Raw genomic sequence first — 72,089 nt, 5'->3', positions numbered from 1 at the left:
TTTAAGGGCCCGTAGCGGTGCTGGTTGGACTTTTCCCCGTGTGGGAACACATCCACTGTGCTTATCTGCCGGTGGATGGACTGGACCAGGAGCAGAGCGGTCAAAAAATGGGCTTTGGAGCAGAGAAAGGTGCGATGCAGGAAAAACAAGATGGCGGCGGGCGGGGAACCGGCAGCTTGCCAGCAGTGGGGGCAGGAGCAGCAGGAGCTGCTTCAGCACTGCTTCAGAGAGCTGAAGGCTGAGATCCTGGAACCGTTTAAGGCCTTGCTGGACAAGCTCATGGCGACTCAGATGGCTCACGGTGCAGAGATCCGAGAGCTACGGCAAAAGGCGTTGGAGAGCGAGGACGAACCTCTGGGCCTGGCAGTGAAGGTGAAGTCACACGAGGCGCTCCACAAGAAGTGGCTGGCTAGGATGGAGGAGATGGAGAACCGCTCCCGTTGGAAGAACAGATTCTGGGCCTCCCGGACGGGCTGGAATGTTCGGATTTGGGGGCCTACATGGCTGTGATGCTGAACTCGTTAATGGGTGCGGGGTAGTTCCAGGGACCGTTGGAGCTGGTGGGTGCCCATCGAGTACTGTTGAGGAAGCCCAGGCCAAGCGAGCTGCCTAGGGTAGTGCTGGTCCTTTTTCACCGCTTTTTTGACCGTGAGTGTGTGCTGAGATGGGCGAAGGATAAAAGGAGCAGCAAGTGGGAGAATGCAGAGATCAGGATCGATCAGGACTGGAGCGCGGAGGTGGTGAAGAGAAGGGCTGGTTTCAATCGGGGATACCTTGGTATCCTTTCGAACTTACTGGTTGTGTTTGATGATGCCTTTTTGCTTTTCTGCTTTATCGCTTTTTGGGGCTGTTATTTATTTATTTGGGTGCTTTATCGTTTTTTCACTGGTGGAGGGTTGGGGAGCTGTTCGCGGTTCCTCTGCGTCAGGGGCCCGTCTTTTTCCCACATGTCAGGTCGGGGAGAGGGGGGGAGGGGTTTGGGATGGAAGCTCGGGTTTTCTTCCCGCGCTGGTGGAGCAGTGGGTGGGGCCGGCACTGGGAGGGCGGAATGATGGTTGTGTTGCATCGGGAGGGAGGGATTGGGGGGTCGTTGGGATGGTGGGAGCAGCCGGGGTCAGCAGGAGTCGGTTGACTTATGGAAGTACGATGAAAGGGGTTACGCAGCTAGGGGGGACCTAGCTTGGGGAGTGGTAAGGAGGGCTTGGGGGGAAATAGGGGGGTACCGGGTTGCTGCTGCAGGGGCCGAAGGGGAACTGCTGGTGATGGGGGGGGGTTGGGAGGGGGGTCTGCCACCGTGGGGAACGGGCCTGGGGGGGTTCTGTGGGTACGTGGTGAGCTGAGGGCGAGCTATGGCTGACTGGCGCAGAGGGAAGGGGAAGACCCCCCAGATTCGGCTGGTTACATGGAACGTGAGGGGGCTGAATGGACTGGTGAAGCAGTCCCTGGGCTTGGCGCATTTGAAGGCTCTGGGAGCGGACATAGCGATCCTCCAGGAGATGCACCTTAAGGTGGCGGATCAGGTGAGGCTGAGAAGAGGCTGGGTTGGGCAGGTATTTCATTCGGGGCCAGATGCAAAGAATCGAGGGGAGGAAATTTTTGTTGGCAAGTGCTTGTCGTTTGTGCCGTCGAGTGTGCTGGCGGACAGTGGAGGTAGATACGTAATGGTGAGTGGTAGGCTTCAAGGGGAGCGGGTGGTTCTGGTTACTGTGTACGCCCCGAACTGGGACGATGTGGGCTTTATGCGGCGAATGTTGAGCCGGATCCCGGAGCTGGAGATGGGGGGGGGGGGGGGGGGGGCTTGATCTTGGGAGGTGATTTTAGTACTGTGCTGGATCCAGCTCTGGATCGTTCGAAGTCAAGTATGGGCAAGAGGCCGGCGGCGGCCACAGTGCTTCGGGGCTTCATGGATCAGATGGGAGGGGTAGCCCCTTGGAGGTTTTTGAGGCTGGGAGGTAGGGAGTTTTCCTTTTTCTCCCATGTCCACAAGCTTATTCCCGGATTGACTTTTTTTTCTCAGCAGGGCGCTAATCCCACGAGTGGTGGGGGTGGAGTATTCGGTGATATTCATATCTGACCATGCTCTGCATTTGGTAGACCTGGAGCTGGGGGAGGGGAAGGATCAGCACCCGCTGTGGAGGTTAGATGTGGGGCTTCTGGCAGAGGAGGAAGTATGTAGCCAGGTCCTTAGGGTTATAGAGGGGTATTTGGAATCTAATGATAATGGGGAGGTGCAAGTTAGGGTGGTCCGGGAAGCGGTGAAGGCGGTGGTTAGAGGGGAGCTGATATCTATTCGGGCACACAGGGAGAGGGGGGGAGAGGATTGAGAGGGAGAGGTTGGTGGAAGAAATGGTAAGGGTGGACAGGAGGTATGCGGATGTCCTGGAAGAGGGCCGTTTGAGGAAGCGTCGCAGTCTTGAAGCAGAGTTCGATATACTGACTACCCGGAAGGCGGAGGCGCAGTGGAGCAGGGCGCAGGGGCAGTGTATGAGTACGGGGAGAAGGCAAGTCGGATGCTGGCCCACCAGCTCCGGAAGTGGGAGGCAGCGAGAGAGATAGGGGGAGTCACAGAAGCAGGAATGAACCTGGTGCGGGGGGGGGGGGGGGCAGGGACATGACATTAATGGGGTGTTCAGATCCTTTTACGAGGGGCTGTACCAGGCGGTGCCCCCTAGGGTGGTGGGCGGGATGGACCGCTGGATATGCTGGAGTTCCCAAGAGTGGAGGATAAGTGGGTGGAGGGTCTGGGAGCCCTAATCGAGTTGGAGGAGCTCATGGAGGCGCTGGGGAGCATGCAGACAGGGAAAGCACGGGGTTCTGACGGGTTCCCGGTGGAATTTTATAAGAAGTTCTCAGATTTTCTGGGCCTGCTTCTTGTGAGGACCCTGAATGAGGCGAGGGAGGGGGAGCTTACTGATCCTGAAGCAGGATAAGGACCCTCTCCAGTGTGGGTCTTACAGGCCGATTTCGCTCCTCAACGTGGACGCAAAGTTGTTGGCTAAGATACTGTCCAGGAGGGTGGAAAATATGGTCACGATGGTTATCCATGAGGGCCAAACGGGGTTTGTGAAGGGGAGGCAGCTGAATGTCAATGTGTGGCGGCTTCTTAATGTCATGATGATGGCGTCGGCGAATGGGGAGGTGGAAATAGTAGCATCAATGGATGCGGAGGAAGCTTTTGACAGGATGGAGTGGAGCTACCTGTGGGAAATGCTGAGGAGGTTTGTGTTTGGTGAGGGATTCATTAGCTGGGTGAGGCTGCTATATAGTTCCCCGGTAGCGAGTGTGGTGATGAATGGGAGGAGGTCGGAGGACTTTCGGCTGTCCCGGGGGACGAGGCAGGAGTGCCCCTTGTCTCCCCTGCTCTTTGCGTTAGCGATTGAGCCCTTGGCAATGGCGCTGACGGATTCGTCGGACTGGAGGATGATTGTGCGGGAGGAGCACCGGTTGGCACTGCACGCAGATGATTTACTGTTATACATTGCCGAGAGCTCCAGTTGAAGAGGGAGGTGAGGAGCTTTAGATATCTTGGGGTCCAGATAGCTAGGAGCTGGGTGGCCCTGCCTAGGCTAAACTTTTCGAGGCTGGTGGAACAGATGGAAGAGGAGTTTAGGAGGTGGGATGCGCTGCCACTCTCTTTGGCGGATAGGGTCCAGTTAGATAAGATGACAGTGCTCCCGACTTCTTGTTTCTCGTCCAGTGCCTCCCCATATTGATTCCAAAGGCTCTTTTTAGGAGGGTCAATAAGAGTATTCTGGGGTTCGTGTGGGCGCGCAAGACCCCGAGAGTGAGGAGGGTATTCCTGGAGCGAGGCAGGGAGGTAGGCGGTTTGGCGTTGCCCAACTCGTGTGGATATTACTGGGCTGCGAACGTGGCAATGATTCGTAGGTGGGTGATGGAGGTGGAGGGTGCCATCTGGAAGAGGTTGTTTGGAGGCATTGGTGATGGCCCCGCTCCAACTCCCACCGGCAAGGTATTCTACGAGTCCAATAGTGGTGGCTTACCTCAAAATCTGGGGGCAGTGGAGGCGGCATTGGGGGGGGGGGGAAGTGAAGGCCTCAGTGTGGGCCCCGATACGGGGCAATCACCGGTTTTCACCAGGGAGAATTGATGGTGGGTTTTTGTGTTGGCATAGGGCAGGCATAATGCGGATGGGCGACCTTTTCCTTGATGGGAAGTTTGCGACTTTAGAGGTGTTGGAGAGGAAGTGGGGCCTCCCCCCTGGGAATGCTTTCAGGAATATGCCGATTAGGGCGTTTGTTAAGCGGCAGGTGGTGGAGTTCCTGCCACTGCCACCTAGGGGGATGCAGGATAGCGTGCTGTCGGGCCGTGGGTCGGTGAGAGTAGGATCTCGGCAATTTATCACGTGATGCAGGAGGAGGAGGAGGCCTTGGTGGAAGAGCTGAATGCGAAGTGGGAGGAGGGGCTAGGGGAGGAGATCGATGAGTGGACGTGGACGGACGCCCTGGGGAGGGTGAACTCGTCCTCTTCTTGCGCATGGCTCAGCTTAATGCAGCTGAAGGTGCTGTATAGGGCACACATGACTGGGGCCAGGATGAGCCGGTTCTTTGGGGGACAGGACAGGTGTGGAAGGTGTTCAGGAGGCCCGGCGACCCACACCCACATGTTCTGGGCGTGTCTGGCATTGGAGGGGTTTTGGAAGGGGGTGGCGGGGACCTTTTCCAGGGTGGTCTGTTCGAGGGTGGAACCAGGCTGGGGGCTCGCGATCTTTGGGGTAGCATCGGAAACGGGAGTGCAGGAGACGAGAGAGGCCAGTACCGTGTCCTTTGTGTCTCTAGTAGCCTGGCATAGGATTCTTTTACAGTGGAGGGACGCGAAGCCCCCGAGCCTGGATGTCTGGATTAACGACATGGCCGGGTTCATCAGGCTGGAGAAGGTCAAGTTTGCGCTGAGGGGGTCGGTACAAGGGTTCTTCTGGCGGTGGCAGCCCTTTCTCGATTTTCTGGCGGTGGGTTAGGGGGTGGTCAGTCTCAGCAGCAACCCGGGGGGGGGAGGGTAAGGGGGGGGGGTTAGGGGTCTTTTAAGGGGGTTTGTTTTTGCGACTATATGTTTGCTACTTTCTTCTTTTTTGTATTGTTATTAATGTATTGCTTTGTATTTGGGGGGGGGGGGGGGTCCTTCTTTCTGTTTATTTCTTGTTTATTTTATTGTTGGGAGAAAATGTATTGTTGAAAAGTTCGAATAAAAATTGTTTTAAAAATGATCTTCCCCCTAATCACTGTCTCTAAGGTCCACCCCACTCAGGCAGTGTCCTTCCTATTCTTATTCCATTCACCGTAGTTCCTTGTGGCTCCAGAAACCTTCGTGCAGAACCCTGGATCCGACAACAGACCCGCATTTAGCCTTCAACTTGCGCGCTGCACTCGGCTACCCTCCAAATGTAAGTCGCCCAATTCGAAACGTAGTCCGAAATGATATCGCTGCGCAATCCACACTCGTCACCCCAGATAGCAAGGCCCTACCTATAATGATACCGTTTAGACGCGAATGCGCCTTATGTACCGGTGAAAGAAACAAAAACATTTAGCCCTCAGGTACATATAGTACCACGGATTCACCCCTCTTGTTTCTTCCATAAATACTACTAACACCTTAGGCACTATGTAACTTCAGGCGACTTGTACCTAGAGCAGTCTAACTTCGGATCAAAAACGCAATTGAAATCCTGAATCAGTTGACGTGTGTCCCGTTTAGGAATGGCCACCAACAACCATCTCATAAACTTCACATCCTTCCAGTTCGGAGCACGCCCGTTCACCGTCACCACAGTTCTGCCGTGAAACGTACCTATCAAATACCAAGCCCTCGGATCAGCAAACAACGCAACCGCCTGAAAACACACACTGATGTTAATCAGAAGCGGCAGCTCCCGTGCCATGCTGTGAAATTCTGAGTTAAAAACTTGACTTACCCAGGCTTTGTACAATCTGATCCGGTCCTCCATCCATAGCTCAGTTTCACTCATTCCTCTACCAGACAAACTATAGCTTGCATATGCGCCCTTCCAACCTGATCAAACAGGCCTCAGCCTTTCCCCCATTCCACTCCCGTTTGCAAGTCTCCCCTCGCCACATCGTTCGCTAAGTGGCTCCCAAACATCGTCCCCTTAACATATCCGATCAAACAAATTCCCGTCTCCCCCAACCGCAGCTCAACCCCAACAAGATCAATAAACCCCCCTCCTCGAAGAGAAACAAAAAAATGAACACATAACAATCACCTTTTACAAACACCACTTTCGCCCAACAGAGCAAAAGTGAAACACTGGTAACAACAGCAACACATCTTAATCATTCAAACACCTCGCTTGATACACGGAATCCAAAATAGTCCTCTTCACAGCGGTCCCAACTTCGTCTCTCAGAGGAGAGCCTCCATTTGTTCCGGCGTAATCTTTCGAATTCACTGTACCCTGTAAATGCGCTGATGCAACACTCCAAACATCATGCCCTTTTAATAAAAGACCGCTTTCGCCCGTTCGAATGTCTCTTCGCCAATTCAGTCCCAATATCTTGATATATTCGGACTCTATTTCAGTTTCAATCAATATTTCTTTTCCTTTTCGCCCACTCCAAGACCCTTTCTTCCATGGATAATTGTGAAGCAGATTATTATCGCCAGCGGCGACTCATTCTGTCTCTGCTTTTCCCTGATCACTCGATATGCTCGATCCAATTCCGGATGTCCCCTCACACATGCTGAAGAAATATCTTGGAAAAATACTGGGCCAGCTTCACGCTCCCTCTTTCAGCCCCACCAATCTGACGTTTAACCGTTGCAAACTATTCTTGAGGTCTGCCACATTAAGAGGGCAGCATAGTGGCACAGCAACACTGCTACCTCCTAACGCCAAGGACCGGTGTTCGATTTAGACGTGTAGTTTTCACATTCTCCCTGTGTCTGCATGGAATTCCTCTGGGTGGTCTGGTTTCTTCCCAAAGTTCAAAGATGCGCAGGTTAGTTGGGTTGGCTAGATTTCCCCGCAGGTGGAGTTACAGGAATAGGGTAGGGATGTTAACTAGGATGAGTAGTCTTCCGAAGGGTCGGTGCAGACTCGATTGGCCGAATGGCCTCCTTCTGCACTATAGAGATTCTAGATTTCATGACTCATCTGATCAAGGAGCTGCGCACCGAAAGCTAGTAATTCCAAGTATCCCTGTTGGACTTTAATCTGGTTTTGTAAGACTTCTTCCAACGCCGGCATCTCCACATCTACATCTGAAGCCTATATTGCTTTCCACCACCATAAGTAAGTCTGCCTTGGCCGATGAACGCCGATCCTCGTGCTTCGAAAAGACCCGCACCCCCTTTAGTGTCTCACTTTGTTCCTTAACCACGTTGGACGTTCGCACCAACTGTTCACGGGTTGGGCCCAAAGCTTCTTCAATAGTGACTTCAAAAGATTCGTTAATCTCCTGGCACTGTCGCTCATACTGCCTGTTCATTTGTTTGCCCAAATTTCAATATCCTGCGCCATTATCCAGCAAACGTGTCCAATGTAACGGGCCCGACGGACACCCTGCTTCCTTCACTTCCGCTCGACGGGCACCCCTCTTGAGCCTTCTTAATATTTTGCTTCTTTGTCGACGATTCTGACCGACCTCCGTCCAGAGCGAGGTCACCTACTCAGCTCATTAGGATTGAGCGCTTTTACCACAGCAAACGTGTCTAATGTAATGGGCACGACGGACATCCTGCTTCCTTCACCTTCGTTTGGCGGGCTTCCCTCTTGAGCCTTCTTAATATTTTGCTTCTTTGCTTAAGATTTTGACTGACCTCCGTCCGGCGAGAGGTCACCTACTTAGCTCATTTGGATTGAGCGCAAAAAACACCGGGATAAAAACGGATAAATGGGGTCAAATAAAAATACCTTAGCGCTAGCACCTTTTTGCGCCTTGTCCTTAGATGACGTCAACGGAAATCTCGGTGGTTTCCAGATTTCAATTGCTCGTCTTTATTTTCAGAATCAGAAGAAAACACATTGTTGATTCTCTGAACTTTCTGCGCTTTGTAAATAAAAGTGGTTTCAGAATCAGTGTATTGTTCCCTTTCCGCCTTTCTTTTCAAATGGAATTGATCACAAATTATTTGATCAACTCAAATAACTATTTCCTTCCTTTGCCTTACGAGGCATTGTTGGACTTCAACATTATGTGGGCTGATTAGCAGGTTGTGTGGCATCGTTTCAGTCATTACTGTCCTCTTTCTGAATAGCTGTGCCATACTGCTATGTATATTTTCCATCAAGATAGGCATAATCTGCGAAATATGTCCACGTGATGTTAATGTCAATGGATTTACTGTAAGAGGCTGCTACAAGTTATTTCTAGGAAATCCAATTCATTTTCTTCTTCCGATTTGCTGGATGCGTTCCTAACTTTGGAAGAATTACTTGTCATCTGTTATAGATCAGTTAGTGACAGGTCAATTTGGTAGAAGTTGTTTAACATTTCTTCACAATCAGATCCCAAATCGAATTCAGAACTCTGGGCCGAAGCTTCATCACTGCTATGACTGTTAGATTCGGACCCTCTTCCTCGGATCATTTCCCGTCTCATGGTTCTGCGAGACTGGTCCTCTTCTAGATTTCATGTATGAAAAATTTCTGTGAGGATCATTCACTCAGAGAAAATGTCATCAGTATCAGAAGAATAAGATTTGTAACATTGTAATTTCGTATATGATTTATGCCTTTCAACATTTCTTTCTTTGAGTCATTTAATGACTCAATGAGGGCAGCACTGTAGCCTTGTGGATAGCACAATCGCTTCACAGCTCCAGGGTCCCAGGTTCGATTCCGGCTTGGGTCACTGTCTGTGCGGAGTCTGCACATCCTCCCCGTGTGTGCGTGAGTTTCCTCCGGGTGCTCCGGTTTCCTCCCACAGTCCAAAGATGTGCGGATTAGGTGGATTGGCCATGATAAATTGCCCTTAGTATCCAAAATTGCCCTTAGTGTTGGGTGGGATTACTGGGTAATGGGGATAGGGTGGAGGTGTTGACCTTGGATAGGGGGTAGGGTGCTCTTTCCAAGAGCCGGTGCAGACTCGATGGGCCGAATGGCCTCCTTCTGCACTGTAAATTCTATGTAATGCCCAATTGCTTTTTCCCCAATTCCCACATGTCCTGCCATCTGTATCGCATGTGTTATTCACTGTTCTTCCCTCGGACTCTCAGCAGCCCCGAAACAGTGAACAGTCCTGGTCCTTCCCACGCTTTTAATTATTTTAAGTTAAATATTCGGTTAATTGCTTCCGTTCCGGTGCCCTCTCCAGATGTATTATGGCGGGGTCAGCGAATTATTTCGGTCATTACACTTTAATACATGTACAACTCACCCTTACATGGCCATGTTAATAGCTTTTCGATGTGCGTATTTGCAATTCAGCTCATCCGCCATGTTGAAGCTTAATTCCAGGTTGGCTGATGAGGTGACGGGTGGGCGCTCAAGCAGTGTTCCATGCTGCCCCGCCCTCCCCCCTCCTTTATCTCCACGTCACATTCCGCCCCCTCAGGAAAGTTGCCCGCCGGCAGCACGTAGAAATCAGGCATTGGAGCGCATCTGTCATAAGACCGATGAGCTCGAAGCAGAGATCGGCCAGTGGAATTCCACTTTAACATAAGAACATAAGAACTAGAAGCAGGAGTAGACCATCTGGCCCTTCGAGCCTGCTCCGTCCTTCAATATGATGATGGCTGATCTTCTGTGGCCTCAGCTCCACTTTCGGGCCCGAACACTTTCTGGCAATGACTGAAGCCTTGCTCAATATATCAGGTGAGCGTTGTTCACTATTCCTGGCTACAAGGACTTCAAGAAATACTGGAAAGAAAAAACATGAACGTGTGTCACTCTGCGTTGAAAAAGTGACCTCGAGGCAAATAATATGTTACCTACTTAAGTTAGGATTCCGAAATTAGCACAAAACAACGAATATACATCGTAGTGTATTTTATAGTTCCGGTAGAGCACGAGTTGTAAAACTAAATTAACAGGATTTACAAAGATTGTTCAGGTGTTATAATTGGAGTCTGAAATACATCTAAACATTTCAGCGTAGTGGCTGCGTGATGGGCTTAAATGGAAACGAAAACAGAAGGTTTTTGAACATTTATCTGACCATCATTTCTCCTCCACTCGGAGCTAGGGAAGGATAAGAATATCGCAAATATTCCAAACCGGCAAAATCTGAGAGGATGAACTGGATTGTCAGATGGAGTACAATCATAATTCAGTCCAGAAACAATTAGAAACGCCATTCAGCTATAAAACTAAAGATCACTTTGTTTGGCACGCACATATCATGGAGTTCCAGCTCGGAATTACAAAGGTCCATCCGTCTTCGACAGTCTTGCTTGCCGTTTGTCATCTGAGCTCACATAAAGAGTGGTTCAGGACAGTTGAACTGATGTTATATGTTTGAGTTTCACAAGATATTTCAGATGGTAATGCATATTTTTTTTTCAGAACTGAAACTCATTAGATAAAATAAACAACCAACATGATTCTGAAATGGTAGTGGATGCAAAAACGACAAAAAGACGAATAGAAAGTAGATATTAAATCAAACAATTCTGCAAATGCTCAAGAGGCTACAGAGTACCAATAAGGACTGCAACAGCGTCTATTCGGCAGGTTGAAGACATTTATTCAAAAACGGAAAAAATATGTCGAAATAACAGATGTCATCAATGTAAAGTAATTACCGAGGCAGAGAAAGGTAAAAGAGCAGTGGTGTTCGCTGGGTTAATAAATGGTCGGCGGAGAAGAGCAACGTGCAAAATGGTTAATGGTACAAGTTTTGTTTAATTTGTTCATGATTTGTAATAATGCATTACACTTAGAGCTACGGGTCACTATTTCAAAATGTTAAGTTATCTCTAGAGCAGCGAATGTGTAACAACAGCGAAGGTCATGGTAATATGTTTCAACTCGATATAAACTATTTGGTACAATTGGCGACCCCAGGATAAAGAAATTTAACTATGAAGAGAGCGAGGAGGGAGAGGAGGATGAATGTGGCAAATAATATATTCCAAACGGCAAATAATTAGAAACGACATTCCCTAACAGATTTTAGAGAGTTTACGTAAGAGTTTAAACAGGGATTAGAACGATATGGGGTTGACATTAGGTGGCTAAATAGTTTAAATTAGTTTGTTTCCACAAGCAGGGAAGCTCAGAAGTTTTGACAGATAAGCCTCTGTATGGCTGTTTTGATCAATTTATTCTACTCATTCACACGAAAACGGTTTCGCTGGATCGGATATTCATTGCAGCCCATCCTTAACTGTTCTTATGAAGGTGCTGCTGTACCGCCTTCCTGATCTTCTGGAGTCCATGTGGTGTAATTGTACCCACAGTTCTATTCGGGACATAGACTTGGGATTTCTGCAAACATCAGTAAAGGAACGGCTGATACAATTCCAAGCCAGTATTGTGTGTGACTGGGGGGGGATAGCTTTCAGATCATCGTGTTCTCGTGTTTGTGCAGACCCTGAAGTAGAAGCCTGGATTTGGAAAAGTGCCATCGAAGTATATTTCTTTAGATGCTTCAGTGCATCATATATATGGCACACGATGAGGTACTGTTAGTTGGTGCGAGGTTGAGTTAATTCGTATGTGATGGGAAAAGTAGGCAGGGTGTGTTGCTCGAGCTGTCCTCTTACAGGCAACTGAAGAGTATCCCTTTTCATTCCTTACTTGTACCCATTATATGGTGGGCATCCTTTAGCTTGTCTAGAGCTTAGATAGTCGGCGCAGATTGTTCAACCGCTGACTTGCTCTTTAGTACCATTATTTATAGGGCGTTCGGTTCAGTTGCTGGTCAATGGTACATTCCATGATTATGATTGTTGTCGATTCAGCAATCGTTTCCCCATTTACTTTCATGAGACGGCCATCAAACTATAGCTGTCCACTGGTATGGTAATTTCTTGCAACTGTGTAGTGTTAATTTTGCTTGCCAATCCTGAATATTGCACATTTCCTTCAGAATATAGACGCGAATGGTTTCAGTATGTGAGGAGACGCGAATAGCACAATGCATTGTGCAAATATATGAGAACATGTACACTTCCAACTCTATAACCGATCGACGGTCATTGATGAAACAGCTGAAATGGTTGGAGGAAACTGAACCGAAGAACTCCTGCCGCAGATCGTACTGATGGGCAACAGCTAGAACATCTTAACTTGTGCTAGGTAAGACACAAAGTCGCGGAACATATCCACATCCCAACTCCAATCCCTTTAGCTTCAATTTTACTCATGATCCCAGATGCTGCAATCGCCCAAATGCTCCCGTGATGACACGTGCGGTTCCATGCCATTTCTTCAAATTCAGAGTGAGGAAACAGGTCACTACTTTGTAAGTGATACTTGATGGCACGGTGGGCGACAATGTCTATCACTTTGTTAATGCTCTAGATGTAGACTGTTGGATGGGTCTTTGGACAGGTTGGATTTGATCTGCTTTGCGACAGGAAACACGTGCATAATTCTGGCAGGCGGATTCTAGTTGTGGCTGTAGTGGAAAAGCAGAACTAGCGCGTGAGCCATGTCTTGATTATAATTCCCGGAATGTTGTCAGGATCCGTGCACTCTGCTGTATCCACAGCCTCCAAATATTTATTGACATCATGCATCTACTATCTTGTAGACTTGCAACAGAAATACTAGTGATATGAGGATAATGGGGAGTTGGACCACCTTTTCAGGTCATCTAGATTAAGATGGCTGAAATCATTCAGACTGTCTTTTTAAACTGACGTGCTGCTACTCTCCATCCTCCCGCTGATAAGGATATTTGAAAACATCTGCTCTGGTTAGTTTCTTAATTCCCACCACCATTCAAAACTGGAAAAAACAGAACTGGAGAGCTTAAGCTTTGACCTGCCAGTAAAGTGTTATATTTGTATCTCTGACGCAGTGAGGTGCATGTGCCTGCCCTTGGTACAGAGAGGTCATCGTAGTGACAAGTTTATTTCACGTCTGCAAGACGTTTGTCTGACGTTAAACTGGGAGTTTAACTCTACGCGCGCAAGAATGTTACCTGTTAGTGTATAACAATGACGGCACCCTCGGTGCAGGAAGACCAGTAAATTTAAATGTTCAATGTCTGATACAGACATGTTGCCGCAGAGTAAATAGAGATGTTAATTTCCTCCGGTGGAGGGCAGGAACTTGTCAGTCGCTTCTAACATTGTTCTCAATAACACAGTACGCGTAATTACAAAGGAATCTGAATAATGTAGTTTCTAATGGAGAAGGCTTCCCGTCTCTCTAGTACACACAACCACCTATCAATAAAGTTGTTTGCTTGTGCCTCTGGCACAATAACCTACCTGTCAAGTAGCAAGTTACTTAAACGAGGAATTAGGAGCGCTAAAAGGGCCACGAAATGACTTTAGCAAACATGATGAAGGAGAATCCCAACGCTCTTTATGCAAATGTTAGGAGCAAGAAGGAAGGAAGAGAAAGAATAGATCCATTCAAGGACAATAGAGGAAAGTTATGCATGGAACCACAGATGTGGGTGAAACCCTTAATGAGTTCTTTATATCGTTTTTGACGAAGGAGAAGGACATCACCGATGTTGAGGTCAGGAATAGGTGCGTGAATGTCCTTGGGAACGTAAATATATTAAAAGAGGAAGTGTTCAGCATCCGGAATTGCATTAATTAGTCAAGTCCCCGGGGCTGGATGGGATCTATCCCTGGTTACTGCAGAGGCAAGGAGAGAAATAGCTGGGGCCTTATTAGATTTCTTCACATCCTCTTTGACCACAGGCGAGGTTCCAGAGGACAGGAGAATAGCCAATATTATTCCCTTGTTTAAAAAAAGGAAGCAGGGATAATCCAGCAAATTGTAGGCCGGTGAGCCTGACATCAGTGGTGGGGAAGCTTTTGGAATAGATAATAAGGGGAAGGATATATGCACATTTAGATGAAAATGGACGACATGGTGGCAGGCAGCATGAGTTTACACGGGGATGGTCATGTCTCACCACCTTGGTTGAGTTTTTTGAAGAGATAACAAAAAAATGGAAGAGAGAAGGGCTGTGGATATTAAAGGGACTGTAATAAGGCGTTTGACAAGGTCCCACGTGGCAGATTGGTACACAAACTAAAATCAAATGTGATTCGTGGTGGAGAGGCTAGATGGAAACAGAACTGTCTTGGTTATAGAGGACAGAGAGGAGCGGTGGAATGATGTTTTTCAGAATTGAGATCTGTAGCTAGTGGTGTTCCGTAGGGATCAGTGCTAGGAGCTCTGTTGTTTCTAGTTTATATAAATCTTCTGGAGGAAAAAGTGGGTGAGCTGATTAGTAAGATTGCAGATGATAGGACGATCGGTGGAGTTGCTGATAGTGCCGAGAATTGTCAGGCGATACAACAGGATATAGATAGATTGAAGACGTGCGCAAGAAATGACAGATGGAGTTTAATCCGGACAAATGCGAGGTGATGCATTTTGATCTGAATTATACTATAAATGGCAGAACGCTTAGGAACATTAACAGACAGAGGGATCCGGGAGTGCAGATCGACAGTTCCCTAAAAGTGGCAACAGAGGTGGGAAAGGTGATTATGAAGAAATATGGAATGTTTGCCTTCATCAGAAGAGCTTGAGTAAAGGAGTTGGGAAATCATGTTGCAGCTATATAAAACCTTGGTAAGGCCGCACTTGCAGTATTGCGTGCAGTTCTGGTCACCACATAATCAGAAGGTCGTGCAAGCTTTGGAGAGTGTGCAAAGAAGGTTCACACGGACGTTGATTGGTCTCGAGGGTGTTGGCTATGTGGATAGGTTGAGTAAACTAGGTTTGTTTTCACTGGAAAGACGGAGGCTGAGGGGAGACCTGATAGAGGTCTACAAAAGTATGAGATACATAGACAGGGTGGATATTCAGAGGCTTTTTGGTTTTTTCCAAGTCTGTAAGTGTCAATTACACGGGAGCATATGTTCAAGGTGCAAGGGAGAAAGTTTAAGGGAAATGTGTGGGGTAGGTTTTTCATCTAGAGAGTGGTTGGTGCCTGGAATACAGTGCTAGAGGGTGTGGTGGAAGCAGGCACATCATCAAATTTTAACACGTATCTACATGCATACATGAGTTGGGCGGATATAGTGCGAAGGACAGAATAAAGGCAGAAGGTTTTCTTTCCAGTATGGGGATCATGAGCGGCACAGGCTTGGAGGGCAGAAGGGCCTGTTTCTGTGCTGTACTTTTCTTTGTTCTTTGTTGTCAGCAAATTGTGACGTTTGTGACTCTGGTGAAATACTACCACTTCTTCATGAGTCATCCTGACGCGAAATCTGAGCTCTCTTCTCTCTCTCCACAGATGCTGTCAGGCCTTCTGCGACTGTCCAATATATTCTGTTTTTCTTCCACTGCTCCCTGAATTAGCCTACGATTCGATGGTAGAAGAAACACCCCTGTCTGTAATCTGTTTATAATATTGCCCGTTCCATCCACAGCTGTATGTAATCTGTTAAATGGTTTGAATGTTAACTTATATAGAAGCCACAAAATAGATATAATTGTCGGTTATCAAGGAAGCAATGTTTTTTTTTCATAGTAAAAACGGTGAGTATTAATCGTATTCTTCACAGTTATCAATTCTTTAACATTTACCGGTCAGACGCAACGAATGTTTCACCAAAATATTTAATTGTTCTCTGAATTTTCGCTGTGTTGCAGCATAAATAAATGTGTTTGTGCAGCAGCTTAGCAGCTGCAGCATGTTCCCACTTTCCTGGAAAATGAATTCAGGTGTGCCAAAGCCGTCGATCTTGTAATTCTCTATGAATCTGTAGCAAAAGAACTCCACAACATACGTCATCCACAACAGGATGAAACTGCCCGAGATAGCAAACAGTAAAACGATGGACTTTCGCCGGGTCTCCATTTCTTGGTCAGTCTTATTCTCATCATTGCCGTGGGAACGGAGTTTCTTTCTAGATCTACTGGCCACCAGAATATGTCTAACGGTCAGGACGTTGAACAGAATAATCAGAAAGAATGGGAGGCAGGGAGTTAAAATACGGTCGAACCAATCAAAAGTTATCCATAAAATTGAAGTGTAACGTATATCCTTCTGCCTACAATACCAGGGGATATTGTCTATTATATAAATAGGTTCATGCATAAAGTACCAGGGGATATTGATTAAAAACCCCAGCGCACATATTGTTCCAATAATAATAACTGCTGTTTTCTCGGTACAATATCGTGTTTTCAGTTTATCGCAACAAATTGCGACAAATCGATCAAACGTGAAAGCGACGGTTAGCCATACAGAACTGACTCTGGATGAATAAATTAAAACAATGCTCACACTGCATACAGGAGTAATGGACAAGAAGCTACCTGGAAAATAAATAGCCAAAGTCCGGTTTAGTATCACGGCAGTGATAATGACCAACAGATCCGTTACTGCCATGAACACCAGGTACAGAGAAATACATCTGGAGAGACCGCAATTTCTTCTGGACAGGATCACAATCGCCACTAAGTTAACTGCAAGAAAGAAAGTTAAACCAAATTCTAGAGGTCGGATTGGTAGTGGTAGTAGTTATATATTGAGCGTCATAACATCATATTTATACAGACAGACTCCGATGCAATTGAATGGAAGACGAGGCTGTTGGTTCCACTGTTATACTCAGATTCTAAAATTATATGTTTAACGTGCATACCTGAAGAGCTAGGAAATGATTATAGCGATCAAAGTGGAGAAGCAACATGTAGCAGAAATCTATTGAATGCAAGACAATGTTCACACCCACGGGAAATATAAATCATTCACAATAAAGTATTCGATAAACAACGTTTAAATTCGTTTAATTATGTGATTTTAATTTAAACACATCAATAAGCAACGCAAATCTAGTTATGATATCTAATTGAAAGACGAAAAATAAAAGCTGTGAGAATTTGAATTATTCTCAAATAAATAGTAAACAAATCTTACAACAAATGAAAATGTTCGAGTCGTTTATCACATCGGTCACGATATGAAAATGTTTCATTTTAAAAGACCAAACATTCACGTGTGGAGTGAGACTGGTGGAAGAGATGTACGAATGTAAACCACGTATTCTCAGAAAGGCAGCATGGTCAGAATAAACAATACTGAGCAGATCAAAAGGAGATTATTTGGTCCCTTATTCAAAGTATGCTATTATTATGAACTTCCTTTGCAATCACAAAACGGACATAGGATTAGAGGGGTGAAACATTCTAATCTATTGTTGACAGTCCAGAGAGGGCAACCAAGGTAAATCAGAGAAACCCTATGGCGCAGAGGGAGGCATTCGGCCAATCGATTCTGTACTGAACCTCTGAAAAAGCAGTCTAACCTGGCCCTATCCCAATAACGCCTTAACCTAAACTTCACATCATTGGATTGTAACGGGCAATTTAGTAAGGCTAATCCACCTAAAGTGCACATCTTTGCACTGTGGAGCGAAAACGGAGCACCCGGATAAAAGCCACGCATACACGAGGAGAACATGCAAAGTCGACACAGACCGTCACCCGAGGACAGAATTGAACCCGGTTCCCTAGTGCTGTGTGTCAGCAGTGCTAACCACTGTGTCACGATGTCGCCCGAAATCTTCAGCGTCTTTACTCTCCCATTATATGCTGGCCTCGACCTGGATGATAAGACATAGAAGCAGAATTAGGCCACTCGGCCCATCGAGTCTACTCCACCATTAAATCATGGCTGATATTTTTCTCATCCCCATTCTCCTGCCTTCTCCCCTTAACACCTGCCCCCCTTATTAATCAAGAACCTATCTACCTCTGTCTTAAAGGCACTTAGTGACTTGGCTTTCACAGCCTTCGGCGGCAAAGAGTGCCACAGATTCATCACCCCCTGGCTGAAGAAATTCCTCCTCATCTCTGTTTTAAAGGATCGTCCCTTTTGTCTGAGATTAGGTCCTCTGGTTCTAGTTTTTCCCACAAGTGGAAACATCCTCTCCATGTCACTCTATCCAGCCTCGCAGTGTCCGTAAGTTTCAATAAGACCCCCCCCCCCTCATCCTTCTAAACGCCAACGAGTACAGACACAGCGTCCTCAACCGTTCACCATACGACAAGCTGTGAATTGCAGTGATCATTCTTGTGAACCTTTTCTTGCCCCATTACAAGGCCAGCACATCTTTCCTTAGATACAGGGCCCCAAACTGCTCACAATACTCCAAATAGGGGCTTATCAGAGCCTTATCCAGCCTCAGAGGTACACCCCTGGTCTTGTATTCTAGCCCTCTTGAATTAATGCTAACATTGCATTTGCATTCCTAACTGCCGACTGAACCTGCACTTTAACCTTAAGAGAATCGTGAACAAGGACTCTGATTTGTGCTTGATTTTTCAGGAATAATGACACAACGCACATTTTCCACACACAGTATGATTGAAGCTTGGATGTTTCTAAACTTTTGATCCAAGATGCTGTTTTGGGAGATGAAATTGAGTTGCACAGAATTATAAGATGCTTAGTTAGCGTCTGATTTCCTAAGCATTTTCCCATTGAGAAAATAGTCTATTCATAAGTTCCTCTTTCCAAAGTGCATAACCTCACAGTTTTCGACGTTGTATTTTATCTGCAACTTCAATTGTCCACTCCCTAACCTGTCCACATCCTCTGCAGCCCCCTTCCTTCCTCAATACTATTTGACCCTCTACAGATTTTTGCATCATCTGCAAAGTTAGCAACAGTGCCTTCAGTTCCTTCTTCCAGATCATTAAAGTATATCGTGAAAGGTTTTGTTCCCAGCACAGAACACTGAGGTGGATGGATGGATTGCGATGCTGAAATTGGTTGCAAAGGCTATAGCTCGCAGAAGGAAAAAGCTTTAGTCGCGCAGAAGGAAGTAAGATCATTCAAATTGCAACACGGAGTTAAATGTAAAATTGCGACAAAGAATTTCTAAGCACTCTGAAGTAACAGCAAATGGAGGCACATGAGACACGCTTGTGTAGAGCATGAAACTCGATTAAGAAACATCGAGGGCGCAGTTCGACAGGTGGATCAGAAAGAGACGTAGGTGCGTTTGCAATCTGCTACACAGCAAACAGGAACAACTAGATTTGGAAAAAATATCGTGAAAAAATCCAAACGTTGCAGAAGAGTGACAGGTTTCTGAAATTAATGTGAAGAACAGTGAAGAACAAGGACGCCAAACGCATGGACAGCGATTTTCTGAAATGAAACATTTGATATTATTCATGACTTAATTGAAATAGTTCCAGATGAAGTTACTCAATGCTGGCATATTTCTTTCAGTCAAGTGAGCCGCATAATATTTTGCCTTGACTAACCGGTCAGAAAAATGAAATAAATGGATTAATTTACCACAAACATGCCTATCGATGCGCCCTTCTGATGATGTGTTCAATTCTGGTATAGTCTGAAGACCACTTCTCTCGTCCTCATCTTCTGCTCACGTTACTTTGCGATGTTTATGGATGAGATAATTGATTTTGAACAAGTCGTTTACATTTCTGGAATTGACGCAACAGGAACAACTAGATTATACTCATTATGCTGTTCACTCGTTGTTTCGCACTGAATGTGTTAGTGATAATACCAAGGAATTGAAGCTGACCTTTTGCTTGCTACAGCCTGATTGCTAGATTAGACGAATTAGACCAATATCTGACATGTGCCCTATCTCCATTGATATACCTCAGTTCCCAGCTGTATCTGTCAAGCTAAGTCTTCTGTTCTCCAGTTGATCTGATCGCATTTTTTTTTTCAAAGGACCATATGCTCATGAAAGTTTATGAAACAGAGGGATGCCTGGCGATCTGTCATTTCAGTGTCAAACAAACTCCAGCTTTCCAGGTAAACTTACACTTCTGCTCTTTATCTGTAGCCTTGAAGCGTATATCACTTCAAGTGTTTACATGGTTTTTTTCAAAGCATTTGTGCTTTGTTGGTCCAGCACGGTATCACATAGGAAGTTCAGCCGCACACCACCCTCCGGCTGAAAAACCGATCTTGTCAACGTCCCAGTAAACCCTCTGCCAATCGCCTTGATTATTGACACCCTGGTTCTTGACCTTCCTGAAAAGATACATGATCATGTTTCTATCGATGCTATCTAAGCATCTTATAATTCTGTGCAACTCAATTACATCTCCCAACAGCATCTTGGATCAAACGTTTAGACGCATCCAAGCTTCGAGCATACTGTTGTGTGGAAAATGTACGTCGTCTCATTATTCCTGAAAAATCACGCACAAATCGTAATCATCTTTCGCCACGGATCTGCACTCCCACGCCTCTACCTACGTTATCAAATATCTTCAATTATTTTACACACCGGAATTTGATGCTCACTTAATTGTCACATTCAATGAATTACAAGTCAAGTTGACACAACACGTCCTCATAAGTTAAGCAGCTAAGCTCTGATAACAATGCTCAGTCTGTCTTTTCAATCTTTTAACGACAACAGTTATACTATGGGGTTCAGTACTCAGAAATAAAATCACAATCCGGACAGACAGCAACCAGCGTTTTGTACAATTAAAGCTTAACTTGAAATCTCCTGCATTCCATACCTTTCGGCAAAGCTTAGCTTTCCATGAGATAGTGAAAAATATGGTGACATATTTTACCTGGGACAGCGATAACTGCTAGTGTGGTGTAGTAAGCAGCATATGCAGGCCCTCTTGGCAGTGCGTGCATTTTCTGTCAGAAGTAATGCTGTCCGTTTGAGACCTCTGATGTTCGATTTTAAAAAGAGTCGTTTTATACATGATTCTTATCCAGCAGGGACACAATTAGTTGACATCCCCGTTGACGCAAACTAAAGCAGTTGAGCAAGTATATTCTGTGACATCAACGTAACAGTTAATTCCAGTGGTTAAACAAATAGATTCGGCGACTCAACCTAGTTACAGTGATTGAACAGATGGAGTTGGTTACTTAAGTAGTAAAATAATATCAGTCATTGTTGTGATTTATTTCACGTTTGCTTTTTAAAAAATCATGCAAATCATGCATTCATGCAAATGGACCGACGCACCGATATGAGGGATCTAGTATTACGCCCCCGGGAGTTGGTTGCCAAAACCATACTTTCTGCCCCTGCTGCCCACTGGTACTAGAATGTAGGGGAAAGGGTGCGATGGCGCGTTGGCGTCGGCCGTGCCCGCTTTGGGATTGCTGCAGGGGCAGTTGCTGTGGCCCGAATGTGCACTTTTGTCCTTTGTCCCTTCTGGCATCACTGGCCTGTTTACCCTATGTTTGCCTTCGCGTCTTCACCCAACACCCACTCACACTCCATATCCCCTCCCCCACCTCACCTCTCCCTCCATTTTCTGATTTGTTCTTCCCTCCACCCCCCTTTAATTATTGGTTTGCTGATCCCAAACAGGATTTCAAATAGTTTGCCGAATAACCTGCACATGCTGTGGAATCCTTCTTCGGATCACCAAATGACGTATTTTGTTTCTAATTTGAGATACACTGCTACGTCAGATAGGCAGTCTGCGGCCTTGGTTATTGACAGCCGAGTAGGAGTCTTCGGCGGGAAATCAGAGAAGTGAATCCCCATAAAGAATTGCTGCTGATCTGAAACCGCAGAGGCCGCCACTAACGAGCATGGCTCCACTCTCACTCTTACAACCTTGGACATAGCCTCGAAGAAGGCTGCCCAGTACCGGCGCATCAGGGACAAGACCAGAACATGTGGGTGTGGCTCACAGGCCTCACCGACAACGGTCACATTTGTCCTCCACCACCGTGGGAACCCGTTCATTTGTGTTCCGGTTCAGTGATCCCTACGCAGCAATTTTATCTGCGTAATGCTCAGCCCTGTGCATGAAGAGGTGGAATACGCCCTGTGCACTGCTCTGAACCAGAGTCTCCCCCATCTTTATGCCTAACTATTCCTCCCACGTCTTCCGCGTCTCATGCAGTGGTGGCGGTACCTCCACTAACAGCTCTCCGTACATGCCCGCTTAGTTCCCGCCCCCTAGTTCGACTGCGGTCAGAAGATTATCCAGGAGAGAGTGTCGTGGTAGGTGGGGAAACGTTGCTTTTTCCATTCGCAGGATGTTCCTTTCTAATATATATCGCAGCTCGTTCGTTTTCAGGAGTTGGAGCTCATGTGTGAGTTCACCAGGGTCGCTACTCTGCCGTCTATCTGTAAGTTCCGTACTGTGCATACCCCTTCGTCCTGCTTTCACCCTTTGAAGGAGGCATCCATAGTCACGGAGGGATTGGGGGATTTATGGTTCTTGATGATGGGGGCCATGGTAGACATCGTGGACAGACCGAAGTGGTGTCTCAGTTGGTTCCACGTTTTCAGTGCGGTTATTACGACAGGGCTGCTTGCTTATGTGGCTGAGGGAAATTGGAGTGAGGCTTTGGTCAGTGCTCGGAGGGATGATTTGGGCAGAAATTCCTTCCATTTGAACCCATTCTTCTCCCAGCTACTTCACCCATCCACATATTCGTTCTACGTAGCTGCCCAGTGGTAGAATAGGAGACTGAGGAGGGCTAGGCCTCACATGTTCCCCCTTCTTTTTCTGATCCTCGGGGCTTCACCCTCTCCCTTCGCAAGACACACACACGCAAACGCCATAGTTTGTTTGTCTATCTTAGTGAAGGAGTCTTTGGGGACAAATATCGGGAGGGATCTGAAGAGGAATATTGGCAGTCCGTTCATTATGGTCATCTGCACTCTTCCCGCCAGGGAGATCGGGAAAGAGTCCGACCTGTGCAGGTTCCGACCTCCGCAGGTTTCGAATCAGTCTCGTCTACTAGATTCCTCAGGTAACCCCTGTGGATCAGCGCCTAGTCGTGGGCTATTTGGATCCCCATGTAACATAATTTGGTTTGGGGTAGCAGGAACGGCAGCTTCCCAGGTCTGATCTGGGTTTGGTTTACCACACGGGGCTGGTTTAGCACAGGGCCAGATCGCTGGCTTTGAAAGCACACCAGGGTACGGTTCAATTCCCGTACCAACCTTCCCGAACAGGCGCCGGAATGTGGCGACTAGGGGCCTTTCACAGTCACTTCATTTGGAGCCTACTTCTGACAAAAAGTGATTTTCATTTCATTTTCACTGACAGGGAAGATTTCGCTCTTGTTCTGGGTTGTAACCTAAGAAGGCTCCAAACTCTCTTGGGGATTCCATTATTTCCTCCATTCTGGCTAGGGTGTTCGAGAGGTAGATGACCAAGCCACCGCATAGAGTGAGACTATGTGCTCTCTGTCTCCCCTCTGCATGTCTCTTCACCCGTTCGCTCATCTGAGAGCCAGTAGGCGTCTGACTTTATCCGCATGCTCGTCAATGTTCCCACGGGTCTGGTAGAGCTGCTTCACTTCTTTCCTAGTGGAGAGTATGTCACCTCCAATTGAAACTTATTTCCTCTCTGCACGTTAGTTGACGTTCGGGGCCTTGTTGCATCGATTGTTCTTCTTTGTATGGAGCGACCAGTTGTTGCCTAGCCCCCTCTCTACTTCTTGGCCTTGAGTGCCATATACGTATTATTTCCCTCCTTATTACCACCTTTAGTGCCTCCCAGATCTGGAAATTGAGATCTTTGCATTCTGGTTGCAGGATGCATACCCTTCGATAGCTGCAGTCAATATTTCAGAAAATGCCTTTTCGGCAAGGAGGGTGCGTCCAACTTCCATTGGGGGGGGGGGGGGAGGGGGGATTGTTGGGCACGGCCGGTCTCCAACCGCACATCGACGTAGTATGATAGGAGAAAACTATTGCAGACCATTTTGCCCCTACCACCCGTGAAAGCTCCGAATTATCCACTGTGAAGAAATCAATTTGGGCGTATACTTTATTCAGCTGGGAGAAAAAGGGGAATTTTCCCTCCCACGAGTGGAAATCTCCATTGGTCCACTCCCCCAATGTGCTCCATGAAGGTGTTCCGTTTTCCCGCATGGCTGATTGTTTCTCCGTTTTAGGGCTCGGGTTGTCCGTCTGTGGGTCCTATATTAAGTTAAAGTCTTCCCCCATGATGAGTTGGTTGGAATCTAGGTCATGGTCTTTTTGATAAAGTCTTCATTGTACCAGTTAGGGACATATTTATTCATATGTACAGCCGGTGCCCTTTTCATGAAACTGTAGACCAATAAATACCGTCCCCGGGTTGTCACCGTCTTCGCCGTGGTAAATGCCGTCTTCTTATTCAACAGTATGGTCATCGCCCTAGCCCTAATCCAGGAGCACGTTTTGTGCCTCAGTCCTAACCACCTTCTTTTACACTCAGTCGTTCCTTCTCCTCAGACGTGTCTCCTGGAGGAAGACTATATCAACCCTCAGGCTTTTCAGTTGGGAGAAAGCTCTGGATCTTTTCACTAGGCCATTAGGCCCCCTGCGTTTTCAGGTGACTATTTTATTGGGCGTCTCTCCCCCGCCTCCTACAGTGTGAGCAATATTAACATTGTTGATGTGCTCCTGCAGTCTGGGGCATCCCTGTTTGCGGCCATCCAACTGGGCCGCATTGACTTATTTGTCCCAGCCATCTCCATATGCGTCCTGTTGCAACCAACATTCAACCCTCCCCTCCCCTACCTACTAGTCTCCGACCCACGGCGTTCCTGCCCCGAGCCCGTCGACTCCGCCGCCCCACATCTCCGTGTTCCTGTGGGTTTCCCTGGCCTACCTTTTCAACCGTACCTTCCCCTCTCCTTTCCTTCCATTTCCCCTCGATCTAGTGCCGTACCCCGTACTTCTGCCAGGCGTTCCCTCCCTTCTGAGCCTTCTATCCTCTTCCTTCCCTGTACTTTCATGGATTACCCCCAGGCAGCTACGTCCCACCCGTTCTATTCCCTGCACACCCCATTCTTCCGCGTCTTGGTCCCCCTTTGCTTCCCCCCTTCCCTCACAGCACACGACATTGCTTGTGAATGAAGGAATATTATCATCGTCAATGATTCATATGTTGCTGTTTTCCCAGACGATTCTCGTGGATACACTCCTATGCTTCTCCCGGCGTGTTTAAGCAGTGTTCCCGACTACCTAAAGTCTTGCTGGGTACAGCATTCCGAACCATATTTTGCTCCTCAAGCGGGCTGCTTTGGGTCCATTGAACTCGGTCGACGCTTGACCAGGTCAGCCCCAATGTCGTAGTAAACGCAGATATATGCCCTTCCCACTTGCTGCACCTATTGTTGCTTGCCTAGTTCAAGATCCGTTCCTTTTCCTGGAATCGTTGAAGCTTGGAGATAAGCGCCCATGCTGGTTCCTCTGCCTTGGGTCTCTGCTGGTGTTTTCTCTGGACCCTGTCCAGCACCAGGGCGTTGGGAAGCTTTCTCCCCCGACAAAACTTTCTAATATATATCCCACGTAATCCGTTGTGTTTCGACCCTCCGTGCACTCCTGCAGTCTGACAATCCTAAGGTTCTGCCGGCGAGGCCTGTTTTCCTGGTCTTCCACCTCCACTTGAGTGCTCGCTGGACCACCGCCAACCTCGCCACCTCTGCCTCGAGTGAGGTTATTCACTCAAGCTGGTCGCTAGTCGCTGGCCTCCGCTCTCGTTCCCACCTCTTGCGTCTTCAGTAGCGGGTCCATCCACTTCAGCATCTCCTTGAATTGGACCAAGGCGTTTGCTACACCGGCTTCAACTTGCCACGATCTCCTGTTAATGGCGTTTTCGTATCAGGAGCTCCATCCATTGCCGAAGTGCGGGATTGCGAGATTGCTATGGTGACTCCGCTCGTTTCGCCATTCCTCGCTCCTGATTTTGTTGTGTTTTCGGCCCTTTTGCTTGTTTGAGGGAAATTCTGCGGATGCTTTATATTTCCGGGTGAAATGGGTGGGGATTGTTCCCTTAGTGACAATTATTCTGGTCAAAAATACCTAGTTGGTAGCCTCTAGGGGAGATGCACGTGCGGCATTCTCCGCTACCCGGCGTGACGGAGGGTGCCGGAATAGGGGAGTGGCGCCAACCACTCACGGGTCTCGCCTCCCCAAAGGTGTGAATTCTCCCCACCCTTGGGGGCCAGCCCCGCGCCGGAGCGGTTTGCACCAGAAGACTGGCGCAAACACCCGGCGCCGTCGGTAGCAGGGCTGGCCGAAACGCTTTCGCTGGCCGGCGCATGCGCGATGTGGTGTTCCCTTCCGCCTCCGCCATGGTGGAGGCCGTGGTGGCGCGGTAGAACATAGTCCACCCAGGGCACTGGCCCGGCCCCTGATCGGGGGGCCCCGATCGCGGGCCAGGCCAACGTGGGGGCACCCCCCCCCGGTTCGATCGCCCCCCGCCCCCCCAGGTCCCCGGGGGCCTGCTCGCGCCGCTGAGTCCGCCGTTCCAGAGGTGGTTTAAACCTCGGCGGCGGGAGAGGCCTCCCAGCGGCGGGACCTCGGCCCATCCGGGCCGGAGAATCGCCGCCGCGGCCTCTCCGATCTGCGGGGCGAGATTCCTGCCCCTGCCACTTCCCGGGTGGCGGGAAATCTCTGCCACGGCGGGGGCGGGATATTAGGAGCCCCCAGGCGGTTCTCCAACCCTCCTGGGGGTCGGAGAATTTCGCCCGATATCAAACGTCTGCTCAGCACAATCCCGCCACCGGAATCCTTTTTCTTTTCATCAAATACCTGACAACGAAGAGACAAAGTGGGAGTTTATGAAAATCTGTGGAAAGATTTAAGGTCCGGAAAAGACAAATCGGTCTTTATGTGAATCTAATCCCACGGTTTTATTTTAACAGTATTCTGAAAAACGTCAATACCCTAATAAGTTATGTCCGACATCCAGGAAAGAGGAAAACAATACAACTAAACCAATTAAGCGGCTGTGTGGTTGCCCACTCATAAGAGGAAAGGATTGGCCGACCCAGAGAAGCCAATTATGCAACGTAATCAGAAACACACTTTTGGGGATTTTGGGAGATTTGTTCCGGAAAATCTTTCAGTGGCAACGAAACATTACATCCCTTCAGTACACGACAAAGTGCTAATTTCTGTGCCTATTCCATTACCAATTCTGGATATTTTCGGTACCCCAGAGAAGATGGCCAGATAAGAGGTCATGGCACAGATGTGTACAATTGGTGGATACTCGTGGAATTGGCTCCACCAAGGATTCCTCAACATCGATGATGCCCTCTAAAACAAGATTTTGGATTTCGACGAAGCACAGACGAGTAATCTCCCTTCAAAGAAAAACGTAACTTTGTCCTTGAACTGCTGAATAACAACCTTGAATCGCAGTGAGGCTGGTAAAGGCACTACATATACTCGGAATAAGAAAACTCTTTGCCTCATCACACACCGAGGATCAGCTCTGAACGTCATGGGCCAGTTTGTAATTATATTTGCTGGAAAGTGATAGAAAACAAGGAAACATCTCTTTGTCCTGTTCTTCACAAATCTGCTCGTTACAGGTACATGTGTACATGTACGAGTGGCTTGCGCACATTACTTCTGAAATGCAATGCATTTCTTCGCAATGAGTTGTCAGCCATCAGATTGTTCAACGAGGACAGCATGTTTAATAGGACCAAATGAGTATAGGTCTGGTCATCAAAACTGCGCGTCAATTAGATGCTTTGAGTTATCTGTGCAGCACAACTATATCCAACCACATGGTCCAGCACTTGTGCTCCAGGACTCCCTCCTTTGATTAACAGGCATCATCGTTTTAACTGATACTGGATAGGCAAGTTTCATAGTGCAATACAATGCGCATCTCCAAACTACTACAGGCATTCTGAAGCTGCAACACGAGACTGAACGGGCGAGATTCTACGTCGTCTGACGCTGGAATCAGAAAACACGATGTGGTGGAGAATCGCTTTTGAAGCGAAAGTCGTAGCTGGCGCCACTTTCGCGACGCATCGGAATTCTCTGGTGCCTGGACATCAGCATCAATGCATTCCACTCCACATATACAGTGAACGCCGTTGCCAAACCGCCTCTGTGGTTTGCAGCATACATGAACTATTTGGATGAAAATGCAGCTGGTCTGATTAGTAAGTTCACGGATAACACTAATGTTGGTGGAGTGGCAGATAATGTTTAGAATTTTCAGAGGATACCGCAGGACTCAGATAAGTTGGAGACTTGATGAGAAATGAGAAATTGAGTTTAATCCAGTCAAATGTCTGGTAATGCATTTTGGCAAGTCTAACATAGAGGGAAAATATACCGCAAATGGCAAAACTCCTATGAATATAGAAAGTCAGAGAGATCTGAGCTTGCAGGTCCACAGATCGCTGAAAGTGGCAACATGAGTAGACAAGGTAGTCAAGAAATCTATGGAATTCCTGTCTTCATAGGACGGGGCATCGAGTATAAAACTGGCAATTCATGCTACAGTTGGAAAGAACCTTGGTAAGGCCACACTCGGAAGATTGCGCACAATTTTGGTCGCCGCACTACCAGAACGATTTAGAGGTTTGGAGAGGGTGCGGAGCATGTTTACCGGCACGTTGCCTGGTCTGGAGGGTGTTAGATAGGCGGAGGGCTGAATAGACTCGGACTATTTTCATTAGGAAGGCGGAGGTTGAGGGGTGAACTGATAGAGGGGTGAACAAGATAATAAGCGGCATGGATAGAATGGATGGACAGGAACTGTCTCCCAGGGTGGTGGGGTCATTCACCAGGAGGCATCGATTTAAGGTCCGTGGGGCAAAGTGTAGAGGAGGTGTTGAAGGCATTTATTTTTACGCAGAGGGTGGTGACTGCCTGTAACGCGTTGTCGGGGAGGCTGTGGAAGCAGATACATTAACGGGGTGCAAAAAGCATCTTTACAAAATAATGGATTGGGCGGGTATAGAGGGACACGGCACAAGAAAGTGCTGAGGGTTTTGGCCAAGGTTCGTAACATGACCGGTATAGGCTTGGAAGGTAATAGGACCTGTTGTTGTGCTGTATTGTTCTTTCTTCTTTGGTATCAACTTTTCACCATTCACAATGTCGTTGTCTCTCAGGATCTTACATGTTTCAATATGTTTACCTCTTCGATTTTTTGTACGGGATGGATACAGGCCCAGACTTCCATAAAGTATCAAACGTCCTCCCTCGCCCCGCCCAATCCCAGGTAACAATCTGCTGAAGGTTCTCTGAACTGCTTCTAACACATTAACGTTGTTCCTAAAACGAAGCGATTAAAACTTGCCAAAGTATTCCCAATGTGCTTTTACTTGGGCGATGAATAACTGCAGCAAAATATTCTTACTCTTAAATTTAATTCCCCTTACAATGACCCGGAGCGCTCTATTTGACTTCCGAATGACTTGCAACATCTACATACCCATATTTCGTCATTCATGTACCAGGACATCTAGAAATCTCAGAAGCTCCGAGTTCTGCAATCTTGCTCAGAATATCTAACATGCTTCATTTTTATGTGTGCCCAAGTGGATTAGTTCAGTTTCGCACGGGACATTGCATTTGCCAAATTTCTGCCCAAACACTTACTCTATCTAAATCAAATGTCGCATTTACAATATTGTGACCCATCACGAATACTTCGAATGTCTGTAAAGTAATTGATATCTGAATTTACAATTTGCAGGTGGGTATTTTGTTCTTTTCTGTGGGACTAATCATACACAGGCAAGTCGGACCCTTTAGTTCTGCCCATATACTGGAGATGGGATAGCCTTTCCTAAAACGTGTGTCACTGGCCCCATTAATGGCAATGGTGAGAACACCTCAGCGTCAGACTCTGAGCAAACTTGCCAATAAGGGAAACAATTACTGTCTGCTATTTATACAAACTTATGTTCATGCAGTCATCACCTGCCATCACTAGTTGTACCGTCCCCTATGTCCCAAAGTCACAGCACAGAATCCTGGCGCAAGGGATTCTGTTCACTCCCCGGTCATTTCAAGACCAGACATTGAAAACAATTGCACAATTCTGTCACATCGAAATATATGTTTTCAAGGGGAGAGTTCGCAGTCACACACCGAACATGCTTCACATATTCCATAGAGAATCACGAACTGGTGGAATGATTCACCCCAAACTCAAAGTGTTTCATAGCTTTTGCTAATAAATTCTGAATCTGGTTCGTGCTGCATTAGGTCATTAGCGGACACTTCCTGGAAAGTTAAACAGAGCACGCACACGCACAGCACCTGCTATCTGCAGAATTTCTCACAGCGTAGGCCCATGGACCTGAAAACAGGACTGCTTGTCGCTCAACATATGAAGCAAGTAATGTTCCAGCAACTAGATTGCAGTGTAAGACAACCGCCATGGAATATTGGGAAATGGGCCTGTCCAAAGGGAAAGCAGTTCGTCTTGCAGAGAAGTCCCTCATCTATGTCGCATCTTGCTGTAGCTGAAAGGATATTGGCTATGCTGCAAATGTTTTAATGTCGGAAGGTTGGATTTTCCGGTTCGCCCACGTATGTTCTTCGGTGGCGCGCCGTTCGTTGGCGGTCGGATTCTATCTTCCCGCGGCTGACAGTGGGAGTTTCCATTTAAGCTCCCTCAGGGCGCCGGAAAACCCACTGGCGGGTGTGCGCTGCCGGCGGGAAAAGTGAATCGCAACAGCCTGAGAATTTCGGTAACCGCTGGCTGGTTAAAGCAGTATAAGATGAAATATATTTGCAATTACATTCCAGGCACTCCCTCCTTTCCTACACGAGCAACAATTCTGTCGAAAGCGGACTCAGTCGTTGTCCCAATTAATGACTCATCCACTTCCATTCTCACAATGAACTAGACCGCAGTGCTCCAGCCCACTGCCCCCTCTGTCTACCGGAAATACATTACCGCTCCTCAGTATTCCCTGTTCCCCACTGGATGAAAACAACATCTCATCTGTTTCTCTGATTGAATTCATCACATAAACCCACCAACATAAGTGCCCTAGTCCAGAATTAATGTTATTTCCCACCTCATCTGCCCCTACCACAGACAAAATTAAAAAACGCCAATTTACCATTCCAAATCTGACATTGAACCTCACTACAACCTCATCTGTCCCACTCCCAGTCACATAATACAATCCCACCTAAACACTCCCTATCCCACACTGAACCTCACTCCAGCACCTCGTCTTTACCTATCCCAGACTACATCATTCTATACCATCTAAACATTTCAAGTCCCACACTGGACCTTATTGTCTTCACTGAGATGTCAACCATAAAATCAATATATTGCACTTTTCATTATTTCCTGTCTGCTGTTCAACCCGGCTAAATACTGCATGCTTCAGAAGATCTGTAAGCAGATGTATCAATTTTAATCACAGGTGTTTCAACGACTGTCGAGGGGGAGGGTTCGCCCCCCAATTAAACAATTGACTCGATATGTGTTTTTTTGTCTTTTAGTAATCAGATATAAAGCAGTTAAGCATAAGTATTGCCTTGGCTTAAAAAAATAATTTTGCCGCGTTAGATTCATTAATTCCGCTGAAGTGAGATGAGTTGATTGACTGAAAGTGACTGTTGGTAATACATGCTTTTTAGTGTGCTTTCTTCAGTACCAAGTCGCTTTTGACATTATTGATTTAGGACAGAGATTTTAATAGTTCCATGTAGAGCGTTCAGCTCGCTTAATGCAGATTATTCACCCATAACTGAGCATTAGTCTCGTAACTGTGATCTACATTTTTGACGATTGTGACCTGCAGCCCCGTAATACAAGTTATCTTTCCATCAGGCACTCGAAATATTTGTGTACAGCTTTATTGTGCGATTTATTCATAATATTTTAAATGACTTGCTCAGGTTTCTTTTTTTTTATTGTCGCAATTCTTGACGAATCCATCTTTAGATACTTTCCTGATGAATATTTCATTTGCTTCAGCTCCGAAATATTTCGTCCACTGTTCTCGTTTGTTCCATTCACGAAGAGACAGCAGAAATGAAATGTTTCAAAAAGAGATATCTTAATTCTTGTTCTAAGCATTTGATCTTATTCAACAGTCAATTTAAAAGGAACGAATGGCTGCGAATTCAAATGAAGTGAAATATCAATATTTTGGTTCTGATCCCACCTTTTAAGTCATAACATGGAATTTATAATTCCCAAACAGTCTAAGGCTTAGTGACATTAACCTCAGTGAGAGGGACATATTTGCAGCATCAAGAAAGCGCTGAAGGCAATTTTGCAATGGATACGGGTAAGGAATAGTGCTACTGAAGGTTTATGCTTCAAAATAAGCCGCAACCCAGGCAAGATGCTTCAGTTTAGCTGCAGCTCTACATAACAATGTGGGAAAATGCCCATATATGGACAATCTCCGAAAAAAACAAGACAAATCCAATCCAGAAAGTTACTGCTCCATTCGTCTGCTCTATCACAGTGGTGGAATGTTCCATCAACAGTGGCTACCATCATGCACTTTCATAGAGATAAACTCATCAACAAATCTCAGCTTTTGTGTTCCTTCAGGGACACTCATTCCAAAAGCTCGTTGCAATCTATGTACACATATGGACAAAAGAGCTGAACGCAAGAGGTGAGGTGAGATATTGACGGTCATGAGCATTAAGGAAGCATTTGACTAAGTGAGGCATCAAGGAGCCACAACACAATTGAAATAAATACACATCAGGAGCAAGTACTTTCAACTAGATTGGAATTTCCTGGTTGCTGTTGGAGGCAAAATATCTCAATCCTAGCATATCGCTGAAGTTTGTTCTCGGCGTCTAATCCAAAGCTCAACAATCTTTAGCCTTTTTGTCAAATGATCTTCACTCGATCATAAGTTCAAAAGATCAGGTATTCACTCATAGTTCCACAGATTGCTGCTCTTTGCCCCAATACTGAGGCACTGAAACGATCCACGTCCAAAGTCAAGCTTGGACTCGTACGTGGCAGAGACAATACGCAACACACAAGTGACAATCAATGGCTATCTACCACAATGGAGTATAAAAACAACTCCCCTCTAAGTTCCATGACATCACCATCGCTGAATCCTTAGCTAATTAGGTCCATTGGAATGTTATCATGGAAATGAATCGTGATGGGGTTAGTGCTATAAATACAGTGTCTAACTGAACAAGTCAGAGGATTAGGATTCTGTGACGATTATGTGCATTATGGAAAAACGCAAGTCTGAAATGCGATGGAATACTGACAACTTTATTTTCTCCATGGGATGCTGGTGAGAACGACAGGGAACAACTTGTGGTTTTACAATAAGGGAAAATGGTTTCATTAACCTATGATTCCTGATATTTATTGAGTTCACATTTCACCATCTGCCACGGTGGAATTCGAACCAGGGTCCCAGAGCATTATTCTCGTTCTTTTAAGCTAATAGTCCAGCGCAAATACTTCGATGCCACTGCCTTCTCTTGCTAGCGGTAATGTGGCTTCATTATTATTCAAGAAAGAAAAGCTCACTTGTTCACTGCCTATCCATCAGGTTAAGCATTTGTTGGCTGCACCACCGAAAGCATGGCGACAGCAAAGCGAGAAAAATACAAGCTGTACTTCAGTAACCCGCCGCGTGTACCCCGACAACAGTTTCAAAGCCTACAATCATTACCACCTCTTTGTCGGCTCTTGAGTTGGGTTCCCACCATCTGCAATTTCAACTCCAGCCTGAAACCCTCCTGATCTGGAATATTTTCACTATTGTTCACTGCCGCTGGATCAAAAATGCCGGATCTCCCTTCCTGAACGCAACATACGACTGCATGGACCAGACCGGATGCAGAGTTCACCCAATTAATTCTCCAAGGACAACTCAATAAATAATAAAAATAACGTATGTCTTGTCAGTGTATCTTGCAAGATAGTCAGCTACTGTACGGTAATACGCAGTTAGATGTAACTGACTGACATTATACTCATGACACGCTGTTTATGTTTTCACAAACTAACAGTGTTTCAAAATTGAGATATTGTTCTCGACGGTGACTGCTGGAAGGACAGATTATTGTTCATATTGAGCAAATGGAAGGGAAAGAAATGGCGATGATGCAGAACAATCGAGTCAGTTCCTTGTTTTAGTTCCCTTATGATACGAACACTTTAGGCTCAAAGTGACATCGGGGCGAACCCCGCAAGCGTGCTGCGGTGAATGCCGTCAGCACTGATTGGCTGAACTTCAGTCAGTATTTGTTTCTTTAATATCATGAGGTTTGAAACTCAGTCAATATTATTCATAGATTGATTGGTTAAAGTGTGAGGTGCTGTAATACATTTGATAGTTTCTATGCTGCTCTTGTTTTCCAGAGCTAATCCTGTCCAACCCTACCAATAATCCAAGTCGTTCTAATTAAAAATGCTCATTTCCAAATATTTCTTAATTTTTACATTTCCTCACGTCACATGAGATCTGAGTAAATCGGCGCTGTGCATACTATGAAAACATTGTATTCGCAATCGCGGGTGGAGAGCAATACTGCTCGCATTTGCCAGATCTGATAAAACTTTATTATAAGTTCATATTTATCTCTTAGTTTTTCGAACTCGCTCTGAAAAAACACTGGGCTTTCATTAGGATTTCTTTACAGTCCGATTAACCTTTGATGTGCTGTGGACGTATATCATTAAGTCTGTAATTGCACAGCGTCATTCGCAATCCTATTGTGAGGATAACTATTGCTTTTCGCTTTACAGAATAGTATCAGTTAACAATCACTGATCTTGACTTTTACCTGGTATTTCAATTCATTGCTTTGGTTTATCTATTTTCATGTCTCACCGTATCTCTTTTTTTCGTGAAACATGTTCAAACTTCGGAACCATTGTCTTTAGGCTCAGACCCAAGTTATTGTTATCCTCAGAGAACAGTGGATTCCCAAGATCCTAAACATGTGAGCTGCTTGCACTCACATTTTGATCCGATGGGTATAGTGAGATTTCTGTGTTATCTCTCCTGATCTCAGTTCATACAATTTGCTCTCCTCTCCCGAATTCTGTAATTTATAATCTGCATGAATTTTGAGCGGTTGTTTCATGTCGAAGGCTTTCGTACTTTCCAGAACGTTTCAAACTAGCTTATTAAGGATAGAGATGCAACAACACCAACCGAGTTGTACAGGTTTCTGCTACTGCGGTTGATGCCAAGCTTGTGTTTTACACAATCACTGCAATGCAGGAGACCATTGGTCCCATCTGCTTTGCATTTCTCCTTCGAAAGTCCAGACGACTGAAGCCAACGTCCCTGACCCTTAACCCCCCAACCAACATGTCCAACTTTAGACACGTTGGAGCATTGTCTTACCATGATTAATCAACATAATCCGCACATCTTTGCACTGTGGGAGGAAATCGGAGGACCGGGAAGAAACCCACACTAACACAGCGGGAACGGGCAACTTCCACACAGAAAGTAACCCAATGCCTGAATGGAACCCGGGTCCCTAGCTCAGGCAGCAGTGCCGCCCCGCCTTGGTGGCCATTCCGTTTGTCATAATTAATTACATTAGCTGTCTCAGCAATAATTATGAAACGTGAACAGTTTTATTGCGAGCTCCGTGTCAAACTGAAATACAAACTCCAATTTTACTGGAAAATATCGCCAAATCATCTAAACTGGTAAACGATAAAAATTGCCGTATACCTGGATGCAAATAAACCCAGCACCGTTACCGGGAAGCGAGTTCTCTGTGCTCGCCTTATCTGTTCATTATAAATTGTTGCGGATTGTAACATTGTGAGGATGCATTTAGGGCGGACAGGTGCAACCCAATATGGCCTGTGGGGAATACTCACCAAGTTGGTCTGTCATCTCGTCCTATTCAAATGAGCCTAGTCTCTCGAGGTTTATAAGGTCGATGCTCTGATTCAGACGGTTACACAGAACAGACAGCATCGTGGTTCGGAGGTCGCTGTGCTTAACATTGTACCTTTTGGCGAAGAAATAATGATTATCTTCGGTGTTTTTACTATTTTACCTTGGATGCCAAGTGAGAGCTTTTTAAATTAGATATTTCAAGTTAATTAGATAAAACTTTGCGGCTGTGTGGGTGCGATGGAAATGTCTGTGCCTTTAGACTTTTCTGATTTTATTCATATGTATGAAATTGTAAATTATACTTTTTCTCCGTTCAGCTGCTTTTACTGCAAGAGTAACTCAAACACCATCGACGGTAAGGAAAGACATCGGCGAATCGCTGACTATCAATTGCGCCCTCCTTGATAGCAGCTGTGGTTTGAGCAGCACCTATTGGTATCGGGTAAAACTGGGATCAACAAACCAAGAGAGAATATGGAGTGGTGGAAGATATGCTGAATCAGTTAACAAGGGAGCAAAGACATTTTCTCTGCGAATCAGGGATCTGACAGTTGAAGACAGTGGCACCTACCGCTGTGATACCACAGTAATGAGTCTCAGGTTCCACCAACGCAAATATATGCTGCAACCTTCTGCAAATAAAATACAAATTGTGTTGCTTTCCCGCTGAAACAGTTTTTTTTGCAGCCACTCATTTTGTTTGTGTTGATGGGAGGGAGGTTAGAAATCACTGGTTTCACGAAATAGCCCATATATTACGGAACGCAACAACGAGATTTTCAGCGACGCTGTTTACCTTCCAGCTTTGCAATTGAACCAGTTTTTGCAATGGGGGTTACCAGTGTGGAGCTACCACAGCAACCTAGAAGACGGTTGCTGTCATACAAAAACTATCAGCACACAGCGTAACAGGAGCAAAGACAACATCTATCTTTTGCTTATTGTGATCATCAGAATTGAGTGCTTTGGAGAAATGACACCCTTGGATATGAAACTAAACAAAACCCTGAAAAGAGATAATATGGTGGAAAAGGATTGTTCTGGGTAACTACATGAGTCTACTGCCAAATGCATATGATTTTTTTTGTACTGATCTTCATGACTGTGTGTTTGGGTATACCACAGCAATGAATGTAGGGTTCGCGTAATACATGAACCAGTCCAACAGATCTGAATGTCCGGTTAATACAGATTGCATTCAAATTGGCAAAAACTAACTTTCAAATATTCTTTATCTCTGTCAGCAACTGGCAAATAATTTAGAAGATTTTCTTTCCTCAGTTACATGTCTTATTTCCACAAATCTCCCAATCAGATTGATGCTGGAACATTAACATTTCTCGAGGATTTTTACGAGTGGCTGAGATTTCTAAACATTATCATAACACCCCGATATAAAGACAACGTTTTGGACTATATTAATTCATCTTTCAATCAACATCCTGACATATTAGACGGATTTTTTTGTGGCATGAATTTATTGTGGTGGTGTGAAACGATGTGCTGAATGGACTACCACAGTGACTCGGGCCGCAACAAAAACCTGTCCAACAGCTATTAGTTTTATTTATAATGATACGGGTTTCACAATGAGCTTTCGGACTTATAGTTGTCACCAAATGGAGTTTAAAATCAATTCCAATTCATTCTTTGTTTGGAATGCAGATGTATCCCCGGATGGCAAATCAATAACTTACCTTGTTTCAGTGTGACAACAACATACATTACAAAAATAAGAATCTGGATGGATAAAAACTGCTGGTAAGCGATCACATATTGATCCCGAGTACACACGGAAGATCTTTTGTGCGTATTTGTTTTGGTATTTGTTTTCGTGGACATTTGCTTCACGAACTCATTTGGAACTGGTTTGACTGGCAACTGACTTACTGTGTATATTTACGGACCTGGCACCGTGCTGATGGTGAACCCGGGTAAGTGACCTCTCTTGTTAATTTATCAGTATGATTTGGTTCACGTAATACCAAGAAAACAATAGTTCTCACTGATGTAGCCTGAGCTATATAAATATATGCAAGAATCACATATTTTCTGAAGTTGAGTAGCTCAAAGGTAAATTCATTTAACTTACGTTTGTGCATTGTTTAGATGACGTGTAAGTATGCGTTAACATTAATAATCGATGTTAGAGCATTTAAACATATGATCTAACTGACATATATAGTGTAAGATGCTTCTTCGAACAGATTCTGGAAGTAAAATCTATTGCGGCCGAACCAGCTCCGTGAAGTTATTCCTTGCTGACGCGTTGCATCAAGTCACTGATTGCACTAGCTTATTTTTGCATTCATTAAATCAGTCATTGGTTGGGGAAATTTTAATGAGAAGCATCTGTGAGTTTATAAAGTTCTGTCTCCGAATTTCTCACTCCTCGAAAGACTTGTCCATTGTTTAAAATATTAGCTGCTCAATATATATCTGCACATAATTGGAAAATATGTTTCCCATCGGCAGCTCGATGTACATGACCCGGGATTAACATTGGATCCGTCACAGTGAGATGCAAAGTGGCTGACTGGAGGTGAAATTAAGAGACTGGGAGGTGAAAGTGACCGGCTGGGCGGAGAATTGACTGATTGTGGTGAGATAGACTGACTGGGAGTATAATTAACTGATTAGGGATGTGATTGATTGACTGCGGGTATAATTGACTGACTTAGCGTCTGAATAGGATTTTTTTCCGATCCAAGATAAAGAAATTGGGGATAACGTGTATAACCAGCCACTCAAACATCAAGCAATTGCTTTCCTAGCAACAAATAACATGAGACTGCTGCAGGAATGCAGAAGGGTCGATACAAAGTCAGCAGCATGGGTGAAATATTATTTCTATTGTCACGAAAATTAGTTCCAAGATGTGAATTGAAAACCAAGCAAAAGCGATTGTGAAATTAATCGGTTGAGAAAAGTAGTGTAAACTATGATTCTGTGAAGTACAGTGGAAAGTTGATGAGGTGCACTTCAAAAACGATGACGTATTAGCCGAGTCTCTTTTCACTTGGAGTCCATTTCGCACAACGGAAATGGACGGTGTTCTTGCCTAGATTGTAGTTCAGTAATACACTTAATTGCATGAAATCCCGCGCCCCAAACGCACTCACATCAGAGAATGAAAGCGTCCTGTGTATACGATTGTGTGGAACAGTAAAGGTCTTTGACGCTCCAATGGTTTCAGTGAAAACAGTGGATTTCCTTTTAAAGTGGAACGAAGTAAGCAGTATCATGTTATTTGTTGCTTGAAAAGCAATTGTGAGATATTTGAGTCACTTGTTATACACGTTACCCCCAATTTCTTTATCTTGGTTCGGAAAATAATCCTTCTACTCAGATCGCACAGACAAAATTTTGTGGCTACTACACAATTTACAGACACAGAAAATTGCACGAACAACCGCCACAATTAGTTTAATTCGCAATTATTTTAATTCTGCACTATTGCTTCGTGACTTTATATTTCAGTGAGTTGTAAAATTAGTTATAAAAATAATTATACAGAAATATTCACGTTACAAAGGAGTACATCAAGTCAGTGAAATCGACTTTCTCATTTAAGTGAAATTGGACCAGGCTTTCAGTGTTGAAAGAGATGCAAACTGACGTAAGGGCGAGTTGAAGAGCAGCAGACTAATTTTGAATTTGTGGTTTTGGGAAGTAATATATATCAGTCCAAACGGAGCTGAAGATCAATGTGAACTACCAGCAAAGCCTTTCCCCAAGGGCGATGGACCAGGGCGTCACCTTAGCCAAACAGATGAGAGTGGTCAAGTACTTGGAATCTAGCGGGAGAAGAGCCCTTGAAATACGATGTTTCCGGAATGTAATTAGCAAAGGAGAGAAAGACCTATCTCAGAGTTTTAGTTGCAGTTGAGCCGAAAATCTTGATGTAAAGAAGGTCGACATATCAACGGAAAGCCATTTAGCAAGTTCTTGATATGGAAAAGATTCAGAATCAAAGAATCATAGAATTTACAGTGCAGAAGGAGGCCATTCAGCCCATAGAGTCTGCACCAGCCCTTGGTAAGAGCACGCTACCTATGCTCCATGCCTCCACCCTATCCACTTTATACAGCCAAATCTTTTTGGACACAAAGGGCAATTTAGAATGGCCAGTCCACCGAACCTGCCCATTTTTGGACTGTGGGAGGAAGCCGGAGCACCCGGAGGAACCCCAAGGAGACCCGGGGAGAATGTACAGCCTCCACACAGACAGTGAACCAAGCCGAGAATGGAACCTGGGACCCTGGAGCTGTGAAGCAACTGTGCTAACCTCTATGCTACCGTGCTGCCCAGAGTAAGCAAACTTTCTACTTGTGACTGCAAGCAGGGAGGCGGTGGAATTTGTGGTCAAGGGACACTTGGAAACTTATGAGAGGTCAAAATACCATCGTTAAATCTAATGTATTAGAAATAATCATGAATCCCTCATTGAATGAAATCAGGTTTGACTGTGGAGTGCGAAACAGCGGTTTGGGAACGTGGTGCTTTAATGCTATTTTCACTGAACCAGTATTTTAAAACTCAGATGATCCGATCAAAGTAGATGATGAAAATTAATTTCAAATTAAATCTGGAAATAAATATCTAATGATGATCATTAAACCATTGTCGATTAATATAAAACACATCTGGTTCACTAATATCACTTGGGGAAGGGAATCTGCCGTCTTTATCTGGTCAGGCAATGTGGTTTACTCTTAAATGTCCTTCAAACAAGAGCAATTAGGGACAGACAATAATTACCGGCCGAGCCACCGACGCCCACATTCGACGAACGAATAAAAACAACCCAAACGGGTTTCATATCTGCGGAAGGGAAAGTAAGAAAGGTTTTTTAAGCCATTTAATTGAAGATGTTTCCATGAAGTTGTTGCTCAAGGTCAATTGCAAATGTCAAAAGGAGAATCAGGCGTGGTACTCAGGCACAGAGGATAGTCCAGCGTCAGAGACAGGGTTTCGATGTTGACAGTCTGTGCGAAGTTTGCATACTCTCCAGACTCTGCGTGGCTTTCCTCCGGGTGATCCGGTTTCCTCCCACGGTCAAAATATGTGCGGACTCGGTAGATTGGCTCTGCTAAATTGTCTCCCCGTGTCCTAAATGTAGGGTTAAGGGTATAGGGTGGTGAACTGCGCCTACGTAGGATGGGGTTTCGAAGGCTCGGTGCAAGCTCGATGGGTCGAATGGTCTCCTTCTTCAGTGTACGAATTATATGATTCTATAAAGGGTGAGTGAATGTACGAACGGCTGGTGCAAAAACTTCATGATCCATGTAAATTCGTGTGAGGGTGTAATTTTATAGTGGTATTGTTATTTTTGTAGTTATGGAAGACCTGCCAGAGGAACAAAATAATTAGTTTTCACGTGTCTCCACCGTAATAGAAATTGGAGTGGGATCGTGTTTGCGAAGTGCTTTGATTTAATAATTCAAGAGAAACAAAGTGCCATTGTTGGAAGCGTCGACACATGTGTGGACACGGACTGAGAACAGTTCTCAAAAGAAGAAAATGCGATCAGTGGAGGGTGCCCTTATACCCTGATATGTAACTGGATGGCATTGCCTGGGAGAATAGTGCAAGCAGATTAAACGTTAATTTTTCAAGACAAAATGTATCAAAACGTATGTTTGTAAACTTTTAGGGTATTGGTGAAAAATAATACGTTTGGAACATTTGGATAGCTCCTTCAAGAATCCTGCACAGGCACAACATTGTGAGATCTCGACAACAGGTTTCAGTGATATACAGTAATAGATCTCTGGGAAATGGACCATGAGGATGAGTATATTAATTTCGTGGGATTACCAGCCTTGGATAAAATGCAGAACAGCAACGGGTGAAAACGCATCGATACCAGTGAGGATATGTGTAGCAGGAATTAGGACCTGCTTAACTTAACCATGCATGTGGCAACACTGAATGTTGTAGGTGGCAGCATGGCTGATGGTTTGAGCACCAGATGAATTGAGCCAACGGAGGATTGAGGAGATTTTATGAAGATTATGTAGATTGTCTGGGTGATGGTGAGCATAGGTGTTTGAAAACTCACCTCAGGGTCACGTGTAGCGCCGTGATTGTGAGCTGGCGCTTCATCCACGGTCAGTAGCTCGCAAACCAGGTGGAGTGGAATAGTGAACAAGGTAATTTTGTACATTTCCAGAAAATTGTAAGATACGGTAAAATAATGAAGGCTTGTCATTGAAGAAGTTTAAATTAACTGAGGGTGTTCATTGGCAAACAGAGGGAGCAATTTTAAAATCATCAGTCAAATAACGAATGATCACTTGTCAGTGAGCTGATAATGGTTGCTTGACAGGGAAAGATCCGACCAGCAGCAGTGATACCAATAGAGTCATTGTTTTTTTAACAACGGCAGGAGTATGGGAATATTGCATGGCAAGAGGGCTTATGGATTAAATTTGGGCTGCAACTTCCCTGGCGTCAGCTGTGAGTATATGTCGAAAACTGGTCATTTCCAGTGGTGCTGCACCGTCCACAATAGCGGTACTGAGTCGCAGATTCTCACTACAAGTTTCGGCCACAGGAGCGCGCAGTATTGTGTCTTCTCCACAATGGCTGTTATTGTTCTTACTCAGAGCCAACGGGGTTATTCGAGCCTGAAATACTCCCTTTGTGAGAAACCTGGTTTTCTATAAGTGTCTGAATTGAAATTTCTCAACATCATTCAATTCACTGCTCTTTGCTGAACACACTGGCTGCTGCAGTCCCTTAAAAATCAAAATCTCCCACTTCTTAAGAAAGTTCAATTTCAGAGTGATGTCCGATAAAAGTGTGAAACAAAAGTCTTCCATGAGCCGGAAGATTAAAGCAGTTTACCGAGAGGAAAATCATGATTAAAAAACAAATTGTATTTACAAAACGCCCGGCCCCCGGGAGGCCATACTCGGGGTGCCGGACCCGCCAGGGTTGGAAACGAGTGCGAAGGAAGGCTTTGTAGCCTTCGCCTCGTTGATTGCCCGAAGGCGGATCCTGGTGGGTTGGAGGGCAGCCTCTCCACCCTGTGCCCTGGCGTGGCGCGGGGACCTGTTTGAATTCTTGACTCTTGAGAAGATTAAGTTTGAACTGAAGGAAGGATAGAGGGGGTTGCAATTCAAAGAACAAAGAACAAAAAAAGTACAGGACAGGAACAGGCCCTTCGGCCCTCCAAGCCCGTGCCGACCATGCTGCCCGACTAACCTACAATCTTCTACACTTCCTGGGTCCGCATCCCTCTATTCCCATCCTATTCATGTATTTATCAAGAGGCCCCTTAAATGTCACTGCCGTCTCTGCTTCCATCACCCCCTCCGGGAGCGAGTTCCAGGCACCCACTACCTTCTGTGTAAAAAATACTTGCCTCGTACATCTACTCTAAACCTTGACCCTCGCACCTTAAACCAATGCCCCATAGTAATTGACCCCTCTATCCTGGGGAAAAGCCTCTGACTATCCACTCTGTCTATGCCCCTCATAATTTTGTAGACCTCTATCAGGTCGCCCCTCAACCTCCGTCGTTCGAGTGAGAACAAACCGGGTTTATTCAACCGCTCCTCATTGCCAATGCCCTCCAGACCAGGCAACATCCTGGTAAATCTCTTCTACAACCTCTCTAAATCCTCCACATCCTTCTGGTAGTGTGGTGATCAGAATTGAACACTATACTCCAAGTGTGGCCTAGCTAAGGTTCTATACAGCTGCGACATGACTTGCCAATTCTTATACTCAATGCCCCGGCCAATGAAAGCAAGCATGCCGTATGCCTTCTTGATTACCTTCTCCACCTGTATTGCCTCTTTCAGTGACATGTGGACCTGTGCACCTAGATCTCTTTAACTTTCAATATTAAACTCCATCTGCCATCTCTCAGCCCAAGTCTGCAAACCTTCTAAATCCTGCTGTATCCTCTGATAGTCATCATCGCTATCCGTAATTCCACCAATCTTTGTGTTGTCTGCAAACTTACTGATCAGACCAGTTACATTTTCTTCCAGATCATTTATATATACTACGAACAGCAAAGGTCCCAGCACTGATCCCTGCGGAACACCACTGGTCACAGCCCTCCAATTAGAAAAGCACCCTTCCATTTCTACTCTCTGCCTTCTATGACCTAGCCAGTTCTTTATCCAGCTTGCCAGCTCACCTCTGATCCCGTGTGACTTCACCTTTTGTACCAGTCTACCATGAGGGACCTTGTTAAAGGCCTTACTGAAGTCCATATAGACAACATCCACTGCCCTAGCTGCATCAATCATTTTTGTGACCTCTTCGAAAACTCTATGAAGTTAGTGAGACACGACTTCCCCTTCCCAAAACAATGCTGCCTGTCACTAATTCGTCCATTTGTTTCCAAATGGGAGTAGATCTTGTCTCGAAGAATTCTCTCCAGTAATTTCCCTACCACTGACGTAAGGCTCACCGGCCTGCAGTTCCCTGGATTATCCTTGCTACCCTTCTTAAACAAAGGAACAGCATTGGCTATTCTCCAGTCCTCCGGAACATCACATGAAGACAGTGAGGATCCAAAGATTTTTGTCAAGGCCTCAGCAATTTCCTTTCTTGCCTCCTTCAGTATTCTGGGGTACATCCCATCAGGCCCTGGGGACTTATCTACCTTAATATTTTTCAAGACGCCCAACATCTCCTCTTTTTGGATCTCAATGTGACACAGGCTAACTACACACCCTTCTCCAGACTCAACATCCACCAATTCCTTCTCTTTGGTGAATACTGATGCAAAGTATTAATTTAGTACCTCACCCATTTCCTCTGGCTCCACACATAGATTTCCTTACCGATTCTTCAGTGGGCCAACCCTTTCCCTCGCTACCCTCTTGCTTTTTATGTCCGTGTAAAAAGCCTTGGGAGTTTCCTTAACCCTATATGCCAATGACTTTTCGTGACCCTTTCTAGCTCTCCTGACTTCTTGCTTAAGTTCCTTCCTGCTTTCCTTATATTCCACACAGGCTTCGTCTGTTCCCAGCCATCTAGGCCTGACAAATGCCCCCTTCTCCTTTTTGCCGAGGCCTACAATATCTCTTGTTATTCAAGGATCCTGAAATTTGCCTTATTTATCCTTCTTCCTCACAGGAACATGCCGGTCCTGAATTCCTTTCAACTGACACTTGAAAGCCTCCCACATGTCAGATGTTAATTTACCCTCAAGCATCCGCCCCCAATGTAGGTTCTTCAGTTCCCGCCTAATATTGTTATAATTAGCCTTCACCCAATTTAGCACATTCACCCTAGGATCACTCTTATCCTTGTCCACCAGCACATTACAACTTACTGAATTGTGGTCACTGTTCCCAAAATGCTCCCCTGCTGAAACGTCTACCACGTGGCCGGGCTGATTCCCCAATAGCAGGTCCGATACTCTAGTTGGACAGTCTACATAGTGTTTTAAGAAGCCCACCTGGATGTTCCTTACAAACTATGCCCCGTCTATGCCCCCAGCACTAAGTGAGTCCCAGTCAATATTGGGGAAGTAGAAGTCTCCCATCTCAACAACCCTATTGTTTTTACTCTTTTCCAAAATCTGTGTACCTATCTGCTCCTCTATCTCCCGATGGCTGTTGGGAGGCATGTAGTAAACACCAACATTGTGCCTGCACCCTTCTTATTCCTGATATCTACCTATATAGCCTCACTGCCCTCTGAGGTGCCCTCCAGTAGTACAGCTGTGATAGTCTACCTAACCAGTAGACCAACTCCGCCACCCCTTTTACATCCCCCTCTATCCCGCCTGAAACATCTAAATCCTGGAACGTTTAGCTGCCAATCCTGTCCTTCCCTCAACCAGGTCTCTGTAATGGCAACAACATCATAGTTGCAAGTACTAATCCAAGCTCTAAGTTCATCTGCCTTACCTATCATACTTCTCGTCTGAAAACATATGCACTCCAGACTCGCTGTGTTCAGCAACATCTCCCGTTGTGCTCTGCCTCAGAGCCATACTGGCCCTATTCCCTAGTTCTCCCTCAATGCTATCACCTTCGGACCTATTGCTCCAGTGTCAAACCCCCTGCAATAATAGTTTAAACCCTCCCGTGTGACACTAGCAAACCTCGCGACCAGGATATTTATGCCTCTCCAGTTTAGATGCAAACCGTCCTTCTTATACAGGTCACATCTGCCCCGGAAGTGCTCCCAGTGGTCCAGATAACGGAAACCCTCCCTCTTACACCAGCTGTTTAGCCACGTGTTAAGCTGCTCCATCTTCCTATTTCTAACCTCACTGGCACGTGGCACAGGGAGTAATCCCGAGATTCCTCGAGGTCCTGTCTTTCAACTTTCTGCCTAGCTCCCTGAACTCCTGCTGCAGGACCTCATGCCCCTTCCTGTATGTCGTTAGTACCAATATGTCAAAACGACCTCTGCCTGTTTGCCCTGCCCCTTCAGGATGCCCGCTACCCGTTCGGAGTCATCCTGGACCCTGGTACCAGGGAGACAACATGCCATCCAGGAGTCTCTTTCACGTCCACAGAAGCGCCTATCTGTGCCCCTGACTATAGAGTCCCCTATGATTATTGCTCTTCTGCGCTTTGACCCTCCCTTCTGAACAGCAGAGCCGCCCGTGGTGCCAATGCTCTGGCTGCTGCTGTTTTCTCCTGATAGGCTGTCCCCCACGACAGTATCCAAAGTGGTCTACATGTTCGAGAGAGGAACAACCACAGGGGAGTCCTGCACTGACTCCCTGCCCTTTCAGGTGGTCACCCATTTCTCTGCCTGCACCTTGGGTGCGACCACATTTATATAACAGCTATCTATGACGCTTTCCGCCACCTGCATGCTCCTAAGTGCATCCAACTGCTGCTCCAACCGAACCATGTGGTCTTTGAGGAGCTCCAGTTGGGTGCACTTTCTGCAGATGAAGCCATCCGGGACGCTGGAAGCCACCCGGACATGCCACGTCTCACAGTCAGAGCACTGCACCCCTCTAATTGACATTGCGTCAATTAATTAGTAAATTAAATTTAAACGTTTTTAAAAAGTTACTGTCAACTATATGTTTCCTAGCATTAGATTTCTACTATGAATGTGAAAGGTGAATCCAGTACACTCCAATCTCTGACTTAGATAACCCTCTAAATTAAAATTAAGTAATAAGTAATTATGTTTTATTAGTTTAACAATGCTTAATTTTTAAATTTAGTGTAGCTTCCCAACCAGCCAAAATCAGGTCACAGCTTTACTGTGATGTCACTTCAGGCCCCCGCCCCCCCCCCCCCCTCCGCCCCCCCCCCCCCCTACACACACACAATTTGAAAAGGTAATATAAATAAATAAAAATCACTTACCTTCCCAGGATCTCAGAGGCTCTCTGGTTCTCTCCCTGCAGACTAAAGGTTACAGGCCAGCAGGAACAGAGAGAACAAAACAGTAGGGAAAAACAGCTTCTCCCACTCTGCACCGAATTCCCTCACAGCGCCAAATTACCAAGTTCCAAATAAAGTTCGGATAAATGTCTTGGCAGCAGAAGGCATGACAACCAATTCAGGGGAATTATTCATTATGCACTTTCAAGAACTGGATAACATCCGACATTAGTTGGGGATGGGTGGATGTGTGTGTTAATTCGTTTTTGTCATTTGTTTATGTGAATATGCGAGCTAACGTTTGGGGTTTGGTGGGAGGGTGGGATCGTTCTTATTTAAATGAGAATTGACATATTCGTTACTGATTATTGTTTATTGTTTGTGGGTGTAAATTTGGGAGAAAATGTGAAAAAGGAAGCGAATAAAAATACTTTAAAATAAAAAATATTTACAAAACGCCTTTCACCTAATAAAACATCCGGAACCGCTCCACTATAAGTTTACACACGCAAATTACACACCAAACCACGTAATGCAATATTGTAACGTATGGCGAAAGTTTGCTCAAAAAGAGCATGAAGAAATACAGAAGCTTAGTTCTGCAATTCCAGAGGATAAAGTTCTTGACAGCAGAAGGCATGACAACCAAATGTAGAGCAATAAATATCAAACACACTGCCGAAGTCGGTGTTAGATGAGCACAGATTTTGGTAATTTTGGGCGGCTGGAGGATATTAAAGGGCCAGAGATGGGCTGAGTCATCAGGGATTTGAGGAAAAATATGTGTACTTTCAAATTCAGCCTGTGATTGAACGTGGCACAATGTAAATTACAGAGCAGTGAAATAAGCTCCAGACACAGTTACTAAAACTAATAATGTGTTATGTATACGGGAAAAATACACTGCTGAACAAAATAATTAAGTGATATTTGAAATGTAATTAGTTTTATGATTAATCGCGGTCGCCACCCATGATAAATGTGCTCTGCTGTGTCACTGACCTATGTACAATCATATTTTCTCAAGAATTAGTAGCTGCTTTCTGAGATCGAATATATTTCCGGTGTTCTTAAATGCAACGCAAGAGTCACGCAGAATAAAATAAACGGCAATGTTCCAAATAGTTCGATATATTGAAGAAGGGATATTTGCGTGTTTATGGAACTTTCTACGTTATCAGGCGTCAGAAGACGGTTAGGAGCAAATCAAAAACTTGCTGAAGTGCAATGAATTTTATTTTGTTGCATATGTGACAGGAAATCTGGAGAGCAAGCTTCCGTAACTTATATTTTATGTTAGGGTTGCGGATTAAATAGTGGCCAGTTCACCAGTGAAATATTCTAAACTACATTATGGAAGGAAATAAGTGAATATTTTCAATTCTAGGACGCGCTGCACCATCCATCAGTCTCCTGATTTCTGAAGAATTCAAAGCAACGGGGTTTGTACAGCTACTTTGTCTGATCAGCGGATACTATCCTGAAAGCATTGCAGTGAGCTGGAAGAAGAATGGAAAGATCGTAGGGTCCGGGGTCACCACTACACCCCCTGCGAAATCACCAAACGGACTCTACAGCTCTACAAGCTTTCTTAAATTGCCGCTGCAGGAATGGGGCAGCGATTCTGCGTACAGCTGTCAAGTGACCCATTCTGCAACCAACAGTAATACGCGAAAAGAAATTCGATCAACATCAGGTAAGGAAATTTAACTGATTGCTATGCTTGTAGAGGTTTATGCTGCCGCCTTTCTTTAACAGTATTAAAAATGATGGGATATGGTTGTGGTAACTTATCACTTTGGTTTAGTCTTTCTAGAAGCTCTCCTGTGATTGATATCAAGGGTGTTTTATGGAGCAGTGAGATGGTACAAGAAGGATTGTTCGAAATTATTTCGCGCAAATGACAAAGATCAATCAACCATGGATGTGAAAGGAAGTTTAAGATTGCATAAGATTAAATGATATGGTTTCATACAGTGACTAGACAAAATAGTATGTCTTAGGATTGGAAACATTTAAGAAAACCGATTACGAAAGGGAGATTGGAAGGTATAACTAGAAAACATCATAAAAAAAGGAACTGCAAAAATAACGGAAGCCGTTATTGTCGCTATGACAAACGAGCAACCATAAAGGCAGAGTGGAAACATTCTGATAGGGTCTAGGTTGTTTCTCTTCAATCATAAAGATACAATAAATATTCCCAGAATTACAGATACAAACGACTAAAGGAGAATGATAACTGAAAGAAAATTAGTATTATTGAGAGGTGTTTTCCAAATATTGACTGGAAACGCTATAGTTCGAGTACTTTAGATGGGTCCGATTTTGTCCAATGTGTGCAGGAGGGTTTCCTGAAGCAGTACGTAGAAAGGCCAACGAGAGGCGAGGCCATATTGGATTTGGTACTGGGTAATGAACCAGGACAGGTGTTAGATTTGGAGGCAGGTGAGTACTTTGGTGATGGTGAACACAATTGGATTACGTTGACTTTAGTGATGGAAAGGAATAGGTATATATCGCAGGGCAAGAGTTATATCTGGGGGAAAGGCAATTATGATAAGATGAGGCAAGACTTAGGATGCATTGGATGGAAAGGAAAACTGCAGGGGATGGGCACAATGGAAATGTGGAGCTTGTTCCAGGAACAGCTACTGCGCGTCCTTCATAAGTATGTACCTGTCAGGCAGGGAGGATGTGGTCGAGCGAGAAAACAGTTGATTACTAAAGCAGTTGAAACACTTGTCAAGAGGAAGAAGGAGGTTTATTTAAAGATGAGACGTGAAGGTACAGTTAGGGCGCTTGAGAGTTACAAGTTCGCTAGGAAGGACCTAAAGAGAGAGCTAAGAAGAGCCAGGAGGGGACATGAGAAGTCTTTGGCAGGTAGGATCAAGGATAACCCTAAAGCTTTCTATTGATATGTCAGGAATAAAAGAATGACTAGTGTAAGAGTAGGGCCAGTCAAGGACAGTAGTGGGAAGTTGTGCGTGGAGTCCGAGTAGATAAGAGAGATGCTAAATGCATATTTTCCATCCGTATTCAGACAGGAAAAAGACAATGTTGTCGAGGGGAGTACTGAGATAAAGGCGACTGGACTAGATGGGCTTGAGGTTCATAAGGAGGAGGTGTTAGCAATTCTGAAAAGTGTCAAAATAATTAAGTCACCTGGGCCGAGGCCCTGGGAGGAGATTGCTGAGACTTTGGCTTTGATCTTTAAGTCGTCTTTGTCTACAGGAATAGTGCCAGTAGACTGGAAGAGGGTAAATGTTGTCCCCGTGTTCAAGACGGGGAGTAGATACAATCCCGGTAACTATAGACCAGTGAGCCTTACTTAGGTTGTGGGCAAAGTCTTGGAAAGGTTTACAAGAGATAGGATGCATAATCATCTGGAAAGGAATACTTTGATTAGAGATAATCATCACGGTTTATGAAGGGTAGGTCATGCCTCATAAACCTTATTGAGTTCTTTGAGAAGGTGACCAAACAGGTGGATGAGGGTACAACAGTTGTTGTGGTGTATATGGAGTTCAGTAAAGCGTTTAATAAGGTTCCCCACGGTAGGCTATGAGAAAATACGGAGGCATGGGATTTCGGGTGATTTAGCAGTTTGGATCAGAAATTGGCTAGCTGGAAGAAGACAAAGGGTGGTGGTTGATGGGAAATGTACAGACTGGAGTCCAGTTACTTGTGGTGTACCACGAAGATCTTTTTTGGGGCCACTGCTGTTTGTCATTATTATAAATAACCTGGAGGAGGGCGTAGAAAGATAGGTGAGTAAACTTGCAGATGACACTAAAGTCGATGGAGTTGTGGACAGTGCGGAAGGATGTTGCAAGTTACAGAGGGACATAGATAAGTTGCAGAGCTGGGCTGAGAGGTGGCAAATGGAGTTTAATGCAGAAAAGTGTGAGGTGATCCATTTTGGAAGGAATAACAGGAAGACAGAGTACAGGGCTAATGGTAAGTTTCTTGGTAGTGTGGATGATCAGAGAGATCTCAGTGTCCATGTACATAGATCCCTGAAAGTTGCCACCCAGGTAGAGAGGGTTGTTAAGAAGGCGTACGGTGTGTTAGCTTTTATTAGTAGAGGGATTGAGTTTCGGAGTCATGAGGTCTTGTTGCAGCTGTACAAATCTCTGGTGCGGCCGCATTTGGCGTATTGCATGCAATTCTGGTCGCCGCATTATAGGAAGGATGTGGAAGCATTGGAAAGGCTGCAGAGGCGATTTATCAGAATATTTCCTGGTATGGTGGGAAGATCTTATGATGGAAGGCTGAGGGACTTGAGGCTGTTTTCGTTAAAGAGAATAAGTTTAAGAGGTGGCTTAATTGAGGCATACAAGATGATGAGTGGATTAGATAGGGTGGATAGTGAGAGCCTTTTTCCTCGGATGGTGATGTCTAGGACGAGGGGACACAGCTTTAAATTGAGGGGCGATAGATATAGGGCAGATGTCAGAGGTAGGTTCTTTACTCAGAGAGTAGTAAGGGCGTCGAATGCCCTGCCTGCATTAAGGGCATTCAAATGGTAATTTGATAGACATATGGACTATAAGGGAATAGTGTAGATGGGCTTTAGAGTGGTTTCACATGTCGGCGCAACATCGAGGGCCGAAGGGCATGTACTACTCTGTAAATGTTCTATGTTCTAAGTTTGTGTTGGACATATTAATGGCATTGAAAGCTGATATGTGTCTGGGAAATAATATAATATTTATAGAATACTGGAAACGGTTGCTATAGAGATATTGGATTCATTGGTGTTCATCTGCAAGCACAACATAAATATTATGCAACGCTTCGTGCAGGTTGGAATATCAGAAAATTATAGTTAAGGCCCAGCACAACAATCGCTGAACAGTGACTATGAACCATCTGGAAAGGCCATTTAATTGGAACACTTTAAATTGTTGATCCAGGGGTAAAACAAATGTTTTATAGATTTCATAGAATTTAAGGTGCAAAAGGAGGCCATCTATCTATCTATCTATCTATCTATCTATCTATCTATCTATCTATCTATCTATCTATCTATCTATCTATCTATCTATCTATCTATCTATCTATCTATCTATCTATCTATCTATCTATCTATCTATCTACCTATCTACCTATCTATCTATCTATCTATCTATCTATCTATCTATCTATCTATCTATCTATCTATCTATCTATCTATCTATCTATCTATCTATCTATCTATCTATCTATCTATCTATCTATCTATCTATCTATCTATCTATCTATCTGTCTGTCTGTCTATCTGTCTATCTGTCTGTCTGTCTGTCTGTCTGTCTGTCTGTCTGTCTATCTATCTATCTTTCTATCTATCTGTCTACCTATCTCTCTCTCTCTCTATCTGTCTATCTATCCATCTACCTAACTATGTATCTATCTGTCTATCATTCCCAATATGTTTATTGTTAAAACATTTTCCTAATTCTGAATCTCTGGTTTCTCTCTGACAGAACTCGCTTTATTTCTAAGAGACCCCTCAGTTGAAGGAATGTGGCTCAATAAATCTGCCACTCTGATGTGCGAAGTGGTTTCTACACTTTCAACTGAAGTTGCAATCGTTTGGATAGTGAATGGACAGACAAGGACTGAAGGAGTTCGAACCGAAGCCACTACAACTGACGGAGACCAATATCTGACAATCAGCCGATTGACAAGCAGCGTGGAAGAATGGGATAGCGGTGCTAAATACAGCTGTTCAGCACAGCAGGGTCAATCAGGGACCCCAATATCAAAACGGACAGGACAGATAAAAGGTGGGTAAAAACATAGCACCGTATTTCCAATGGCAATGGGGGAAGACTAATCATTTTCAACTTCTGTTACAGCCGAGCCAACGAAACCCATTCTTCGCCTTCTGCCTCCATCACCAGAGGAAATTCGAAGTTCCAACACTGCTACTCTCACATGTTTGGTAAGAGGATTCTACCCGGACATAATAACCATTTCCTGGGAGAAGAACGGAGTTGATTTGACCTCGAAAAGCACCACCTTCCACAGCTCTCTGGAACAGCACCAGACCTTCAGCACCAGTAGCCTTCTCATTTTACCTTCAATTGAATGGAAGAGTGGAGCAAAATACACCTGTACCGCCTTTCATCTACCCTCACAATCTAATGAAACGAGAAGTACCAGCTACCCGAAAGGTAAGGACAGCTTCTCAGTGTGCATTAATACAAGATGCGTTCTCCACTTAAATCCTTACGCAACATCAAACAGTGATCAGGTCCATTTAGGTTTACTTTTTTTTCCCGCGAGCAGCGCACCTCCGCCCGCAAGTTCCCGGGCGGCATAGGGTGGAGTGAACAAGTGAGAGGGCATTGCCCCAGTGAAGGGTGCGTCGCTGGGAACCGGAAAATCCAGCCCAATAAAATGATTAATACTCGGCGGACATCTGAGGACTCAATGATGTGCAGAATATATGATAACTTTTTGTATCACTTGTAATTACGATGACTGGGCGATTGCGAGATAGTTTTAAACTTACAGCAACGGAGCTGAACAGAGACTGCTCTGTATTCTATCAGCAGAAGACAATGTCCGTTGGTGACACCAATCAACACATTGTTGTTTAAGTCTGTCATTACTTGGCGTGTCTGCCGAAAACAACAAAACATTTCAAAAAGCAAACAGTTATTAGGAGATGCAACTGTTGAATTTGAGCAAATATGTGCATTTAAAGAATTAAAATCTTCAGCTCAGCCATTGTAATACGCCATAGGTGCAGATAAACAACATGATTCGGGGTTGAGCCAATAATCTCTTTTGTTTCAAAAAATACGTTCGTGTGCTCTTCGAATCATTTCTGATCACATTGTTTTAAACAAATGTTGATAGCTTCGCAAAACTATACTCGTAATTCAGTGTTGTGGACCGAGATATGTTTCAACATGTTATGGAATGATATTAGATTCGTTTTGCTTCTGGATCTTTGATCTCACCTGGTGGTGTTCACGGCTTTATGATCGGCCTGCGTACTCTCGATCCATGAAGCAGAAAACGCTCATGGTTTCATCAAAACAAATAGTTGTTGCGCACTTGCTCTTTATTTTTCCGAAATTTAGAATAAACGATTATTTTTTTCCAATTAAGGGGCAATTTAACGTGGTTAATCCATCTACCCAGCACATCTTTTAGGGTTGTGGGGATGTAACCAATGCAAACGTAGGGAGGATGTGCAAACTCCACACGGACCGTTACTTGGGGTTGGGATCGAACCCGAATCTTGGCGTCCAAAGGCAGCAGTACTAGCCATTACGCTACATTGCTGACCCACTCGTGCTGATTCTGATCATGATGAAATGGAACTTGTCTCAAATGGCAAGTACAACAATCTGCCGAATGGAGGTGCTGGAAGAGAGCACCATTTAACATACAGTAGTGAGACAGGGCGAATGTGCAAGATAGAAAGTACTGCAGTTAAATAACACACTGCAACTTCTGGACATCTGAAGAAAAAACAAACATTTTTGTAAACATTGAGGCGGCGTGGTGGCTTCTATCGTGAGATACAACAGCGTTAACGTTTCGGCTCCACAGTGATTCTTCTTCGTGACGAGAAAAGTGCCATTGACGTAGCCACAGACCCTCAATACATGAGTATCTGAGATTTCTGAGCACATTTCCTGCTTTCGAATTGCGAACTGTAAGGAAGCCCTCAAGCTGGGTGACATGGCCTCAACTGCGATTTTCTCAGATAGCACACTGAACCTGACTGTAAATGTTGCGGATAACCATTTTGTTTCCTATTCCTTTCTGAGGAGACCAGGTTGTAGTAATCCCCTATTTAAAAACATATTTTTATTCTCCTCCTTTTTCACATTCTCTCCCGAATTTGCACCCACCAACAATAAACAATAATCAGCAACAAATATGTCAATCCACATAACAATAGAACATAGAACAGTACAGCACAGAACAGGGCCTTCGGCCCTCGATGTTGTGCCGAGCCATGATCACCCTACTCAAACCCACGTATCCACTCTATACCCGTAACCCAACAACTCCCCCCCCCCCCTAAACTTACTTTTTAGGACACTACGGGCAATTTAGCATGGCCAATCCACCTAACCCGCACATTTTTGGACTGTGGGAGGAAACCGGAGCACCCGGAGGAAACCCACGCACACACGGGGAGGACGTGCAGACTCCACACAGACAGTGACCCAGCCGCGAATCGAACCTGGGACCCTGGAGCTGTGAAGCATTTATGCTAACCACCATGCTACCGTGCTCCCGATCCCATCCTCCCACCAACCCCCAAACATCAGCCCGCATTTTACATAAACAAATGAAAAAACGGAATCAGGGATTACCCATAGTCACCCTGAATACATGCAGCCCCCCCTCCCCCCTCCCTCCCATCCTCCCAACTAATGTCCGATGTTATCTAGTTCTTGAAAGTGCATAATGAATAATGTCCATGACTTGGTGAACCCCTCCGTCCTTCCCCTCAGTTCAAACTTAACCTTCTCAAGCGTCAAGTCTTCCATCAGGTCCGCCCCGCCACGCCAGGGCGCACGGTGGAGAGGCTGCACTCCATCCCAGCAGGATCCGACTTCGGGCGATCAACAAGGCGAAGGCTACGATATCTGCTTCCGCACTCGTTTCTAACCCTGGCTCCTGGGGCCCCGGCTCCAGTTTCACGTGCACCACCGTGGAAATTGCGCTTAAAAACCTCCTTCGAGTGCTCCTCTAGCTTTGGACAAGACCAAAATATATGAGCATCATTAGCCCCTCCCCCCTCCCCCGAAACGCTCGCACACATCTTCTACTCCTTCAAAGAATCGGCTCATCCTCGCCCACATGAGGTGTGCTCTGTGTGCCAGTTTCAGCTGTATCAGCCCCAACCTCGCACATGAGGTGGAGGTATTTACATTCCGGAGCACCTCACACCAGACCCCCTCCTCTATAACCTCTCCCAACTCTTCCTCCCACTTTGCTTTGATCCCTTCCAGTGGTGCCCTGTCCTCTTCCAAAATAGCTCCGTACACCACTGGAACTACCCCCTTTTCCAGTCCCCTTGTCGTCAGCACCTCCTCCAGCAATGTGGAGGCCGGTTCCTCCAGGAAGCTTTGTATCACCTTCCTGGCAAAATCTCGAACCTGCGTGTATACAAGTAACCCTCTTTGCACTTGTATTGTGGATAGGGCTGGTTGCGGCTCTGATGCATCCATTGAAGTATACAGTGTTGATGCTAGCTTTGTGTCGGATCAATAATAATGGATACCCAATCTATGCTTCTGCAGTTAAACCGTTCTGGGTTAGAAATAACAAGGTGTATTTTGTTTTGTACCATCAAGCCTCTCATGTCTCTTCACAAAGATGTAAAATCTGATTCTGAAATATATTTTATTAGTGACACAGGCGTGAAGAATTCAGCCTTAAACTTAGCTCATGAATACACAGAAATGTCAGACTTTGGCTACTTCTAAATATCTCAACGTTGCAGCTGTGGTTTTGCTCAACCTTGAGATGCTCTAATTTGTTTTAATCAGTCATGTCACAATCCCATTGCTTGCCGATCTCCGAATATTGTACTTTACTGAAACAAGTACGTTATGAATATGTGAGTTTTGTTAAATACCTTTTAGTTTGAAGTGGTCTGTTCACATCGACGTATTGTCCCCTCCTTGCTGATCTCTCGGTGATTTTGAGCTGGAAGTGCACAATTACATATTCACAGCACTCAGTTTGAAAGAAAAGGTAACGGCAGAGATGGCAGAGATGGAAGCAGTCTGCCTGTCGAAAGAAACATGTTCACATCTACTAGTGTGAGAGGAGGTGCAATGGAAGATATAAAATCAGCTCTGCCAGTTGACAAGAGCAGCTTCAGATCTACCACTGGAGAAGGAAATGAAATGATTCGGTCAAAAAAGGAATGCAAATGGAGAAACAAATGTTCATCAGAGTTTGGAAGGAGGAACAATTATTTCACTCAATACGAGCAACAGTTTCGGCAACATTCCTCCTTGAAGCATTGACATTACTTGAGAGAAATTGACAAATTTAGCAATATGGCTACTTACCAAACGAGCCGACGTGTGCAATTGACATTTAATAATAATAATAATAACTTTATTGTCACAAGTAGTCTTACATTTGAATGAAGTTACTGGGAAAAGCCCCTCGTGGCCATATTCTGTTGCTTGTTCGGGCACACAGAGAGAGAATTTAGAACGCCCAAACTATCTAACAGCACATCTTTTGCGACTAGTGGGAGGAAACCGGAGCATCGGAGGAAGCCTAGACAGATACGGGGAGAACGTGCAGACTCCACAAGACAGTGACATAGCCGAACCTGGGACCCTGCCGCTGTGAATCCATAGTGCTAACCGCTGTGCTACTTTCGTCCATTCTAATGGCACTCAGATTTAAGGATACATGGGGCTGGTTTAGCACAGGGCTTAATCGCTGGCTTTCAAAGCAGACCAAGACAGTCCACCACTCAGTTCAATTCCTGTACCAACCTCCCCGAACAGGCGTCGGAATGTGGCGAATAGGGGCTTTTCATTTGAAGCGTACTTGTGATAATAAGCGATTTTCATTTCATTTTCACATGGCATTTTCGAATATTTTAAAAGTCGTTAATCTAATTTTCACTATATGACATTACGCTTTAGAGGGAACAACGACAAGCAAAATTAATTTAATTAGTCTTTAAGTCGTTGAGAATGAATGGAATGACTCCTATTGGCAGTGCGAATATTTACGTTAACATACTGAAGACATGCTTTACTTTCATAACGGATGCAAAGCCAGTGCAACTAGAAAACATCAATGGAATTGGATAACGTCAGCATTGATTTATTAAAGGATTTTCATATTTGACAAACCAAGTGACGCTTTTCGAGGATGTAAAAAGTTTAAGGGCGAACGACTGGATGTGGTATATTTGGATTTTCAGAAAGAGCTTTATAAATTCTCAACTAGGAGGTTCGTGTGCAAAATTCAAGTGCGTGGGTTGGTAAGTAATATATTGGCATGTATGGACATATACGTAGCAGGCAGGCACAGAGCGTATGAATAAATGGGTATTTTTCCAAATGACACACAGTGTCTGACGGAGATCAAAGCTTGTGTCCCAGCTAATCACAATATACAACCACGAATTGGATCAGCGAACTAAATTTAATATTTCCAAGTTTGCTGACAACACAAAACTTGGTCGGAATGTGAACGGTGAGGAGGATGTGAAGAGGCTTCAAGTTTATCTGGTCAATTTGAGTAATTGGACAAATGCATTGGAAATGTAGTATAACGTGGAGAAATGTGAAGTGATCCACTGCAGATGGAGAAATAACTTGATAGACTATTATTTCAACAGCGATAGATGAGAACTTCTGCCTTGAATGGGATCCTGTATCCCAAATACTGCAAACAAGCATGCAGTCAACAGCATGCATTTTAAGAAGGCAGATGCTATGTGGACGTTCATTGCAAGATGAATTGAGTAAAGGGGCCTTACTGCAGCTGTACAGGACCTTGGTGAGGCCACATGTGGTGGATTGTATCCAGTGTTCGTCTCCTTATTTAACAAATTATATACTCGCCACACAGAGAGTGCAGCCAATGTTCAACAGAGATTCTTGACCTGGCAAGAGTTTCGCATGAGCCGAGAGTGAGTTGACTTCGCCTGTTTTAATTGGAATTCAAAAGAAAGAGGTGATCTCATTGAAACTTGGAACATTCTGTCAAGGCTGGGCAAACTTGATATGGAAAAGTTGTTTCCTCCGATCGGGGTTCTAAACCGAATGGCCACAGACTCAGGATACTGCCGAGGCCATTGACGACTGAGATTGGGAGAAATGTGTTCACTCATATGGTGGTGAACCAATGGAATTCTCTTTCGCAAACTGCTATAGAGGTCATGTATTTGAACAGGAAATAGATAGATTTCTAGACGCTAAATATCTCAAGGGATTTCGGAAGAGGGCTGAGATACGCTGGTTTGATAGAAAATTATCCAGGGCCATTTTGAATGGTGCAGTAGTTCGAAGGGTCGAATAGCTGCTATGTTCTGTGTTTCTCTACTTGCCTGCTCATTGCTCGTTTTTCCCTTAACTTTGCTCCAGTACGGTTAGGTAGAAGATCATTTATCTCTTACCAATGTCAACATTGCGTTCCAACGGACCAAGTATAGGCTCGTAATTATGTAGTTCTCCTTTCTTTATAGTGTTTAACAGTGGTTCATGACAACACGCCGTTCAAACTGTTTTCACTTTACTGAAATTAGTCGTTTTTTTCAGTTTCCTTGAAGAAACATCAATCTTGAAATCAGGCTACGAAATCCAAGTCTGCACCGGGTAACTTCCCCCTCTTTGGCAGACTCATTCAGATCGTAATTTTGAATGCTACAGAGGAGACTTTTAGAATCATTTATAGTTAGAGTATTGAAAAATGACACAGGCAGGCAAAGAGGCAGTCATTCTCGCAATAGTCAGTCTGAACAGTGAGCATGTACAGCACGGGGACAATTACTCTCCATTATAAATCACCCAGAGCAATTCCTAAATAATGAAGTACATGTCTGGAATGATTACTGAGGACGCAATCCATAGAAGCCATAGGAATGAAAGCATCGAGACCAGGAGAGCATAGCATTTTTTGGCTAAGCACAGATAAGCTGTGCGAACTCAGACCACATTACAGTAAGTAATTTTTTTTCACATCTCTTTGGGCTTGGTGCAGTTATTGGTATTCTTCACTTAACCATGACAGCTTCAAATAGCCATTTGTTATTATTTCCAGGTGATTGTCATGAGCTGGACATTTCGGTAAAAATATTGAATCCTTCGTTTGAAGAGATTTGGACACAGCAGACAGCGACTATGGTTTGTGAAATCCTTTACACCGATTTAGAAAATGTCAGCGTGTCCTGGCAAGTGAATGGTACTGCGAGAACGGAAGGAGTGGAGACTCGAAATCCGGAGTGGATTGGAAGTAAATCCATCATCGTGAGCAAACTGAAAGCCACCGCGGCGGAGTGGGACAGCGGGGTGGAATATGTCTGCGTCGTAGGAAACAGTGAATTACCAACACCAGAGAAAACCTCCGCCAGGAAAGTAAAGGGTAAGCACAGATGATACACGTTCAGACACTGAATCGACGACCAATCGCCTAAAATATTTATTCAATTTCTATATTACGTATAGATTAAATTACTCCATTATCGCGTGGGATTCCGTCCTTTCCCAACTGGCGAAGACCAATGTTAAATATCTAAGTACTTTCAAACTGTTGCATTGCAACAGCGTCAGTGCCTTTTAAATAAGTGATTGTCTCAACATTTTGCAATTGGAGATCAGACAAAATTGATCCCCAAAACAAATGACATTATATACACGACTGCACAGGCAGGGTTATGTGTAATATCTTGCAGTTTGAAGAAAACTCTCAGTCTCCAAAAACACATTATTACTGACCTAGAAATATATGATGTTAACACTGGACAAATAACAGACTCAGTTTAACTAATGGTATTCTCTTTACAGTTGGTGAAATGCATCCTCCTAAAGTCTACGTTCTTCCTCCATCAATGGACGAGATTGACACTGAGAAGACAGCTACAATGGTGTGTCTAGCCATCGGCTTTTATCCGACTGAGATTTACGTCGCTTGGATGGTCAATGACACCCTTTTGGATGCAGATTACCCGTGTCAGCTGGAATGTGGGAAGGGGAATGGAACCCTTTCCAGTAGATTGAGGGTGACTGCAGCCGAGTGGAATAGTGGCAACAATTACTCCTGTTTAGTGGGACACCCGTCCCTCAAAAGAAATTTAATCAGAAGTATTAATAAGTCATTTGGTAAACCTACATTGTTATATATCCTGTATATAACATGCAGTATTTTAAAATTATTTCCGATCGACTTGTTCAGCTTGATCGGGCCAGAGTATTTTGAACAACTTTTGTTTGATTCCTTGAAGGGTTTAATGACTCTATGGAACGAAAACAAAATTGTGATTCACTCTGAATGCGGTATCGCACATTATAATAAAAGGAGAATGAAAATATTTTCAGTTTACTATTTGTGTTTTTATGTTTTGTTGCCTGAGCGAAGTGAGTTAATACTTCATTTAAAGGTGTGTGATATTTACATTCTGACATTCCACAAGTCAAAGACGTTTCTTCGCCGACATCTTCACACGCATTAGGGGAGCTGCATATCACAACACGTTATCCTGGGTTTCTGGAGCTCCTGTGGTTGACATTTGGCTAATGTGTCTGCTGCTAAAGGGAACGAATAAAGGTGAAAGCTCAGCATACCATTACTTCGTGTATCAAACATTCAGCACACCGAGTGGCTATCATTAGTCATTAGTCATTGTCACTGAACCAATGGCTAAAAATAATAATTCTTCAATGACGTCTCTTTCCACTCCAACAGCGCTTCCAATAGAGCCCTGCACGACATTATTCCCACTTCTACTTCACATCTATATGGGGTCCCTTATGAAAAAAAATCAGAAATTATATTCTATATTTACATAGAAGACCGCCACCTCAATCTCAGTACTCTCTTTCCCAATCCTCTAGCTGACTCTGAAATCTATTATTGAGTGAACACATATGTTCTCCAATTGAAGATTGGAGAAGGAAAACGCCATTGCTTTCAGCTTCTTCAACACACCCCGTGCCTCAGATCCCAACTGAATCTTTATCTCTGGACGACATTAGAGGGGTAACCTGGGTTTGCTATTTCGGAATCTTACTTCAACCTGAGCCGAGCTTACAATTCCGTATCCGCTCTGTCACCATGACTGACTAATTCCAGCTCTGCACTATCACTTCTCTCTTCTTCGTTTTCAGCCCATTAGCTAATCAAATGCTTCTACGTTCCTTTATTTGCTGTAGACTTGATTATTCTTACATCGTCCTGACCCTCCTACCATCGTCCGTCCTCTGCAAGTTTAACTTGGTGCGTAACATGTTTGATGCATACTGATTCTCACAAAGTTATATTTCTCCCGTCACTCCTGTGTTCGATTAATTAAACAGAACTGCATTCGTCAATGCTTCAATTTGAAAGCTCTTTCCTGTATCTAAATTGTTCCATATCCTCGTCCCTAATTATCACTGTGACTTATTGCAGCATTTTAGTCATCAGAAAACTCTCCGCTCTTGAAATGCTGGTATTTTGTGTTTGTCGATTTTTAAAGGACAACCGAGATCTTCCCATGGGAATTTGAGCTTCACAGACCAATATTATTCCCTGTGGATGCAAATCTGCAGCGATTCCAATGGAGCCAGAGTTGCTGCAAATAGTGGTACAGCATTTTCATCTCACTTCCTTATTTGTGCTGACAGGTGGAATTTTCCGGCCGCACAACATGAAGTCTTAACATATGCCACATGTCAAAGAGTTTGTCGGCAGGTACTTGTCCAGGCCTCCATCCAAAAACCACCTACATTTGAAAAGGAGGGAATTATCTTGTGCAGTAACAAAAATAACGTGATTCTGGTACCGTAGGGCTCACACTTCAAACCGAGTGTTTAGCTGTTTCCCCCCGTTATCCTCACTGTGTGTGAGACATAAGACATAAAAATCAATGATTTATCGGACCATTCATCTGACAATTCGTATCAGAGAAGAGCACATCAGTATGTAGTTCTGAGAACACATACTCACCTCATCAGTTTTGGACAAACACTACAACAACCGCACGCATTTTGAAACAAATTGTGCTGCTATTTTATGTGTACAGCACTTGGCACCGCTGTTTCATTGCATGTGTTGACTATATGTAGGCTGAAGTGCCTATCTATGAACAGAATAATAGTGAAATTATTCATTGTCGTTTACTTCGGTGTTAGTGCGAAAAACGTGCTTTTTTTGCAATTTGCTGTCCATATAGGGCCGCATGCTTGTGAATCGAGAATCAAATGTACTTTGCATTTTGGTGTCTATTCATTCTTGCGGCTGCAGCTGGAATAAGAAATTATCTGCCCTTTTTAATTTGATATCAATACATTCTGGAGGCTTCATCCGTGAGGAGGGAATCATCAATTCTCTAATTTGGCATCGATCCATTCTGAAGTGTGTATCTGGGAGCAGAGAATGACCCCTTTTCTGTAACTGGTATATATCCATGCTGGAGGTTATGACTAGGAGTAGACGATAACGTGTTATTTGTGATGTGGTATCTTTTCATCCTTCACTGTGTCTCAGTAATTGCGGACGGACTACTGTTTCATCGTGGTCCGGGAGGTATCTGTATGTACGACAAGCTGTTCATTGACTCTGGATGTCGCATCTATCGATGCATCAATGAAGATCCTGTTAGCCTGCAGTATCTGATTTTTCTATGCCCTTTTGTCGCGGCGTTTGAAGGAACCACAGTTCTATTGGACCTGGACACTTATTACTGGAGGTTATTTCACTGAGGTGGTGAGCGGTGCATCTTCCTCTGCCATTGTAGTCGCTATTTTATCTTTAGCCCATACAGCATACAAGGAGTACGTAAAACAAAACAAAAACGATACTTCTGCTTTACAATGTACCAATATGTGAAGCATGCCGACTTCATTCACAGAAACCCCTTCAGGTCCAGCCCCACAACATCAGAAACTTGCGTTTCACAATTCTGGACATCTAGCGCTCTGTAAACGTTTCCTACAATATCGCTTCAACGACCACTTTAGAAGTAAATGTCGAATCCTTTAGCTCCCTCACTTTTATATCTCCTTCGGAAATTATCACATTGAAAAATATTACGATCCCATACCATAACCCAATAGTGGTTAGAAGCCGCAATAATTTACACAAATTTTATAAGACTGTGAGGAAAGAATACCTCGCTGAAGGAGTGACTGCACGAAGAAATAAGGATAAGTAATATTAAACATACATTATTCCGAACACTATATTAACCTGCCTTTGACCTCACACCAGAAAATAAATGCAAATTGCCCCTTGAACACGACTCAATAAAGTAACTGCAACACACATACCTGTATTACCACTAAAACGACAAGAAAAAAATATAATCTCTAAATCTACTGACAAAGTTTATTAGCACTCATCAATGCTTGCTTTACAAGGAAGTTCTTAGAGAAAGAAATAACGTTTTAAAAAAAATAAATTAAGAGTACCCAATTCACTTTTTCTAATTAAGGGACAATTTAGCGTGGCCAATCCACCCACTCCGCACATCTTTGGTCTGTGGGGGCGAAACCCACGCAAACATGGGGAGAATGTGCAAACTCCACACAGACAGTGTCCCAAAGGTGGGATCGAATCTGGGACTTCGGCGCCGTGAGATATCAATGCTACCCACTGTGCCACCGTGCTGCACACCAGAAAGGAATACATTTTGACACTGTTTTAACGACTGGACCCCAGTCCTGGCAGAACCATGCAGAAAGAAATCCAGCTGTATTTCTTCAGAAGATGCTTCCAAGCTTCTTTCAGCTCCCCCATATTCTCAGACAAGTTTGCACTGCTGTAAAGACGGTTAATGTATTTCAACTGGACTGTAATGAGAGCATTCTGCTTAACTTCTGGTTACAGCTTCATTCAGCTCGCAGCTGAACTGTTTTCTACAAAAGTCCTGGTGCCTCTGCTCCATCTAGCAGCGACATTATTTTATAAAGCTGAAACTGCATGTTCTCAAGCATTTTACAATGGTTTAATTGCAGCCGGCTCCAAAAATATACTTGCCTTTCAAACTAGGATATATTTTAAAATATGATTTTAGCAGTCACACAGTCATTAACCCAGGCGTGTAACATTTACTGCACCAAACTCCTTTATAACAGTACATCTGAAATTCCTGAATTCACCGCAGAAGATTTACTTCGGGGAGGGATGGTCGCCCGAATCATATGCCGTTGTGAAAATATGATCTGTCACTTCAATCTAGAATAACACAGCCATACGGAATCCAAGGATCTGAATATTTTCACAAAATATCGCACAATGGTTACTCTGAAACATATTTGACAGTTCAAAGATGTGCAGGTTGGGCGGATTGAGCACGATCAATTACGCCTTGGTGTCCAAAAGGTTGGGTTAGCTCCGGTTACTGGATTAACGGGTAGGGGCTTGACCCTAGGTGGAGTACCCTTTCAGAGGGTCGGTGCAGACTCGGTGCGCCGAATGGTCTCTTTTTCCACTGTAGTGATTCGATGTCTCTATGATTACTGAGATAATTATTTCCATGAAAGGAGTATCTGGCCAATCGAGTACGAGACAGACATAATGGTCCTCCATGAAATCACGTTTGCATCCCCTTTTTCCTAAAATACAGCATTCACATTGCCAAAGAAAGGATTCGACGCAATTAAAGATTCAGTTTGCATAAATGTCATGCTTATTAAAGTGTTTCAAGATGAACTGGACAAATGCAAGCCAGTCCGTTTAACCTCGCTGGCGGGACAAATATTTTTTTAAAAATATTCCAGAATGAAATTCACAGCCATTTGGATAAATGTCAGTAACGTAAAACAAGCATGGAATTGCTCTCCACCAGCAAAGTTTGTTTGACTGATTTGATTTCAACTGGAAACTTTAGCAAAAATCTTGACAGCAATGCCCATCGTAACAGAAAAAAATACGTATTTCCCACATTGTTATGGCAATGCTCTAACTACTACCAACTACGCCATCATATTTCTTCGGGGAAATCTTCCTGCAAGTATAGACGATATTGGTGAGATCGTACCTGGAGTTCTATGTACAGTTTTGGTACCCTTATTTGATGAGGGATGTAGTTGAATTATCGGCAGTTCAAAGGTGGTTTACCAGATTGATTTCAGAGATGTCTGTCTTATGAAGATATATTGAGCATTTAGGGTTAAACTCTCTCGTGTTAGAAAAAATCGAAGAGACCAAATTGAGGCATATAAAATGATAGAATGTATTGACAAAGGGGACATAGTTCGCATGCTTCCTCTTGTTGGTCAATCTTGAACGAGAGGTCATTTCTTTTTAGGCGAAAGGGTAGTTGATTTAAAACAGAGAGAAGAATACGTTTGTTCTCTCAAAAGGCCTTGAATCTGTCGAATAAACGGCCCCAGAGTGCGGTGGATGCCGAGACATTGAGTTCATTTAAGGAGGAGTTCGACAAAATTTGAATCAGTGATGGGTGGAAGGACTATGGAAAACAGGCATGAAAGTGGATTTTATTACGAGAGGAGACCTACCATGACCGTATTTTCTAGTGCATGGGGCTTGCGGGGCTTAATTGCCCACTCAATCTCCTCATTCTTTATGTTCACTTCAACCTCTAATGCACCGACATCCTCGAGAGTGTTGCATCCCGTATTATTGCATTGTATTTCTATCTATTATGGATATTCAACATGCATATTTTAAAATAATATCTATCCATTTATTTTAGAAACGGAAGAAGATGATGAAGTCTACCAGGTAGAAGAAGAAGGTTTCGAAAATTGCGATGAAGACGCCAACACTGCATTAACAGTGATCTCTTTCGCCACTCTCTTTTTTCTCAGTATGGCGTACAACACATTTGTCACCGTCTTTAAGATAATACCGAAATCAGTAGCATTGCGACATGATGCAATTTCACTAGAAAACTTTGCTTATGCCTTCGGTTTAGATAAGGGTCCACTATGACCGTTACATTCCAAAATAAAAATAATTGTTCAGGACCAACAGTACAAGATTGAACTGCATTAGTTGATCCTAAGTAATCGATTGAGCTATACAGTAGAACAGTAAAGTTCTTGAACATAATGATTTATCAGAAGTAAGGTTTTGGACCGGAATGAACATCGCATAAATCAATCAGAAAATAGCATGAATAGAAAGTAGATTATGGTGATTTGAAGCACAGGAAGAGGGAAATATTTACTTTGTGGGTAATGAGCTCGCAATCGTCACATGTTCTCAGAAAAGTAAGCATCAGCGATATGAAAACAGAAATTGTTTGCAGTTTGACATGGAGAACCGTGAACTAATAGGGCAAGCGTTGGAAGAAGTATGGGAGATGGATGCCAGTGAATGGATTGGAACATAATTGATTACGCAATGATCGGATTTGGATTGTTAAGAAGGGATGACGAAAAAAATGATAACACAACACTGGGAGATAGGTCTGTTGCTGAAATAGATCTATCAAATGTAAAGTTTCTTAAAGATGGAAAAATACACAATATCAGAAAGATAAATCCTAAAGAGGGGACACCATCACGGCGACTTAGAACAGTCAGGGCCAGTATCAGTTCTAATAATGAATGGTCATTCTGAAGTGAAGATGATAACACGTTTGACAGTGGAGACCATTATACATAAAAATGCAGGGAAAATATAGCACTTATCTGCAAATTAGTACTTGTGGTGGAAAAATAATCCTGGCGCAGTGAAGCATGTCTTTAGAGATTTTATAGTTAGGTAACGAAAGAAAAGGTAAATGTTCCAATTCCATGTGAAGTCGTTACACATGAGTCTCAGATAGACAGTAGCTGATCCGCATCTTAACTAAATATGAAAAAATGTTTACATTTCAATGAATAACCTTATTTATGGAAATATGTAGATTTCAGCTTTGGGTTTTATAATTGATTCAACACTGCACAGGTTTCAGACAGGAAGTTTTAAATTTCCGATGTATTTGGTGAATACATGTTTCCTGACATTATCCCGAACAGTCTTTGGAAACTTAACTGAAATCGACCTGATTGTGCACTTGCGCAACTACATCATCATAGTTTTTCTCCTTATCAGTTTTTCCAATGAACTTACAAAGCGAAATAGTCTTCTCTTAATTGTTTGCAATAAATTAAATACACGCCGTATCAGCAACCTCTCTCCACAATTCCAATACTATTAGTTTGGCATTATTTTCCAGAATTCTTGATGAACGACCTCTCCAACGTCTATAATATTCTGAAGAAATTTAAGGGTCTTAATGCTGGTGCAGCCGCGCTTCAGCTCCGCTGTTTCCTATCATTCCTCTTGAGGCCGAAGCCAACTTTGCACAGACATGCTAATTTAGTTGTCATGTCTGCAGAATATATTACTGATGGTTGTATCTGCATGCCCAATACATCTCTTCTGCTCCGCATTAGACAGATGGTCAATTGTTGATAAATAACTATGTTCTACATCCCTGTACAAGAACATTTGTTTTCCGCTATTTGGCCTAATCTTTTTAACTAAGTCCCAGTTCTAGTTTCTATCCCAAACTGCATTATTTGCTGTTCTACTTAATTTGTATTTTTTTGAAATCTTGAAACTTTTACTCTCCAGTCCTCCACATCTGTGGCTCATAAATGTATTGTCGGAGGCCCTATATTTACAGAAACCCTGTGAATGTGGCTGAGAATGAACTCGCTGATAAGCGTCAAAGAATACAATATTGTCCCTTCTCTATTCTCCGCCCCACCTAATCTTGTCTGAACGTCCGCCTCTGCATTCTACGTCTCAATTGCGCACAGGTTTGGTCTTCCCCGCCAATGCAAAAGGCAACAGCAGAGCAAACGATGTAACTGCACACAGACAATCACAAATATATTATTCAAAGAGGCAAGGATGGAATTCAACTTCTGCTCCAGTATGTTTCCTTCTCCCATTAATGCTCAATTGCCCTTCAAAATACGTGTTGTAATTATACTTTGTAAATCTACATTCTCACCTTGTCATGACATGCAACTACCAGTATTCCTGCTGAAATTTATGTTTTTGTCTCTCCCTCGAATGATTATTCGAATATGTCTTCCAATTGCCTTTCTCCAAATTTCTGTAGGAGTGAACGCTAAGCTATTCATAGAATGTACAGTGCAGAAGGAGGCCATTCGGTCCATCGAGTTTGCACGGGCTCTTGGAAAGAGTACCCTACACAAACCCACACCTCCACCCTATAACCCAGTAACCCCACCCAACGTTAAGCGCAATTAGAACATAGAACAGTACAGAACAGAACAGGCCCTTCGGCCCTCAATGTTGTGCCGAGCAATGATCACCCTACTCAAACCGACATATCCCCCCTATACCCGTAACCCAACAACCCCCCCCCCCTTAACCTTGCTTTTTTAGGACACTACGGGCAATTTAGCATGGCCAATCCACCTAACCCGCACATCTTTGGACTGTGGGAGGAAACCGGAGCACCTGAAACCCACGCACGCACGGGGAGGACGTGCAGACTCCACACAGACAGTGACCCAGCCGGGAATCGAACCTGGGACCCTGGAGCTGTGAAGCATTTATGCTAACCACCATGCTACCTTGATGCCCAATTAGGTTGCTGATGTATATCACAGTGTTGTTTAAAACTTAGGTTTCTGTTAATGACATTGAAATGGTACATATTTCACCATGCGAATTTGAAACAATAAACTACCCATCATATTGACTTTATTGACACCACATATCAACCGTAAACACTCTTCTGCCACCGGCGCATAGTGAGTGTGGTGTGGACCATTTACAAGTGGCACTGCGGCAACTCAACAAGGCTGCTTCGACAGACACATCCACGTTCCGAACTGCACCAGCTTGAAGGGAAAGTGTAGGAGATGCATGGGAACGCAACCACCTGAACTTTACCTCCACATTAATCGGAATCCTAACTGAGAACTACAGTGTCAGCCTTCCCCTGCCGCTCTGTAAAATACTGCGATTACCTTCACCATAGCACTGTGCATGTCCCTGTAACACCATCTTCACAAGGGCAATTTGGATTGTACAATAAATAATCGTCTAGCGAGCGACGCCATAATCCTGGAAAGGAATAAATTGAGGTACTTCACCGTAAAACTGGCAAAGCTAGTAGACAATAAATTTCCCATAGTCCAGCGTTAATTCTCGTACATCGTCACGTTTTCCAGAATATTATATAATTCTGTAGTATAAATAACGATAGCTAACAATCAATTTAGTGAGGCTATGTGGATATCAGTCCTATGATCAATAATTTCTGTAGGATAACTTCGAAGTATGAAAACTTCCTCACGTTTAATCACAATCGTAAATTAATTTGTTTTCTGTTATATTCTATTACCGATTCAGTGTATTGAAAAATCAAGCGCCTTACCTTTGTATACAAAAGGTTAATTAGTTTCTTTCTTCTTCAGGTGCAGTAGTCAGCGCCAGGCCAGGTTACATTCAGTTTCTATTTGAAACTTGTATGGGAAGTTCCGCCTGCTTCTTATCACTGATGGACTTGGATTGCCTGCATCGATGTCTCTCACCGCTGTCAGCTGTAGTATGGCACACCTTCATCTTCCTTTCTAATTAAGTTTCAGCAAAGCTTGGGAACTGCTAGCTTATTGCCTGCCGTTAGATTATGTTTGAACTATTTCTTCTTTTAGTGGCAGTTTTAACCCTGATTTCAGTTAACTGCAAGAAATCAGTGACCTTAGATAATCCAGCAAACTCACTTGAAACAAAGGGAGTAAAATCATTCATTGTCGCCATGTTAGCAGTATCATACAATATCAGGAGCTTTCAATCTGTCGATCATTGGTTAAATATGTGATCATAATATCTATGAGAAAATACCTGGATAAATGTTCCTACCATATCCTTGGGTAGACACAAAGCTATTGGTGTTGATTTCCTCGTTAATCATGGATTCGTTAACTGCACAGACGTTCCAGGAATTTCCTGTGGATAAAATGAGGCGGTTATGTAATGCAAAATGTTAGTGTTAGAACATTTTCTAAACTAAACCCGCCGAAGGATAAAGATTCCTCCAGTTACTTTTTAGAATTATAAACAGCAAAACATTCCTCGACTAATATGTTCCTGCAGAACCATGGAGTCTGCAAGTTCTCCCCTGTCTGCGTGCGTTTCCTCCGGGTACTTCGGTTTCCTCCCACAGTCCAAAGATGTGCAGGTTCGGCGGATTGGCCATGCGAAAATGCCCTTAGTGCCAAAAAGTTTAAGTGGGATTAGGAGAATAGGGTGGAGTCGTGGTCTTGAGTAGGGTTCTCTTTCCAAGGGCCGGTGCACACTCGATGGGCCGAATGGCCTCCTTCAGCACTGTAAATCCTTAGATTCTAAGATTTACAACACGTTCGAAGCACAATGTTAGTGAATATTTTGTTCGAGATGCAGAACCAAGGAAATATTCACGAATACATGCAACATATCTTCATATGCAGCACCCAGAGATCGACAGCGAAATGCCCTCTCACTCAAATATAATGGGGACTAATTCTCATGTACATCGGACAACAATCTAGTTCTGATACATTTGCGGAAAACCAGTGCAAACAGAGAATCAGCTCTCCAGCACAAGGTTACAAATCTGGCTCTTTGTTTCAATGGATGGTTGAAAACTCCAGGGAAATTTGTTGTTGTGAGATCTCAAGGCCTTCAAATGTTATTTTGTGAGGCATTTTGCTGAAGAAATGTACACATGAACCAATTACTGTCTCCCAAGAACCACAAAACAATGGAAAGCCGACATCAAATAGTGCGGAACGTCACTACTCATAATTGAATGATGCATTTGCTCGTCTCTACTAATTGAAATTTAAGCTCAATATCTGTATGCGAAAAGGCAGAGATCTAATTTTTAATAAGGCTTCATGCTGTACTGCACATTCGTTTGAATAAATATCCTCTGTTTTAAATATTGCATGTATTTTGATATGTTTTTTATTCCGTATTAATTTCGCTAAAATCATTAAGTTTTCAAAACCCATTCATCAGCACCATAAATCCTGCACCACGATGAATAGCAATGACTTTGATCTTGAATTCAGCGACTATCCTGCGCACTGAATCAGATTCATTCACTCTCATTATGCAATAGAAACGGAGAAAGTAGGAAGAGGAGCCTCTTTGACCATCCGATATGAATAAAATGAGCATCTGTCTCAATCCATATTTCCGGGCTCTATAAACCTTCACTCCCTTACACTCTACAAAGCTATCTGTTTCCATATTGCATGTGCACAGTGGCGTTTCTCCACAGCCCACGATGTTAAAGGATTCCACACATTCTCCACCTCTGAGTGAAGAAAGGTATCCTCATCTCTGCTCTAAATGGCATATTGACTATACAGTAACGGTGTCCATTTGTTCTTGGATTGGATTGAATTTGTTTATTGTCACGTGTGCCGAGGTAAAGTGAAAAGTATTTTTCTTCGAGCAGCTC

At 44.2% G+C, this 72,089-nt stretch overlaps 2 gene segments (V, D, J or C); both read left to right on the top strand.

Annotated features, from left to right (window-relative positions):
- The first annotated feature begins 35,741 nt into the window (after positions 1-35,741).
- On the top strand, positions 35,742-36,335 carry LOC119952100. The segment is given in 2 exon segments: positions 35,742-35,835; positions 35,981-36,335. Coding segments are annotated over 2 exon segments (396 nt in total).
- A 1,227-nt stretch (positions 36,336-37,562) lies between these two features.
- On the top strand, positions 37,563-66,595 carry LOC119951509. The segment is given in 7 exon segments: positions 37,563-37,597; positions 48,384-48,692; positions 52,465-52,767; positions 52,840-53,157; positions 59,762-60,082; positions 60,505-60,858; positions 66,357-66,595. Coding segments are annotated over 7 exon segments (1,857 nt in total).
- The last annotated feature ends 5,494 nt before the right edge of the window (positions 66,596-72,089 follow it).

The sequence above is a fragment of the Scyliorhinus canicula genome, chromosome 17 (genome assembly GCF_902713615.1).
Source record: "Scyliorhinus canicula chromosome 17, sScyCan1.1, whole genome shotgun sequence".
Lineage (NCBI taxonomy): Eukaryota > Metazoa > Chordata > Chondrichthyes > Carcharhiniformes > Scyliorhinidae > Scyliorhinus > Scyliorhinus canicula.
The sequence above is the reverse complement of the archived record's forward strand: the minus strand, read 5'-3'. Positions and strand labels throughout refer to the sequence as shown.